The 70,886-nt window shown below is 40.5% G+C and overlaps 6 protein-coding genes, 3 long non-coding RNA genes and 2 pseudogenes across 12 annotated transcripts; 6 read left to right on the top strand and 5 right to left on the bottom strand.

The window, feature by feature from the left end:
- Window positions 1–3,035: 3,035 nt before the first annotated feature.
- On the bottom strand, window positions 3,036–3,770 carry LOC137001727 (uncharacterized). Its single transcript, XM_067360841.1, has one exon. The coding sequence runs from the start codon at window positions 3,768–3,770 to the stop codon at window positions 3,036–3,038; it is 735 nt and encodes a 244-aa protein (XP_067216942.1).
- Window positions 3,771–15,345: 11,575 nt separating this feature from the next.
- LOC105669035 (uncharacterized) lies at window positions 15,346–16,332 on the top strand. The gene is made up of 3 exons (XM_067360840.1): window positions 15,346–15,772; window positions 15,851–16,076; window positions 16,137–16,332. The coding sequence occupies exons 1-3, from the start codon at window positions 15,346–15,348 to the stop codon at window positions 16,330–16,332; spliced, it is 849 nt and encodes a 282-aa protein (XP_067216941.1).
- Window positions 16,333–17,218: 886 nt separating this feature from the next.
- On the top strand, window positions 17,219–18,997 carry LOC105679230 (uncharacterized). The gene has a single exon (XM_067360839.1). The coding sequence runs from the start codon at window positions 17,219–17,221 to the stop codon at window positions 18,995–18,997; it is 1,779 nt and encodes a 592-aa protein (XP_067216940.1).
- Window positions 18,998–23,351: 4,354 nt separating this feature from the next.
- Window positions 23,352–24,984, bottom strand: LOC137001775 (uncharacterized; annotated as a pseudogene).
- Window positions 24,985–31,603: 6,619 nt separating this feature from the next.
- On the top strand, window positions 31,604–39,636 carry LOC137001624 (uncharacterized). Of its 2 annotated transcripts, XM_067360736.1 has the most exons (7): window positions 31,604–37,439; window positions 37,675–37,876; window positions 37,977–38,151; window positions 38,390–38,577; window positions 38,665–38,727; window positions 38,816–38,884; window positions 38,961–39,636. In XM_067360736.1, the coding sequence occupies exons 2-7, from the start codon at window positions 37,840–37,842 to the stop codon at window positions 39,164–39,166; spliced, it is 738 nt and encodes a 245-aa protein (XP_067216837.1). In that variant the 5' UTR covers window positions 31,604–37,439; window positions 37,675–37,839; the 3' UTR covers window positions 39,167–39,636. The 2 variants fall into 2 exon arrangements, with proteins under 2 accessions (XP_067216837.1, XP_067216836.1); XM_067360735.1 differs by having other exon boundaries at window positions 31,604–37,876.
- A 5-nt stretch (window positions 39,637–39,641) lies between these two features.
- LOC137001626 (uncharacterized) lies at window positions 39,642–46,000 on the bottom strand (annotated as a pseudogene).
- LOC105672762 (uncharacterized) lies at window positions 43,266–44,082 on the top strand. The gene is made up of 2 exons (XR_001100871.2): window positions 43,266–43,465; window positions 43,557–44,082. It is a non-coding gene; the product is annotated as an uncharacterized lncRNA (long non-coding RNA).
- Window positions 46,001–46,185: 185 nt separating the features above from the next.
- LOC105679469 (uncharacterized) lies at window positions 46,186–46,811 on the top strand. Its single transcript, XR_010891585.1, has 2 exons — window positions 46,186–46,350; window positions 46,467–46,811. It is a non-coding gene; the product is annotated as an uncharacterized lncRNA (long non-coding RNA).
- Window positions 46,516–52,092, bottom strand: LOC105679468 (uncharacterized). 2 transcript variants are annotated; one of them, XR_010891584.1, is made up of 4 exons: window positions 50,045–52,092; window positions 49,638–49,897; window positions 47,119–49,544; window positions 46,516–47,035 (listed from the first exon to the last, which is right to left on the bottom strand). It is a non-coding gene; the product is annotated as an uncharacterized lncRNA (long non-coding RNA). The 2 variants fall into 2 exon arrangements; XR_010891583.1 differs by having other exon boundaries at window positions 47,119–49,428.
- A 1,213-nt stretch (window positions 52,093–53,305) lies between these two features.
- On the bottom strand, window positions 53,306–58,627 carry LOC137001726 (uncharacterized). The gene has a single exon (XM_067360838.1). The coding sequence runs from the start codon at window positions 58,625–58,627 to the stop codon at window positions 53,306–53,308; it is 5,322 nt and encodes a 1,773-aa protein (XP_067216939.1).
- Window positions 58,628–63,708: 5,081 nt separating this feature from the next.
- On the top strand, window positions 63,709–67,074 carry LOC137001625 (proline-rich protein 27-like). Of its 2 annotated transcripts, XM_067360738.1 has the most exons (4): window positions 63,712–65,035; window positions 65,102–65,483; window positions 65,667–65,793; window positions 65,868–67,074. In XM_067360738.1, the coding sequence occupies exons 1-4, from the start codon at window positions 64,964–64,966 to the stop codon at window positions 65,875–65,877; spliced, it is 591 nt and encodes a 196-aa protein (XP_067216839.1). In that variant the 5' UTR covers window positions 63,712–64,963; the 3' UTR covers window positions 65,878–67,074. The 2 variants fall into 2 exon arrangements, with proteins under 2 accessions (XP_067216838.1, XP_067216839.1); XM_067360737.1 differs by having other exon boundaries at window positions 63,709–65,483.
- The last annotated feature ends 3,812 nt before the right edge of the window (window positions 67,075–70,886 follow it).

The following is a 70,886-nucleotide window of genomic DNA, read 5'->3' as shown; positions in this document are numbered from 1 at the left end:
GCTCTTATTCAGCGTCTTATTATATTATTATTATATCGTAACGGGGAGGCGTTCCTCTTTCGAAGTGCCGCCCGCGGCACCCAGACATTGTCCATTGTGCCTCCCCTCATAAACTTACTCATGAGAGACCTGTTTTTCTCCAAAAGAGAATCAGATCCCTCACTGACAGCTCCCTGATCTGCTCAGGCCCAAGTAGTGCTGAGCCCAGCATCCTGTGTCTCAACCCTGCATGTGCAGGACAGTCGCTGAGTACGTGAAGGCTTGTTTCCTCGTTGTCTCCACATGCCCTGCACCTGGATGTATCGCTACGCCCAAGCTTGTACATGTGGTAGATTAAAGTGCCATGACCCGTCAGTATGTGTACCGCTGTCCTGGCATCTCTCCTACTCAAAGCCCTTATGCTCCAAGCCAGTTCCCTATTAGGAGTATCTCCCATCAGAGCTCTAGCCTGTCTGCATTTGGACTCGGATTCCACTCTCCAGTGTCTTAGATGTTCTCTGCAGAGCCATTCTTTGATCCTCCCCTTTCCTAGACAAAAGGGGATTCCCAGAGCCGGCCCCGGTCCTACCATCGTTGTCTCTGAAAATGCTTTTGCCAGCTGGTCCGCACATTCATTACCCTAGATGCCTGAGTGACCAGGCACCCATGTAACGGTGACTTCTCTCTCTCTCGCCAATTCGTTTAGAACGCCTCTGCACTCCTGAACCAATCGCGACGTTATTGTCGGAACCCCCAGCGCCTTGATGGCTGCCTGGCTGTCCGTACAAATTCTGATATGCTCTCCCGCTTCTACCCTACTCTGTACGGTCTGAGCACAGCTTAGGATAGTCACAATCTCCGCTTGGAATACCGTGGCATAACTGTCAAGAGAAATGCTCTCCTTCCATCCCTCTCGACTGTCAAAAAAGCCGGCCCCGGAGCCCGTGTCCGTCTTGGAGCCGTCCGTATACCAGACATCTCCTCCACGCACTCAAGCCCCTAAGTTTTCACCTTCCTTTTCCCACTCCTCCGGCCTCGGTATATGCACTTTGAAGCGCCTATCAGAAGCCCGAATAATAGGTATTCTGTCCTGTCCCATCTCGAATATCGGATCCAGCAGAACGTCTTCCGGCAGCTTCGTATGCTGGGCTCCCTTCTTCCATTTTAGTTCGCATCTTAGACGGTATGTCGCCACTGCTGCCGCAGCCACTACCACCTGATGAAATGGTTCGATGCCGAACATTACGCCCATTGCCGCCATTGGTGTCGTAACCATAGCACCCAGGGCCCCTTTCAAAATCAGAGCCCTGACATGCTCCAGCGCAACTTTAGCTGTTTTCTTTTGCACCCTAGTCCACCATACTACGGCTGCGTATGTGAGTCTGGGGCGAAGTATGGCTGTGTAGATCCAGTGTATCATACTCGGTTTCAAACCCCAAGTCTGGCCAAAGGTCCTTCTGCACATCCAAAAATACTGGCACAAGCTTTTGCACCGGTTACGAAAGTGCTCCTCCCAAAGCAGTTTCCTATCTAGGATAACTCCCAAATATTTCACTGATTCGGTCGGAACTAACTTTACTCCTACAAGAGTGGGTCCCACAATGGTGCCCACCTTGTATTTGCGAGTGAAGACAGTAAGACCGATTTTTAGTGGATTTACCGCCAAACCCGTTCTCTGACACCACTCTTCTACAACTTCCAGTGCCCCCTGCATGAGCTCTAGAAACGTCTCCAGAAAAGGGCCTCGCACAAGTATTGCCACGTCGTCCGCGTAGCCTTGTGCAGTGAAGTCTCTATCGTCCAGTGCCTTTAATAAACCATCTGCTACCAGGCACCATAAAAGTGGGGAAAGTACTCCGCCCTGCGAGCAGCCTCTTCCCACCCACTCACAGACTTTCGCAGTTCCCAGCGAAGTCATCACACGCCTCCCTAGCATGCCCCGGATCTACTCGACGAGTTTCATCGGGGCACCCCTTCTGGCGGCTTCCTCACACACTACCTCGTGCGGTGTGTTGTTAAAGGCGCCCTCTATGTCCAAGAAAGCACCCACTGCGTAGCCCTTCCTTTCCAGCTGCTCCTCAATAAACGCTACCGTCTAATGTAGAGCAGTCTCGATGGAATAGCCCGAACGATACGCGTGCTGATTTTTGTGGAGAGAGTGACTCCACAGAGTTGTCTCCCTCAGATACGCGTCCACCAGCTTTTCCAATGTCTTAAGGAGAAACGATGTTAGGCTAATTGGCCTGAAATCCTTTGCCTTGGTGTAGCTCGTTCTTCTCACTTTCGGGATGAAAACTACCCTGACCAGTTTCCATGCGCTAGGTGTGTAGCTCATTGCGATAGAAGCCCTTAAAGTTTGGGTCAGTGGGCCCACGATCTGTTCCAGTCCCTCTTGTAGAAGCCGGAAAGACACCATCCGGTCCCGCTGACTTGTAGGGCTTAAAGGTGTTAATTGCCCACTTGACCTTCTCGGGCATGACAATCTTGGCCGCTATTCACCAGTCCGCTTGTCGGGTTCTTCTGAGTGAGCCCGGCTCCTTATATGCAAATAGCTCTCCCGGCTCCCTATGGAAGCCCGGAAAGCTCACTTCCAGTAGATGCTCCAGACATCGCTCTCCAGTCACCACCGTCCCATCAGGGAGTGCGATGGCTTCCAGAGTCGCATCCGGGTTCTTAGCGAGGATCCTGCAGATTCTTGCCGTTTCGGGCATTCCCTCTACTTCCTCGCAAAACGTTTTCCAGCTTTCCAGTTTCGCTCTAACCACAGAGTCTCTATATTCTTTCTGTGCCCTCCTAGAGTGCTCTCAGTCGGATTGGCGGCCCGTGTTCCTTGCTCTGTTCCAGGCCCTACGAGCCGCCACTCTGAGACCCTGCAATCCAGGGGTCCACCAGGAAGTTCCTCTACTATTTGTAACCGCCCTTTCGGGGCAGTTACGTTCGTAGCAGTTTACCAGAGACCTCTGCAAGTAGTCCACACAGGTCTCCAGTTCGTCCTCTGTCCCGTGCCTCTTAGGGAAGCCTTTGAGACTGTTGGCCAGGTCTTTCCTATAGGAGTCCTACTTGGTTTTCCTCGGATTCCTGAATTTGACCTCCTTCCCCCTAGCCTTAGCTATCCTGAAGGTGATCTGCCTATGGTCAGAGAGCGAGGGCTCCGTCGAGACCCTCCACTCCACTACCTCCTGTATCAACTGCCTGGAACAGACAGTGATGTCGAGCACTTCTCTTCTCGCTATAGTGTAGAAGGTGGGCTTGTCTCTTGTGTTGAGAATCTCCAGATCCGTAGATGCTAGAAACTCCAACACTTTTCTCCCTCTTTCGTTGGTGTCCGAGCTTCCCCACACGGTGCGATGCGCATTAGCGTCACATCCCATGATCAGTGGAAGCCGTTTCTCCTGGCAGTATTCTGCCAGTTTTATCACCGGTGCAGGCGGCACCGCCTCTCCCTCGTCATGAGAGAAGTAGGCCGAGCAAATAACCATTTTCTTCCTGTCACCGGAGTCATCAGTGAAATTCACTTTTACAGCCGCAACGTCCCTGGAACACAGGTGAGGTATTAGCTGGGCTTCCATACCCTTGACGGCCACGCAGGCCCTGGGCCGATCCACTGATGGGGCCCTAAAGAGCCTACCGCAGGCAGCCAAGCCCCTGATGCAACCCCGGATTAACCAGGGTTCTTGCATCAGTGATATGCATGTTTGCCTCCCAGCTTGTTGCCTGGCCAGAACAGCCGAGGCCCCTTTGCTGTGATGCAGATTAATCTGGGTGAAGGCCACCCCTCTCGATCCCGCCATTTAACTACGAGATCGTTTTAGGAGGCTCCTCCTTATCCCCCCTTACCTCCCCCCCTTGGGCCCCACTTACCCGAAAGGCAACCCTGTCGAGCCCAATTAATGCTTTGAAGTCCAGTGTCTTCAATTTGAGGACACTGGACTCCGGAACACCGTGGACCAGGTTCCCACCCTCCCTGGTGGCCCCTACCCCCTCCGCAAACACTTTCCAGTTCCCGGTGACGAGACCTGGGTTCTGCTTCTCCAGCCGCTTCAGGATCGTGGCCGCGCCCTCGGGAGGTCCCTGGACCCAAACCACCGCCCTGTGCTGCTTTTGAAACGCGTCCATGCCCATCACCTTGAGTCTGGCGCCCTCCCACGGAATGATGCCGCCGATCCGCCCCACGAGCCAACCCAGCGACGCCTCATCCGCGCATCTTACCACCGCCGCACCACTCCTTAGAGAGGTGCCGTGGAATCTGGGCACCGGACCCTCCTGGATCCCGTCGATCTCTTTCGAGACCGCACCTCTCAACAGAGTCAACTGCTCAGCAGTGATCTCTGTCTCGGGGTAGCCCTCCGCCACAATCACCCTCGCCAGAGGGTCAGCAGCGTCCGAGTAGGCATGGTGCTCTTCGTGAGCCCTTTGCCTCTTCAGCGGACGACCGCCCGATGGAGGGGTTTCCTTGGAGTCCCTCCGACGTTTACCATCGGTGTAACCCTTCACCACCTCTGCCGGCGTACAAGGGGGAGCCACGGGAAGAGAGCGAGCCCCTTCCAGAGCCGCTGCTCTCATCCGCTTCGCCCTCCTCCTTTCGGCCCCGCACCGATTCTTCTTCGCTGGAGGTGAAGCCTCCTGCCGCGCAGCCGGGCCGGCCTCACTTCCGGAGTCCTTAAGGGTCCCGTCCGTCACCACCGTTCCAGCTCCTTCCCTCGGAGACCCGTCACGCGAGGCCTCCCAATTTTCCACTTCGTTCTCTATGTTTAATTTTAAGTTTAAATCCATAGTGGTCCCACGAGTAGCTAGGGAACTACACGGTCCGCCCACGCAGAGCCCCGCATGCGTGGGTAAGGCTGGACACTCTGGGGTTTCGCCCGGTTCCCCAGAGGCATCGTTCGCGACACTGCTCCCTCAGTGACATGCAGCCATCGCCACGGTGGCTTACAACTTGGCTTGGGGAGCTGGTCCGCGGCAACGGTCTTCCCTTACCCTCCACAGGGATTTACTTCCGTGGGGCCAGGTTATAACCGCCACTACCCAGCAGCACTGAGTCCCCACAGAGAACTCACACCTACTGGGCGTCCTCCTATCCGCCACCTTGGAGACGCGCCCGGTGGGTAGCTCAACCCACCCGGGTTCAGCGTCTTAAAACTGTTAAACTTTTATAAAAAACGGAAATAGATAGCCCTATACAATATGTTATCCTAAGAGCAGAATAGAAATTAATAAATAGAAACAAATTTTGTTATTAATTCTTTTTTTCTGAATGAAGTCGAGCAGTCCGAATTCCGTCTTTCTGTATACTTAAATCCTGCAAAAGGATTTACAATTCTATGCAACCAATAAAAAGATATTCTTGTTCGAAAAAATATAATGTCCGGCCGGTAACTCCAGCATCCTCTTAATAATTTTGTTGTGGTTTTTCAAAACATAATAATGTAAATTAGCAGCAATAACATGAGTTTTTAAAAATTCTATAATTTATCCAATTTGGATTTATAATTTATTAACAAAATCGCGCTAATAAGTCCCTGAGTGTCAGTGCTGGAAGATCGAGCATCCTGCAACCAATGTAACCAAATTCTGCTCGGTTTTTCGCGCATATGCGACGCGGCGAACGCAGTGAAGTGTTTCAGTCTAGTAAAAAGGTATGCCATATGGTACCCGTTTATTTTAAAAAATTATTATTTTCTGAAAAATCAAAAAAAAAAGTATATTTACATATATTTATATTTACCTGTTCGGATTAATAATTAAATCAGATTTAAACTCACTATATTCTCTACATTCTCTATACACTCACACTCCAATACACTTACTCGCTCACCCGTGCTCATGCTCGAAACCAAACATTCACACATACACACACACATACACACACGTACATTTCACACATCAAAACTCACTCTTCTCAGACACAATAAATTCTTAAACTAGTTACTCAGCGACCATCGCGGTGAACACGTCGTGGTTACAAGCCTTGTAAATAGCGTATAAAACGTTTGCAATATACTTAATGTTAAGACACTATCAACTTCGTGAGTGCAGACTAATCTACCTCTCTTGCATCCAAACATCCTCAATCATCACTAAAGATCTCAATCACAAGAATCTATCACAAAGATATCAAACTCTACAGAAAAAGACTATAACTCCACATTACCTATCTCTATATGTTAGAAATGTAGAAATTATGAAATGTAAAATAATTGTAATATATTTTAAAAAATAAGCTAAGGTATATGATAGATAAACTAAAAAAGAATAGAGGATGTTAAAAGAATAATTTCAACACATTTTTATATAAATAAAAATGAATGTTTTATTTGGCACAAATTGTAAAGAATACCAACATTTGTTGCGAGGATAAGGAAAAGTGCCCAAAACCTTACAAATATTCATAAAACAAAATATATTTTTGACAATTTGCAAACAATTTCTAATAATAAATAAATATGAAAAAATATATTAATGCATTTATAAACATTTATAAACCAAAAATATTACTAATATACATCACTGTATTTTCTGTTCCTGCCATTGTCGCGCCACGCATGCGCGAAAAACCGGGCAGAATCTGGCTACACTGCCTGCAACAGAGCAACATGAGGAGTACGGCCCCCACCATGCGGGCACTATAGCGAGAACCGCACGTCACGCGTTCGTATGCGCACGCATCTGTGTGTGTAGCATACTACACTGGGCAACAAAATTATCACAACAGTAAATTTATATTAAAATTTCGCATAACTTCAAATAATCGTAACTCCGTGAAAAATTGTCGTATTAAAAAAATTTTTTTTATTTTGAAACTTAAAGTCTCTACTTTAAAAAGCATTTGTTAGATTTTGAATTTATTTTTTCCCCCTCCCACTGTTTCTTTAAAAGTAAAGACGTGTTACGTCTCCAAAAAATTGCATAGTTTGACGTACTCCACGGGGTGGAATAAATTTTTTTCGCAAATGCCACTATAACCATCGTAAAATTTGGATTTTTACTTGTAAATAAAAAAAAGATGTTTGTACGATTTTTTTTGCGGAGTTACGGCGTATCAAAGTTACCTATGCATTTTTGTTCAGTTACCGCCAGCATTAGCATCATTCGATTCGCACCACGGGGAAGTTGCTGGTCGGACTTTACGCATCGTGCGCGCGTGTGTGTATGTGTGGTGTGTGTAGAACGCTATGTGGAAGAAATTTTGTGTCTTCACGTAATACCGATACGTCGTCAAGTAGGGCGCAATTTTATTCTTATGCACGACAACGCTCGCCCATACACTGCCAGGATTGCCCTTAAACTTTCTTGAAGAAAACAACATCAAGGTGCTGCCACATCCAGTGAGCCCGGATTTGAATCCCATGGAACATGTATGGGATATGATGGGAAGAAGGCTACGAGATTTGGAGAGACAGCCAATCAATCTTCAGCAACTGGAAGCAGCACTACAGCAGATAAGGCAAGAAATTTTTCAGGCCACAATTAGACCCTGCATTAATATGCGTGAGCGTCTACATGAAATCATCCCGCTACGAGGCGGGAATACGTGGTTTTAAATGCAAACGTACCCACATGTCTCTTGTCCAAAACACACACACACACACACACGCGCGCGCGCGCGATGCACAAAGTCCGACCAGCAACCTCCCCGTGGTGCGCATCGAGTAATGCTAATGCTGGCGGTAACTGAACAAAAATGCATAAATAACTTTGATACGCCATAACTCCGCAAAAAAAATCGTACAAACCTCTTTTTTTTAATTTGCAAGAAAAAGTCTAAATTTTACGATGGTATAGTAACTGTTCGCGATCGATATAAAAATTTTGATCGGAACGGAGAATTGCCGGTTGCGCTCAGAGAGAGCGAAGGGTCAGTTAGGCGGAGAGGAAACGTGCGGAGCGAGTGACGAGAGGTGCGAGAAAGAAAAGGAATGCTGGCTGTCGCGCGAAGCGACGACTGCCTGAGAGAGAAAGAGATACAGAAAGAAGTGAGCGAGAGTTGAGAAAGCGAAGACAGAGTGGAAACGGACAGAGCAAGACGAAAGCGGCGAATGCTTGTAAAGCGTTGATTTCCATGAAATAATGAACTTATTACAACAAAAGTCAAAAAAAGATAACAAAATAAAAAGTTTGCTTGTGGCTAAGCTCGTCCACTAGTTTCACGCGACAAAATTTTAAATCTCGCAATCGAACGTGAGAGACAAGAAAAAATCGATCCAAAGCTCGAGAACTTTGATTTCGTGCGCTCAAAAGAATCGACAGCAAATGCACACGGCGAATTAACGTGTCTTCTCAATCGTACTTCCGAAAATCTTCTGGTTTCGCAAAATTGAAATAGTGAGCGATTGTCCTGCGGATCGGCGTGCGAACGCCTTTTTCACAACGGAGAGAGGGCCGGAAATCTATGATGATTCGTGCAGACCTAAAATTCACGCGCCGGAGAGGGGAATGCTCTCTCCTATAGTTTTAAAATGTTTGGTCTTTTCAACGGCTTTATCATGGCCTTCGCCGTTAGGAAGCAAAATATATACAAGCAATGCTATCGGCCCACTCAAGACTGTTTACAGAGGCACATTTTTCAGCTGCTTTCTCTAAGCCAGCGCTCGGAATTAGTTGCACATTTCGGGCCGATTTCCGAGACAACGCCTCCTGTTCCCCTACTACCGCTCGGCCGCTGGCGGCCGAGCCGCCGATAGCTCTGGCTCAGGAGCGTTTTATATTAGAAATAGACTGGATTGTTTAGGCATCTTTCGGGAAATCGTAACATTTTCTTCACTACATAAATAATGTTTATTTTTATTAATACATAATATATATATATATTTAATTATTATTGAAAATAAACATTATTTATGTAGCAAAGAAAATATTACTGTTTTCTGAGAGGTGTCTCAACAACCCAGCCTATTTCTTATATAAAACGCTCCTGCGCCAGAGCTATCGGCGGCTCGGCCGTCAACGGCCGAGCGGTAGTGGGGGAACAGGAGGCGTCGCCTCGGAAATCGGCCCAAAATGTGCAACTAATTCCGAGCGCTGCTCTAAGCGAATGCTCGAAAATCAACATTATAATATTCTGCATGTTAATATGAATTAATTATGATGTGTGAGATAACTACTTAATGAATAAAAAAAATGAGAAAAAATATAAAGATTAATTGACGCACGCTGTGCGTGGTTCGATCTTTAACAGTGACATTTGCGAAAAAAATTCATTCCATTTTGTGGAGTACGTCAAACTATGTAACTTTTTAGAGACGTAACACGTCTTTACTTTTGAAGCGAGAGGGGGAAAGAACAAATTCAAAATCTGACAAATACTGTTTAAAGTAGAGACTTTAAGCTTCAAAATTAAAAAAAATTTTCAAATACAATTTTTGATGGAATTACGATTATTTAAAGTTATGTGAAGTTTTAATATAAATTTATTGTTGCGATAATTTTGTTGCCAAGTATACAGGGTGTTTCATTTTAATCTAGCCAGGCGAATATTTCAAACGCTATTGAGTTTAGAGAAAAATGTTTCAGACAAAAGTTGTAGGGTTCGGAGGGGGACACAAGATGATGGACTTAAGTTTTTGATGAAGGTAAAATTGAAGGTCATATAAAGGTCAACTTTGTTTTTTTAAATGAAATGTAGTATTTTTCATTACATATTCTGAAAGAACATAAAATTCTGCATTAAAATTGTCTGACACGTTTTTCATGAAAATCCATAATTTTTGAGAAAATTTAGCAAATTTAGCAACCCGGGTAGTGAGAGGCAAGGGGACTCACGTAAATCAAGCACCCCGATGGAATCAGATTTTTGTCACGTCTACGCCGTTGATTCCGGGTAACTTTAAGAACGAGAAATGTTCATGAACATGTACAAATTGATGCATGATTCTCTTTACGAAAAACAAACATTTTTTCTTTAATTGCTAAATTTCCTCAAAAATTATAGATTTTCATGAAAAACGTGTCAGACAATTTTAATGCAGAATTTTATGTTCTTTCAGAATATGCAATAAAAAATACTACATTTCATTTAAAAAAACAAACCTTCATATGACCTTCAAATTTACTTTCATTAAAAACTCAAGCCCACCATCTTGTGTCCCCCTCCGAACCCTGCAACTTTTGTCTGAAACATTTTTCTCTAAACTCAACAGTGTTTGAAATATTCGCCTGACTAGATTAAAATGAAACATCCTGTATATTTTGTGTCATTCCTACTAGGGATGGGCGATACAGTATCGATATTTTGAGTATCAATATTTTAAGATCCGATATATTGATATTTTGTATCGATACTTTTGCTACTGATATTTAACAGTATTGATACGGAATGTTTCAATATCGAACCTCGATACACTCGACGTCAAATCCAAAATCAAACGCGCATCGCGGCGAGCGGTAGCCAATGAAAACTCTGCTTCAGCGGCTGATGAGTTGCCGCGGTGCGACGTTTGGAAAAGCTATCAAAGTAGTATAGTTATGTGGGTTCTAATCCAGGAGCAATGGGGGGGGGGGGGGGGGTACGGGGGAAGAGTTGTGGGGGAGAAGATAATGGGAGCTTTCCATCAAGGCATTTAGGCGACACACATTGACACGGTGTCAGACAGGGTGCTTTCCATCAATGACACGCCACGGCACGGTTCGACACAGCAGAAGAGCATAGTCGAACACAGAGTCTAGTTCATGGCTGTCAATTTTTGGGATGATATTCTAGAGAATTTTTATTTTATCCATCTGCAAAATATATTTATACTCATCGCGATCGTAAACAATAATAAATGATGGTTATGTTGATTTGTACGTACTTTAAATATGCCAATATGCTCCTGGTACGCCAATTTTTCAATTAAATGAACTTACTAGATACCATGGGAAGACATAAGCAGACTCTAGCGGTCTATTTCAGAACTAAACGCGTCCCGTCAAGTATCTAAGCACGGTGTTTGACCGTGTCACACAGTGTCGATCTGTGTCTCCTAGATGGAAAGCTCCCAATGACGTCATCACATTGGAGGGAAGAGGGTCATAACTTTGGGGGAAGGGGGTATCAGATTGCATCATTTTTGGAGGGAAGGGGGTAATTTCTACATATTTTATGGGTTATGTCATCGCTTTTCTTAGAATTTGTCAGCTTTGGAGGGGAGGAGTTATCGGATTACAGCACTTCTGGAGGTGAGGGGGTATCAGGTTACAGCAGGGGTATCAGGTTACAAAAAAAATGAAGGCGATAATTTCTGCATATTTTACGGGTTACATCATCGCTTTTCTTAGACGCCATTTTGTTGCGTCAGCACTTTTGCAAGGTCATATCAAATTACTGCAAAGTGGAGGGGACCACATATTTCACGGATTATGTTATCGCTGTTTTTAGAATTTGCAGGTTCGTGGATTACGTCATCACTATTTTTGGAATATACAGATTGCGTCATCGTTATTTTTAGAATTTCCACCTAGGCAGCCTGGGCCAGGCTCCATTTGCACCGTCATTTTGAGTGGTGGGAATAATTACCACATATTTACGGGTTATTGCTATTTTTAGAATACAGATTGCGTTATCACCACTTTTAGAACAACAAGCGGGGTATATAAAGCTCGCGGAAAATATTGGTAATATTCAATCTCAATACATCGTCAACATCGTGGATTAGTTAATCGCCGATCTGTTAGCAGTTTCCAGTAAGTATGATCTAATATATTTTTATAATAATAATTCCACATTGTTAGCAACATTTATAAACGGGTATTTAAAATCATTAAAAAAAAACTATCATAATATATGTATTATTACAAGTTTGAAACCGTGTGAGCTTCGGCGGACGCGGAGTAGCTCGCCGGAATCCAGGTTCGGTCGGTTGGAGGTATGTCAAATAAACCAAATGCTCGTTTATAATAAAAGTAACAAAACAGCGTTTATTCAGAAAGATGTTGATATGATTTGTCTCGAATGATCGGCTTCAATGCTCGTGTATACATGCAAAGCGTGTGCAAGATAAATTCGAAAGAGCATACAAAATAACCAAATATCGGTGAAATAATTAATAAGTGATAGCGAAATAATTCTTTAAAGCGGCGTGGAATAAATACAGAGTAGTGTGAAGATAAATGCAAAGTATCGTTAATGGTGAAATGATTATTTGAGCGGCGGTGAAATAATTATTTAAGGCGGCGTAAAATAAATGCGAAGTATACGTGAAAATAAATGCGAAGTATCGGCAATAATGAAATAATTATTTGAGGCGACGGTGGAATAATTATTTAGTATGACGTGAGGCGTCCTGGTGCGGTCGAGAGCGCAAGCGCGGGCGATCGTGTCGCAACGATTGGTACAAAACGGAGCGCTTGTCGGTGAGTGCGTTCGTAGTATCGCGAGTCTGTTCGATCGTAGATCGATGCGGACTATTCGGCGGCGCGGATTGGTCGACGCGGTTTTGCCTGTCGGACGAATTACGGTTTTGAAATCCCGGCGAATAAACGCGATATATAAGGACTTAGGTTGCCGATTACGTTCGGCGGGAGTACGAGGACGCTCGTACGAAGGCGGAATTTTAGAACGGCGACTTAGCTAGGTATGCGGGAATGTCCGCAATACGAAGTTCGGTGGCCTAGAGGAACCAAGTACGCTTGGCGGGTATACGAATATTCTCGTATGCGGGAGTCAAGAATACCGAGGACGCTCGGCGGTACACGAGGATACTCGTGTGCTGGAACAGGTATAAAATCCGAGTATACTCGGTTTGGACTACGAGGACACTCGTAGAGGGATGTTCGCTGTCTATCAGCGAACGGAGTCTGGTGAGAAGACGTACAGCCGGGCCTCTTTTATACCCGGCTGGAAGCCGAATGGTTTTGAATCGGCAAGCATCGGCGGTTTCGGCGGCGAGTCCCCCACAAAACGGAATTTCGGAACGGGTGTGGGGGATTTTCGGCGGTTGACCGCCGTTGTTTTGATAAGAAATTTATCGGCGCTCGATGCGCCCTTGGTGGGCTACGGACGATAGACGGTCCGTAGCCGTAACGATGCAGCTTGCGGGCTGCACCGTTACAAGTTTACAAATTGTTTTAGGTTTTCCATGAACAAGCATCAGCCGAAAAGTCTCACCAAGCTTGCACGCAAAGCTAAACAAAAACATAAAATCTGTACCACATTTCAGGGACCTCGCGCTTCCACCGAGTCATTCGTGACCTGGAGGAATCGTTTGTAGAAGATCGTTTCAATTACGAGTAACTATTATCTTGATGTACCACTCTATATGATTTCTACATTGCCATGTACGATCTGGAATTTGACGATCGATTTGAAATAGCTACACCATTACAATTAGCGGCGATAATGAAATATCCTGAAGAAAAAGAAGAAGCACCCGTTGGTCACATTTATCAGACGGTAATCAGCGAGTGGTACAATTACCAGTTAAACATAAGATGTATAATATAATATGAGAAAACATATAAATTTTACTTACAAAATTAATCAATATGAGAAATATATAATAAAATTATAATAATGACTCTAATTTAAATAAATCTAAGCATAATATGTATTTTCAGGATGAGAGGAAGAAAAATAAATTGTAATAATATATAATTTAATACAAAATTTATTTATGTTTCTTTTTGTAATACAAAGTGTGTGTGCGCGTGTGCGTGATGTATAATAAAAGATAATATAAAAAATCTACAAGAAATAATATAACATATAATAATATAGTAAAAGATATAATAAAAGATATTGTTACGTCCTGATAGAAGATTTTTTTTTGGACTCGGCAATCAATGTAAGCGGGCCTGATCGCACGAGCCGAGCGGTACGTTTAGGACTAGCGACGGGTCAGCGATTGGACGAGTCGTTTTTACTCCGTCGACAGGTCAACCGCTCGCTGGTTCCCTTTTGGGTCAAGGAATTGAATCCCTTTTTCCTGGGACGGAACCTTCGTGCACAATTTGAGAGGAAAGGGTGAGGAGTGACGAACGAGGTATAATTAAATGAATAAGAACGAAATTTTTGATGATGGCTTAACATTTTAATCGGATATTTGGATTTGATACCCAGGGGTTGAGCTACCCACCGGGCGCGTCTCCAAGGTGGCGGATAGGAGGACGCCCAGTAGGTGTGAGTTCTCTGAGGGGACTCAGTGCTGCTGGGTAGTGGCGGTTATAACCTGGCCCCACGGAAGTAAAACCCTGTGGAGGGTAAGAAAAGACCGTTGCCGCGGACCAGCTCCCCAAGCCAAGTTGTAAGCCATCGTGGCGATGGCTGCATGTCACTGGGGGAGCAGTGTCGCGAACGATGCCTCTGGGGAACCGGGCAAAACCCCAGAGTATCCAGCCTTACCCACGCATGCGGGGCTCTGCGTGGGCGGACCGTGTAGTTCCCTAGCTACTCGTGGGACCACTATGGATTTAAACTTAAAATTAAACTTAGAGAACGAAGTGGAAAATTGGGAGGGCTCGCGTGACGGGTCTCCGAGGGAAGGAGCTGGGACGGTGGTAACGGACGGGACCCTTAAGGGCTCCGGAAGTGAGGCCGGCCCGGCTGCGCGGCAGGAGGCTTCACCTCCAGCGAAGAAGAATCGGTGCGGGGCTGAAAGAAGGAAGGCGAAGCGGATGAGAGCAGCGGCTCTTTAAGGGGCTTGCTCTCTTCCCGTGGCTCCCCCTTGTACGCTGGCAGAGGTGGTGAAGGGTTACACCGATGGTAAACGTCGGAGGGGCTCCAAGGAAACCCCTCCATCGGGCGGCCGTCCGCTGAAGAGGCAAAGGGCTCACGACGGGCAACATGCCTACTCGGACGCTGCTGACCCTCTGGCGAGGGTGATTGTGGCGGAGGGCTACCCCGAGACAGAGATCACTGCTGAGCAGTTGACTCTGTTGAGGGGTGCGGTCTCGAAAGAGATCGACGGGATCCAGGAGAGTCCGGTGCCCAGATTCCACGGCACCTCTCTAAGGAGTGGTGCGGCGGTGGTAAGATGCGCGGATGAGGCGTCGCTGGGTTGGCTCGTGGGGCGGATCGGCGGCATCATTCCGTGGAAGGACGCAAGGCTCAAGGTGATGGGCATGGACGCGCTTCAAAAGCAGCACAGGGCGGTAGTTTGGGTCCAGGGACCTCCCGAGGGCGCGGCCACGGTCCTGAAGCGGCTGGAGAAATAGAACCCAGGTCTCATAACCGGGAGCTGGAAAGTGTTTGCGGAGGGGGTAGGGGCCACCAGGGAGGGTGGGAACCTAGTCCTCGGTGTCCCGGGGTCCAGTGTCCTCAAATTGAAGACACTGAACTTCAGACCATTTTTTGGGCTCGACAAGATTGCCTTTTGGGTAAGTTGCCTTTCGGGGCCCAAGGGGGGGAGGTAAGGGGGGATAAGGAGGAGCCTCCTAAAACGATCTCGTAGTTAAATGGCGGGATCGAGAGGGGTGGCCTTCACCCAGATTAATCTGCATCACAGCAAAGGGGCCTTGGCTGTTTTGGCCAGGCAACAAGCTGGGAGACAAACATGCATATCACTGATGCAAGAACCCTGGTTAATCCGGGGTTGCATCAGGGGCTTGGCTGCCTGCGGTAGGCTCTTTAGGGCCCCATCAGTGGATCGGCCCAGGGCCTGCGTGGCCGTCAAGGGTATGGAAGCCCAGCTAATACTTCACCTGTGTTCCAGGGACGTTGCGGCTGTAAAAGTGAATTTCACTGATGACTCCGGTGACAGGAAGAAAATGGTTATTTGCTCGGCCTACTTCTCTCATGACGAGGGGGAGGCGGTGCCGCCTACACCGGTGATAAAACTGGCAGAATACTGCCAGGAGAAACGGCTTCCCCTGATTATGGGATGTGACGCTAACGCGCATCACACCGTGTGAGAAAGCTCGGACACCAATAAAAAAAGGAGGAAAGTGTTGGAGTTTCTAGCATCTACGGATCTGGAGATCCTCAACACAGGAGACGAGCCCACCTTCTGCACTATAGCGAGAAGAGAAGTGCTCGACATCACTGTCTGTTCCAGGCAGTTGATACAGGATGTAGTGGAGTGGAGGGTCTCGACGGAGCCCTCGCTCTCTGACCATAAGCAGATCACCTTCAGGATAGCTAAGGCTAGGGGGAAGGAGGTCAAATTCAGGAATCCGAGGAAAACCAAGTAGGACTCCTATAGGAAAGACCTGGCCAACAGTCTCAAAGGCTTCCCTAAGAGGCACAGGACAGAGGACGAACTGGAGACCTGTGTGGACTACTTGCAGAGGTCTCTGGTAAACTGCTACGAAAGTAACTGCCCCGAAAGGGCGGTTACAAATAGTAGAGGAACTTCCTGGTGGACCCCTGGATTGCAGGGTCTCAGAGTGGCGGCTCGTAGGGCCTGGAACAGAGCAAGGAACACGGGCCGCCAATCCGACTGAGAGCACTCTAGGAGGGCACAGAAAGAATATAGAGACTCTGTGGTTAGAGCGAAACTGGAAAGCTGGAAAACGTTTTGCGAGGAAGTAGAGGGAATGCCCGAAACGGCAAGAATCTGCAGGATCCTCGCTAAGAACCCGGATGCGACTCTGGAAGCCATCGCACTCCCTGATGGGACGGTGGTGACTGGAGAGCGATGTCTGGAGCATCTACTGGAAGTGAGCTTTCCGGGCTTCCATAGGGAGCCGGGAGAGCTATTTGCATATAAGGAGCCGGGCTCACTCAGAAGAACCCGACAAGCGGACTGGTGAATAGCGGCCAAGATTGTCATGCCCGAGAAGGTCAAGTGGGCAATTAACACCTTTAAGCCCTACAAGTCAGCGGGACCGGATGGTGTCTTTCCGGCTTCTACAAGAGGGACTGGAACAGATCGTGGGCCCACTGACCCAAACTTTAAGGGCTTCTATCGCAATGAGCTACACACCTAGCGCATGGAAACTGGTCAGGGTAGTTTTCATCCCGAAAGTGAGAAGAACGAGCTACACCAAGGCAAAGGATTTCAGGCCAATTAGCCTAACATCGTTTCTCCTTAAGACATTGGAAAAGCTGGTGGACGCGTATCTGAGGGAGACAACTCTGTGGAGTCACTCTCTCCACAAAAATCAGCACGCGTATCGTTCGGGCTATTCCACCGAGACTGCTCTACATTAGACGGTAGCGTTTATTGAGAAGCAGCTGGAAAGGAAGGGCTACGCAGTGGGTGCTTTCTTGGACATAGAGGGCGCCTTTAACAACACACCGCACGAGGTAGTGTGTGAGGAAGCCGCCAGAAGGGGTGCCCCGATGAAACTCGTCGAGTAGATCCGGGGCATGCTAGGGAGGCGTGTGATGACTTCGCTGGGAACTGCGAAAGTCTGTGAGTGGGTGGGAAGAGGCTGCTCGCAGGGCGGAGTACTTTCCCCACTTTTATGGTGCCTGGTAGCAAATGGTTTATTAAAGGCACTGGACGATAGAGACTTCACTGCACAAGGCTACGCGGACGACGAGGCAATACTTGTGCGAGGCCCTTTTCTGGAGACGTTTCTAGAGCTCATGCAGGGGGCACTGGAAGTTGTAGAAGAGTGGTGTCAGAGAACGGGTTTGGCGGTAAATCCACTAAAAACCGGTCTTACTGTCTTCACTCGCAAATACAAGGTGGGCACCATTGTGGGACCCACTCTTGTAGGAGTAAAGTTAGTTCCGACCGAATCAGTGAAATATTTGGGAGTTATCCTGGATAGGAAACTGCTTTGGGAGGAGCACTTTTGTAACCAGTGCAAAAGCTTGTGCCAGTATTTTTGGATGTGCAGAAGGACCTTTGGCCAGACTTGGAGTTTGAAATCGAGTATGATACACTGGATCTACACAGCCATACTTCGCCCCAGACTCACATACGCAGCCGTAGTATGGTGGACTAGGGTGCAAAAGAAAACAGCCAAAGTTGCGCTGGAGCATGTCAGGGCTCTGATTTTGAAAGAGGCCCTGGGTGTTATGGTTACGACACCAGTGGCGGCGATGGGCGTAATGTTCGGCATCGAACCATTTTATCAGGTGGTAGTGACTGCGGCAGCAGTGGCGACATACCGTCTAAGATGCGAACTAAAATGGAAGAAGGGAGCCCGGCATACGAGGCTGCCGGAAGACGTTCTGCTGGATCCGATATTTGAGATGCGACAGGACAGAATACCTATTATTCGGGCTTCTGATAGGCGCTTCAAAATGCATATACCGAGGCCGGAGGAGTGGGAAAAGGAAGGTGAAAACTTAGGGGCTCGAGTGCGTGGAGGAGATGTCTGGTATACGGACGGCTCCAAGACGGACACGGGCTCCGGGGCCGGCTTCTTTGGCAGTCGAGAGGGATGGAAGGAGAGCATTTCTCTTGACAGTTATGCCACGGTATTCCAAGCGGAGATTGTGACTATCCTAAGCTGTGCTCAGACCGTACGGAGTAGGGTAGAAGCGGGAGAGCATATCAGAATTTGTACGAACAGCCAGGCAGCCATCAAGGCGCTGGGGGCTCCGACAATAACGTCGCGATTGGTTCAGGAGTGCAGAGGCGTTCTGAACGAATTGGCGAGAGAGAGAGAAGTCACCGTTACATGGGTGCCTGGTCACTCAGGCATCCAGGGTAATGAATGTGCGGACCAGCTGGCAAAAGCGGGTTCAGAGACAACGATGGTAGGACCGGGGCCGGCTCTAGGAATCCCCTTTTGTCTAGGAAAGGGGAGGATCAAAGAATGGCTCCGCAGAGAACATCTAAGACACTGGAGAGTGGAATCTGAGTCCAAATGCAGACAGGCTAGAGCTCTGATGGAAGATACTCCTAATAGAAAACTGACTTGGAGCATAAGGGCTCTGAGTAGGAGAGATGCCAGGACAGCGGTACACATACTGACTGGTCATGGCACCTTAAACTACCACATGTACAAGCTTGGGCGTAGCGATACATCCAAGTGCAGGACATGTGGAGACGACGAGGAAACAAGCCTTCATGTGCTCTGCGACTGTCCTGCACAGGCAGGGTTGAGACACAAGATGCTGGGCTCAGCACTACTTGGGTCCGAGCAGATCAGGAAGCTGCCGGTGAGAGATCTGATTCTCTTTTGGAGAAAAACTGGTCTCTCATGAGTAAGCTTATGAGGGAAGGCACAATGGACAATGTCTGGGTGCCGCGGGCGGTGCTTCGAAAGAGGAACGCCCCCCCCGTTATAATATTATTATTATTATTGGGTTTGATAAAAAAAAAACTTAACTCTTAATCGCATATGTGTATTTATTTATTTTTTTGTGTATTTTTACAGTAATGTGTGTGTGTGTGTGTGTGTGTGTGTGTATATGTCATTCCTCAGGAGAGAGGACGGAGCAAATAATAATAACGAAAATACTGGTAAAAGGGAAAGGAATCAGAAAAAATAAAAAAAAGAAAATGAACCAACTTACTCGTTGCAGAGTAGTTTTGGATCGTTCAAGTGGGCGCCCTGCTGAAAGATGTTGTGTAGGAGACGGACCCTCTTTTTGAGATGAACCATTCGGTTACGGCAAAGTATTACTTGACGACACTACTCGCGACTTGTTTTACTTTCTGATTCGCGCCGAACTACTCGAAAAATTGTGAAATAAGGTGGCAAAACTGTTATAAAAATGACTGTGAGTCTGAATCTATGATGATGCTGATGATTTTTGTGGTTCGGAGCCACCTGAACACCGGTTTTTATATCCTTTTCTTGGGGTGGATCTATTTGGAAAATCTTAGGTTTTTGAGGCGGGGATCGAACAGGAATTAATCTTACAAAAAGGTTTTTAATGCAGGGGAGGATAGCATCATTTTTAGCTAATAGGATTAGCTAAAAATGACGCTATCCTGATCGGTTGTCAGTTGATCGTCCTCCAATTTGTGAAAATGAAGTTGAATCGGTTACATTGTCTTTGGATGCTTTCACATTGGAGTATCCATTTGATACTATTCGCAAAGAATGGTTCATTAATCTTACTAACTTTGATATTTCAAATGAAATTCAGCTGTTGTTACAAATGGGTGACCGATTTTGTACTCCCTTAAAAAATAAAGACAAAGGTCTCTACTCCAAAAGGTCTTGCTAGATTATATAAAATATGTCGAAATAAATATAGGTAAAATTGATGAAGATTCTAAAACAGACATTAGGAATAAGACCATTCCAATTCTGAAAAATTTTTATAATAGCAATATTAAATGCAACTCTCAAGAGTGTAATCTCTCTTCTTTCTTAAATGGATTAATTCTTAAATGGATGAATTGTACGAATAAATTCATTAAAAAACATCCTGAGATCATATTTACTAATGTGGATAAAGGCAATGTGACTGTAACGATTAATAGGTCAGATTACATCGACAAAATGAATGGTCTTTTATTAGATGAGAGCACATATGAAATTGTGAGAAAAAATCCGACTAATAAAATTGTGAGTGATTTACGCTTGCATTTAAATAGATGGGAAAATAAGAAAATTATCAGCAAAGAAATGTATAATCATTTAATGTCAAGTGAAGGTATCCTACTACGCGCCTACGGGCTTCTTAAAATCCATAAAGAAGGCATTCCGCTTAGAATTATTGTCTCCAGTATCAATAACCCATTATACAATCTGGGTTGCTATTTACATGAAATCCTTAGCATTGGTATTCCTAAACTTAATAGTTTCGTCGAGGATAGTTTTCAGCTCGTGAGAGAGGTGAGCAGCATAAGTATGAGACAAGATTATGATCTTGTCTCACTTTTCACTAATATACCTTGCGACGTGAATTAGCCTCGGAATCACGCCAGATCCGAGGGAGCACGCCCAATGAAAGTCGGTAACTCGCGGTACTCCACGTATTTCGGGAGCTAGGTAACTCACGCGATATCGGCAATAAATGCACGATTCGGTAACAGCGGTAACAGAGGTAACCCGACGAAATCGGTAACCGGAGATAGGCGCCAGGTGCGTATAATCGCGGTACCGATAATTGCAATAATTCTTTGAATATGTCCGGTCGCTCCCCGCTCAGTATATGGCAGAGGGGCGCAGTTCTTCTATGTTACGTTAAGAATCCGGAGTGAGAGGCGAACACAAGGACAACTCAGTAATTAATAGGTAACAATCATGTATATTTTATAATCAGTTTAACAAGGGTTAAAGATGAGTAATGCGATGAGCAATTATAAGTCGGCATTAGCCGATGCGGCGATAGTAGTCGAATAAGGCGGTAATTAGGCAATTCGCCCGCAAAATCGGTAACGTAAGATAAAATTCGGTAACAGTACGAAACTTCGAAACGTGATCACAAAAAACGTCAGCTGATCCGAAGATACTCAGTGAAATAGATAGCACGTATAATGACAACACGACGGGACCGCTAAATAAAGGCCAAATAAATACAGTTTAAAACGACGGTTATCTAACGGCCAGAAATGCTATGTCGTGGAACGGCTATTTTCGCGGATTTTCTTCGTTTCTCACGAAGACGCTAAAGTGGCGGTAACAGCAGTCTCGCGGAGAACGTTCCCGCGCAAAATCCGTCCACAGACATTGAACCACGATAACTTTCAGTAGTGAGATCGCAAAAAAACGATATCAAAAGAAAGAGACGGTAACGGAAATCGGTACAGCAATACGGTAACAAGATGGAACGGTAGCAGAAACGGTAACGAAATGAGAGAGATTGTTGGTGATTAATCTGCGCAAGATAGAGAGACTCCGACGTGATATCCGGAGCCGGCTGGATATGCGGTAACTGAGCGTGCCAAAAATGCGCTCACGGTAACGAATTCGCGGGTTAGTCGTGTGAGAAACACCGTACAAAGATACTTGGACTCACGCTACCAGCCATAACCGGACGGAACCCTACGGCTGCCCGAGATGCGACTTACAGTGGTCGGCGTCTTCGGCGTCGTCGGAAGAGTCCTCAAATTGATCCTCGCATTTGCACGGTACACCGAACAGTGTCTTCTCTTTAATCGGCACGTTGGTCCCTCGAATCCCGCGTCGCTTTTCGCGCATTTTGCCGATTTTCCGCAAAGGGGGGCCCCTGAGAACTGCCCACAGTTCATCCAGAGCGCCACCCCCCCGCTTCCTGTGGCTTCTTCAAATTAGCCCGTGCCGGTCGGCATTGCCCCCCGGATAGAGCTGGTTAGGCTGGCTGGGACATACTCCGGCCTTTCCGGGTACAGCATCCTCGGAGTCCTCAGCGCCGTCTGCAGCCGGGCGAGGCCCGTTGCTGCGTTTCTATGCTGGTTTGCGGCTGAAATCAGCGCCGATAAAACTCTTGTCAAAACAACGGCGGTCAATCGCCGAAAACCCCCCACACCCGACCGTTCCGAAATTCCGTTTTGTGGGGGGCCCGCCGCCGAAACCGCCGATGCTTGCCGATTCGAGTTCAGTCGGCTGCCAGCCGGGTATAAAAGAGGCCTGGCTGTACGTCTTCTCACCAGATCCCGTTCGCTGCTAGACAGCGAACATCACTCTACGAGCGTTCTCGAAGTCCGACCGAGTATACTCGGATTCTATGCCTTTTCCAGCACACGAGTATCCTCGTGTACCGCCGAGCGTCCTCGGTATTCTTGCTCCCGCATAAGAGTATATTCGTATATCTGCCGAGCGTACTTGGCTCCTCTAGGCACCGATCTTCGTATTGCGGGCATTCCCGCGTACCTAGCCGGATCGCCGTTCTAACTCCGCCGTCGTACGAGCGTCCTCGTACTCCCGCCGAGCGCACTCGGCTCTCTAGGCACCGATCTTCGTGCAACGGGCATTCTCGTGCACCAAGCCGGATTGCCATTCTACTCTCGCCTTCGTACGAGCGTTCTCGTACTCCCGCCGAGCGTAAATGCATTCTCTTCATTTTCTTCTTTAGAATTATTTGATAGCAATGATGATTTCCCTTCACCACATAGTTCAGATGCGCTTAGTAACAATGAAATAGTATTCTCTCCGTTAGAACATTCAGAAACATTATCACTTGATCGAGAATCAGTATCTCCAACATTGTCTCTTAACTCTTTGTCGGACATGTCATCTAAACCATCAAAAAAATTAACAAAAAAAAATTAAATGCACATCCTCAGCAGATAATAAAATGGAAGAATTTTTTTTGAGATTAACATCAGTGGTTTCGTCGCATTTAGAAAATAAAACTAAAGATGATGATAAAATTTTTGCTAAAGCAGTTGCATGCCAATTAAAAAAAATCTCGGAACCCGAAAAAACTAAACTAAAAGGTCAAATAATAAAAATATTATATAATCTGTGAACCAAAGGATTTATTACATAGTTATGAAAAATACATATGCATATATTATATTATATGTTTATATAATATCAAGTTTATATAAAATAAAAAGTTTATATTTTATGGAACAAGTTTATTGTGTATTTTTATGATAAATTTCTATTGTATCCCCTATGAATATATTCCATTTGCCATGGTACTTTACCTTGTGGTGATGATAAATATTCAGATAGAGTGTCTCTTTGAATATAAGCTTCTCTTACCGCTCTATGTACATTAGTACGTCGCAAATTATTTACATTATTCAGATTAAAACTAGACCTCCATGCACCTTGTGTAACATGTCCTGTGTTGTTTTCATTATCAATATAATTTAGAGGACAGTAAGTATTTTCGTCTAACATATTATTATTTTCTATCATTAAAAAATTGTGTAAATTTATTGCAGTCATAATTATTGTATCTATATGTTCTGGGTTCAAACATATACATCTTTGAAAAATTCTCCACCTTGAGACCAAAATTCCAAATGTATTCTCAATAATACGTCTAGCTCTTGATAATCTATAGTTAAAAATAGACTTTTTCTCATTCAAAAATTGTCCAGGATAAGGTCGCATTATTCGTTTTAATAACGGAAATGCCTCATCAGCAACAAAATAATAAGGCATTTTTATATCTGATAGAGGTAACTTACAATTTTCTACAGGTATATTAAGATTATTATTGTTTAAGCACTTTCCAAATTCAGATTGTGCAAATATACCGCCATCACTTGCACTACCATATGCACCACAGTCTACGACAGTAAATTTATATTGATAATCATATACAGCTAATAATACAATACTAAAACTTTTTTTATAATTAAAGTATAAGCTACTGGAATTTGAAGGTGCTTTAATAACAAAATGTTTTCCGTCGATCGCTCCAACACAGTTGGGAAAATTCCAATGATTCCAAAATCCAGCAGCTATTTTTTTCCAGTCTTCTTCTTTAGGTGGCTTTAAATACATAGGACTTAAAACTTTTGTTGTTACCGTTGTACCGTTGTTAATATTGTATGTTTCTTTAATAATTTTATAAACAGTTGATTCACCTATTCTATGTGCAAATGCAATCGAGGATACTTGATCTCCTGTTGCAAGAAATCTGAAATAAAGCAAAATTATTAGCAAAAACAATATAAATTTACAGTAAGAATTAAAAGAACAAAATTTTGTAAAAACATTTATAAATACCTGAGCGTAATAATAAGTCGTTGTTCTGCCGGTAATGCTCTCCAACTTCTTTTTTCTAAATGAGGTCGCAATATATCTAATAATTTATAAAAAGTAAAAATATTCATTCTTGTGTATTTGAAAAACATTGTCGCGTCTTCTTTTAGTTCTTGAAAGAGATGTTGAAAATCACCAAATAGTGGTCGACACATATATATTGGTCGTACCCATAATCGTTTTTTTTTATTTGCTTATGCTTTTGCAAAAATAAATAACCCGCTGATATTATTGTGGTATAAATGTAATCGTACATGTCCATTTTTAATTCTTTTTTTTTGAAGTTATCCTCTGGTTGTCGATTTTTAAATAATATTTTAGGTTAGGAGTGTGTTCTCATATCACAGCTATTATTTCTCAATTTTGATTGGCCAAAATCTATGCTATGCATATTTGTGTACATTGAATGTCTTTCTTATGCTTATGCTATGTTATGTCTATGTTCTATGCATTTTGTGTGCGATGGCCCTTATATCGCGTTACCACGCACCGGGATTCATCCGCAGAATCCATCCGGCAGGCAAGCTGCGTCGACCAATCCGCGCCGCCGAATAGTCCGCATCGATCTATGATCGAACAGACTCGCGATACTCTACGAACGCACTCACCGACAAGCGCTCCGTCGTGTGCCAACCGTTGCGACACGATCGCCCGCGCTTGCGCTCTCGCCGACCGCACCAGGACGCCTCACGTCAGACTTTATAATATCGCATAAATAATTATTCCACCGTTGCTTTAAAGAATTATTTCACTGCCGCCGTATAGTTGTTTCACCGTCACCTTTACATTTATTTCTTTCGCTTAAAGAATTGTTTCGCCGTCGCTCTCAAATTATTTCACCGTCGCCTTATATTTATTTCACGCTACTTGTAAACTTATTTCACGCCGCTTCAAGAATTATTTCACCGTTGCTAAATAATTATTTCACCGTGGTTATTCTACCGATCGCACCAATACTTTGTTACTTATTTCACCGTTGCTATACTGATTTCACCGATACTTTCATATTTATTTCACGCTGCTCAAATAATTATTCAGCCGTTGCTTAACAATCATTTCACCGTCGCTTGTATATTCTTTCGCATCGCAATCATACATCGCATGTACACACCCAGTCATCAACATACTTAATTGAATAAATACGTTTTCTAATTTATTGTTAACCAAACGCGTACATTCATTGACACACCCCCAACCGACCGAACCTGGATTCCGGCGAGCTATACCGCGCCCGAAAAAGCTCACACGGTTTCATAATAACTCAATTATTATCAAATTATTGTCAAATTAAATAATCATGCAGTTGACATTTAATAATAAGTCGAACATTTTGCACTGCAATAAAATAAAATAAAATTACAATAATCACAAAAATTTATAATAGCAATATACAAAATACAATACAATAGCAATGTTTAAAAAAGAAAAAGAAACCGAATAACTAAGTAAGGCTAATATTGTATATGATCAATTTCATTTCTGAGTGTCCACCAAGTGTCTTTATTATTTTACTCATAACAATCTAATTCGTCAAGTTCTAAAAGATTCTTAGCATCGTCACATAGTTCTTTTTTTTGTGTTCAATTATTCGCCTTAAATGTGAAACAACTGGGTCTGAAGTAATTAACAGATTCGTAAATATATCTTCGTTATTCATTTTTCGAGACATTTTTCGAGAATAATTTTCCCTATAATTTCGAAAATATTTGTGATTCGCTTCTTGGGCATCTTCAGATAATTGACCTATTGGTACAATTGTATATTTTATTATAGCGCTTTCATGAATCAACAATTTGTGCACTGTTACTGACATATAATACCATGGATACAGCCAAACATAAAGTTTTGTGTATGTCATACGTTTTGGAGAATTTTACGATTTAAATTACTATATAAATTTTTAAATTTCTTGAAACATTTACAATCAAGATAGACAGTAAGCAGATATCATTTTGAAAAGTTCTATAAAAATGATGAAACATGGTTGAATAAGAAATTCTCTTTTTCATTCAGACGAGATACTGAATTCTTAGATCATCGCGCATGCCGTCTAATAGATCGAAAATTTCAAAATCTCAATGGAAGACATAAAAAAAATGCGGGAGTTGAGAAGTAATCAACAAATAATTATTTTTATCGTAAAAAAATTTGAAATTTGATGCAGTCCAATTAGTTTATAATTTTTTTACTTTATGAAAAAATTTATTTAAAAATTAATAACTTTTGTTTTTTCTATCATTTTTTTAATATAAAATTGTTAGTCATAACAATGATTTAAAACAGCGCTCGGAATTAATTGCACATTTCGGGCCGATTTCCGAGACGACGCCTGCTGTTCCCCCACTACCGCCCGGCCGCTGGCGGCCGAGCCGCCGATAATTCTGGCTCAGGAGCGTTTTATATTAGAAATAGGCTGGATTGTTTAGGCATCTTTCAGGAAATCGTTACATTTTCTTCACTACATAAATAATGTTTATTTTTATTAAAACATAATATATATACAGAGTGTCCCAGACTTACCGAATAACCGGTTTAGGGTAGACTCCTGACGTTGTTCTGAGACAAAAGTTCCTTTGGCAAAATGTCGAGGGTGTCGTAATTTCGGCGTTATGAAGAGCAAAAGTTCTCCAATCGATGCGCTGAATTTTCCCGCGCTCAGGGACATCGCACATCAAAGGAGCCCCGTGCATCGCGCAACGATTGACTCGATCGAGCGCGTTCCTCGCGATTGTTCACGCATTCACTGTTCACTGTTTCACAGTACTCCACAGGAAAAGTGGAGTCAGATCCGCCAGAGACCTCGCCGGCCAGTGCACGGGCGCACTCCGCGTACGATTTATCTATCCGCGTATCTCGCGTTTAACACGCGACGCGTTTTCGCGCACGTGTATGGCGAGGCTATCGTCGCGTCACTTTTCGACACTTTCTCCGCGACATTAACATTCGTATGACCGACAAAAAAGGACAGACTGATCGCTCACCGAATTGCACGAAATCACGACACGCGCGCGGAACTGTCAAGCACTAACGTGAAGCGTCGTGCGCTCCCGCGATAGAAAATCGATATAAGCACTGCGAGGTATGACCTACCGCGCCTTACGTCAATACGGAGCAATCGATGTGCACTGGCCGGCGAGGTCTCCGGCGGATCTGACTCCATTTTTCTTGTGGAGTACTGTGAAACAGTGAACAGTGAATGCGTGAACAATTGCGAGAAACGCGCTCGATCGAAACAATCATTGCGCAATGCACGGGGCTCCTTTGATGTGCGATGTCCCTGAGCGCGGGAAAATTCAGCGCATCGATTGGAGAACTTTTGCTCTTCATAACGCCGAAATTACAACACCCTCGACATTTTGCCAAAGGAACTTTCGTCTCAGAACAACGTCAGGAGTCTACCCTGAACCGGTTATTCGGTAAGTCTGGGACACCCTGTATTCACATATATTATGTATTAATAAAAATAAACATTATTTATGTAGTGAAGAAAATGTAACGATTTCCTGAAAGATGCCTAAACAATCCAGTCTATTTCTAATATAAAACGCTCCTGAGCCAGAGCTATCGGCGGCTCGGCCGCCAGCGGCCGGGCGGTAGTGGGGGAACAGCAGGCGTCGTCTCGGAAATCGGCCCGAAATGTGCAACTAATTCCGAGCGCTGATTTAAAACAAAGTGTAGTTTGCATCAAATTTCGCGATTAAATTTGAAAACTTCAAAAAAAAAATGAACCAGTTAGGCGCTATTAGCCGCATCGAACTAACATTAATTAGAAATTTTTTGCAAAAGGGGGATGAAGGGGGATACAAAACGTATTGTGACGTGACGCTTTTCGAGCGCCGTCACAAGGGCGATAGCCCGGCCGAGGGAGCAAAGAGTCCTGGTGTTGCTCCTCGCGTGGAGAGAGCAACCCGCGAGACTTCACAATCTTTACGCGTTGTTTGTATTGTCATTCCCGTTTTATGTCGTTAATATTGTTTTTTAAATTGTAAGGCGAGACCCCGTGCGGGCGGCGTTGCGTGTTTTGTGCCTCAGGGCGAAGATGCAGCATCGCCAGGAAGACCGGACGCCGGGGGATCATCGACGGGTGTCACGCGTCAGTGACCCCACAGCATAAGGTCAGGTACCGCGATCCCGTCGCCTCCGCCATCCAAGCCCTATCTAACTCCGCTTTGGTTTCAGCCACAGAGTCTAAGAAACGCAGAAACACGCAGCAGCGGACCTCGCCCGGCTGCAGACGGCTCCGGGGACCCCGAAGATGCTGCACCCGGAAGGACCGGAGTATGGCCCGGCCAGCCTAACCAGTCTCTTCCGGGAACATCGACTCATCGACACGTTAACGGCCGAAAGATTTGAGAAAACCACAGAGAGCGGAGGGGGGCGCCCTGGATGAACTGTGGGCGGTTCTCAGGGGCCCCCCTTTTCGGAAAATCGGCAGGATGCGCAGGAAGGCGACGCGGACTTGGAGAGGACCTACGTGCAGAGCCGAGAAGAGCCACTGTTCGGTGTGCCGCAAGTGCGCGAGGACGATACCAAGGACTCAGCCTGACGACGCAGAAGACGCCGAAGACGTTCACTCATTGTAAGCCGCCTCTTGGGTAGCCATAGAGTTCCGTCCGGTTATGGCTGGTAGCGTGAGTTTGTTCTGTATTTTGTGTATCTCACAACTAACCAAGTCTTGATACCGTGAGCGCTCAATTACGCTCAGTTACCGCATGTCCAGCCGGCTCCGGATACCGCGTAAGAGTCTCTCCGTCTTGCGAGAATTAAGCGCCGACAGTCTCTTCTCGTTGCCGTTTCGTTTGTCGTTCGTTTCGTTACCGTACCGTTCTACCGTTACCGTTCTTTTGAAGATACCGATTGCTACCGTCGTTCCGTTACTGTTTCTTTTGAAAATACCGATTGTTTATTAATTACCGTCTTTCTGTCGCACTACTACCGTACCGGAAGTACCGTGGGTGAATGTCCGCGGGGGGATTTTGGTTCGGGAACGTTCTGCGCGAGATTGCGGTTACCGTAAAGTTAGCGTCTCGGCGAGAAACGGGAAAACCCGCGAAAAATAGCCGTTCCGCGGCATTTCATTTCTGGCCGTTAGGTTACCGTCGTTTAGAGTATATTTATTTGGCCTTCACCGGCCGTATCAGATGATCAAAACATAAGTCCTTCGTTGGCTGTATATGGTCGGATCAGCGGCGAATTATCGCAATCGCGTTCCCGAGAGTTGATGTAGGCATCGAACTCGATTCTCGTTGCCGAATTTATAGGGCGAAGAGCCCTACCATTGTATCAACCTATTTCCGCCGTATCGGCTCCGGCCGAATAGTTTAAGCATCTTTACCCTTGTAAACTAAATCACTGAAATACATCATTGTTAACTGTTAATTATTGAGTTATCCTTGCGTTAGCCTCTCACTCCAGATATCTAACGTTAAGTAAAAGAACTGCGCCCCTCTGCCATATACTGAGCGGGGAGCGGCCGAGCAATTTTGAGAACTGTTAAAGTTACCGATACCGCGGTGCGATTACTCGCACCTGGCGCCCATTTCCGGTTACCGATATCGCGTGAGTTACCTTGCTCCCGAATTTTGTGGAGTACCGCGAGTTACCGAATCGTGCAGTTATTGCCGATCTCGCGAGTTACCTTGCTCCCGACGAGCGTGGAGTACCGCGAGTTACCGAATCGTGCAGTTATTGCCGATTTCGCGAGTTACCTTGCTCCCGATGAGCGTGGAGTACCGCGAGTTACTGAATCCAGCATCTGTTTCCGATACCGTAAGTTACCAAATCGAGCATTTATTGCCGATACCGCGAGTTACTGATTTTCATTGGGCGTGCTCCCTCGGATCTGGCGTGATTCCGAGGTTAGTTCACGTCGCAGTATATGCTAAGAAACTATATACTTTGTCCTGTAGATTGACGTATATTTCAGTCTGGACCGTTTTGGACCGTAAACTTTTTGGTACTTTAAACATTTGAATTCAATTCTCTTTAACTACATGTATTGAAATATATATATTATGTATTATAAATTATTTGACAACATAAAAATAATATTTATGTCATCTTTGGAACATATTTATTTTGTTGTAATAGAAATTTGACAAGAGTTTTCGTCTATTTTCAATCTGAGAGTTCTAAAACTCAAGCTACAATCTACAGTAAATTCACTATTTCTTCAAAATACTAAATTCATTAAATATTATTAGTACAAATATCAATAAAAATAAATGCCCTAAAATTATTTTTAGATAGATAAAGTGTAAAGAATATAAAAATATGTTAAAAATAAAAATTTATGCAACTTTTTTTCTCCGCCCATTGACCGATTTTTGAAGGTTTCGCCTCACTGTGCGGCGGTGCGGTGGTCGGCACGGCCGTAGGCCTGGTCGGCTTTCTTTCCCGCGGCGCCGTGTGCGTGATGGTGCACGCGGCGTCCAGTGGCCCTCGTTTCCGCCCCTTAGTTGGCGGCGGCGGCGGCGAGGCCAAGAAGACAGCTTTGCGCTGTTGCTGCCTGTCCGAGCGCTGAATGGTGGTCCCCACCCTGGGGACCACGCGTGCCGGTGGTGACGGCGTTGTTGGCGTCGGCTTCGGTGTCGGCCTCGATGCTGGCTCGTCGGCCAGGAGGATCTCAAGTTCGTCCAAAACGTTCCAAGTGCTGGTCATCTTGAGCGAGTTCTAGGCTGAGGCTCTCGGAATCGGCCCTTATATCCTCCTAATCCCCGGCGAGGCGGCCTTGTTAGCCTAATTGGTAAAGGCATCCTCCCCATTTCTTGGCTTCAGATCCTGCACATGTATGTGCCTAAGCCATCGTCCCCTTTTATATTTCAAATCGTAGATAACGGCAGTGTAGCCAGATTTGGCCCGGTTTTTCGCGCATGCGCGACGCGGCGAACGCAGTAAAGTGTTTCAGTCTAAAAAGGTATACCATATAGTACCCGTTCATTTTTTAAATTATTATTTTCTGAAAAATCAATAAAAAAATAAAGTATATTTACATATATTTATATGTATATGTATATGTATATAAAAATATAAATATAAGTAAATATACTTTATTTTTTTATTGATTTTTCAGAAAATAATAATTTTTTAAAATAAACGGGTACCATATGGTATACTCTTTTACTAGACCGAAACACTTCACTGCGTTCGCCGCGTCGCGCATGCGCGAAAAACCAGGCCAAATCTGGCTACACTGGATAACGGGGGTGACGATTCGGCCTATCAGGTACGGGCCGACGTATTTTGGCGCAAGCTTCGCGTTTACGCCTGCGGCCTTGTTGGAGAGAGGGTGTGGCTCTGCGCCACACCGTCGCGCCGATTTCGGCCGCCAATCCCGATGCCGCATATTATAATATGGCTCTTGTCGCTGGAAAGCTCTAGCGAGGTTGACGGTGACGAGCTCCCGGGCCTCATCCAGGTGGCGCCGCCAGGCTGTCGTCGGAATTGGTACAGGCGGGTGCGTTCGGTCTTCGGGATGCGGTGGCGATAATTTGCGCCCGTAATTGGTGAACGCGGGCGTGAATCCGATCGCGTCGTGATATGCGCTGTTAAATGCGTACTGAAGCGCAAGGATATGGCGGTCCCATTGGCGGTGGTCGCGCCCGACGAATTGTCCAATTATCGTCTTAATAGTCTTATTGGTTCCCTCGACCGGATTACATTGCGGCGTATATATCGGCGTCGTGCGGTGCGTTATCCCAAAAGATTTTATAAGGCCGTTAAACTGGCGGGACACGAACTGTTTCTCGTTGTCCGATATTACAAGCTCGGGGCAGCCGTGCCGGTATATGATTCGCTCGGTTATCGCTTTACATATGGCCTCGCTGGTGGCCTTGCGCAGGGGTTGTAACTCAACCCATTTTGTAAACCGGTCTTGTAAAACAAAAAGCCATGAGTGGCTGCTCGTGGAGCAAGGTAGTGGCCCCACTAAGTCAATCGTGACTTGCTACCACAGCGCGGTGACGTTATGCGCGTGGACGCGTCCGGCAGGTTTGCCTTGGTACGGTTTATGGGCGAGACATTTTTCGCAATTCCGTACATACCGGGCAATGTCGCGAAACATCCCGGGCCAGTAATATCGCCTTGTGACACGGTGAATCGTTTTTGCCACGCCTAGATGTCCTGCGGTCGGTTCATTGTGGAATCGGTGCATGACCTCCTCCCATTCTGGACGAGAGAGACAGCGTTTCCACTGCTCGTGTTCGGTGTGATCACGAAATTCTAAATTGTGTCGGAGATGGCGGTAAAACTTCCCCTCTTGGACGGCGTAATCGGGGTAGCTTTTTGGTTCCTTTGAAACCGTGTGAGCTTTTTTGGACGCGGTATAGCTCGCCGGAATCCGGGTTCGCTTGGTTGGGGGTACGTCAAGAAAGAATGCACGTGAATGTTAATAATAAATAAGAAAATGTGTTTATTCAAATAATGAGTCTGATGACTGTGTGTACATGCAATGTATGATTGCGATAAATGTACTTGGTGAAATTTGTATAAATGCGATGGATGATTGTGATGCGAGAAGAATATTATATAAAGGTACGGCGAAATAAATATAAAAGCAACGGCGAGATAAGTATAAAAGCAACGGTGAGATAAGTATAAAGGCAACGGTGAAATATGATAAATTTTGACGTGAGGCGTTTTAGTGCGATCGGCGGAACGATCGGCGCAAGCGCCGTGCGATCGAATCGTAACAGTTGGCACACGACGGAGCGCCTGTCGGTGAGTGCGTTCGTAGAGTGTCGCGAGTCCGTTCGATAATAGATCGATACGGACTGCTCGGCGGCGCGGATTGGTCGACGCGGTTTTGCCTGCCGGAAGGATTACGATTTGAAGTCCCGGCGAAGAAACGCGATATTTGGATCAGAAAACCGATTACGCTCGGCGGGAGTACGAGAACGCTCGTACGAAGGCGGAATTAGAACGGCAATCCGGCTAGGTACACGAGAATGCCCGTTGCACGAAGATCGGTGCCTAGAGGAGCCGAGTACGCTCGGCGGGTATACGAGTACACTCGTATGCTGAGGCAAGAATACCGAGGACGCTCGGCGGTACACGAGAACGCTCGTGTGCTGGAAAAAAAACATAGAAGCCGAGTACGCTCGGCGGACTACGAGAACACTCGTAGAGTGATGTTCGCTGTCTAGCAGCGAACAGGATCTGGTGAGAAGACGTACAGCCGGACCTCTTTTATACCCGGCTGGCGGCCGACTGACTTTGGATCGGCAAGCATCGGCGGTTTCGGCGGCGGGCCCCCACTAACGGAATTTCGGAACGGTCGGATGTGGGGGTCCGTTCGGCGATTGACCGCCGTTGTTTTCGACAAAGTTTTATCGTCGTTCGATGCGCCCTTGGTGGGCTACGGACGATGGACGGTCCGTAGCCGTGCAGCTTGCGGGCTGCACCGTTACACTTTTTAACCTTTTTCAAGAGGCCGCGATACCAGGTGCAACTCGCTGTTTGGACGGCGCATGCTTCCGGTTCCCGGGAAAGCGCGTCGGCAATTTTGTTCAATGCTCCGTCGATACCGAATGTCGAAACTGTATTGTAGCTCGAAAAGCCAACGTCCAAGTCGGCCGGTGGGGGTCTCTAGGCTTTTTAGCCAACGGAGCGACTGGTAATTGGTGATTATCGTGAAGGAGTATCCTTCTAGATAATCCCGCATCAGGCGGATCCCCCAAACGACCGCGAGACATTCCAGCTCGGTCGAACTATAATTTTTTTCGGCCGGATTCAAAGTGCGGCTTGCGTATGCTATTACTCGTTCGCCCTCGGCAAAATCTTGTGTCAGGACTGCCCCGAGTCCGTATGCGCTTGCGTCTGTTTGCAATACGAACGGCAGCCGGAAGTCGGGGCAGGCGAGCACGGGTAATGAGCGCGTTCTTGAGCGCGCTGAAGGCGTCCTCTTCCTCCGGTTCCCATTGCCAGCGTGCGTTCTTCCGTGTTAGTTTTGTAAAGGTGCGGATATGGCAGAGAAATCTTTGACGAAACGGCAGTACCCGAGGCCATGCCGAGAAACTGGCGTGCTTTTCGAATTGTGGTAGAAGCCGGTCATCGGGATGCTTATTTTCGCCGGTCATCGGGGCGCTTATTTTCGCGGGATTCGTGTGGATACCTTCTCGCGAAATGAGGCCGAGGCCGAGGTACGTGAGCTCGGTCCGGCAGAAGTGACATTTTTCGGAGTTTAGGCGCAGTCTAGCTTCCCGAAGGCGTCGGAATACCTCGGCTAGATGCTGTAAGTGTTCGCTAAACGTAGCGTTTGCAACAATTACGTCATCGAGGTAGACAAATACGCTGGGCTCCAACGCGGGGTCCAACACAATATCGAGCAACCGCTGAAAGATCGCTGGGGCGGAATGCAGCCCGAATGGCATCATTCGGAACTGCATTAGCCCCTTCCCGGGTACGGTGAACGCGGTGATTGACCGGCTTGCGGGTGTTAATGACACTTGCCAGTACCCACTCTTGAGGTCAAGCGTCGTCAGGTATTTCGCGCCTCTCAGTTTGTCCAACGTGGCCGTAATGTGCGGGAGAGGGTACGCGTCGCACTCGGTTACGGCGTTGACTTTCGGAAGTCTATGCAGAAGCGGGGCTTGCCGTCTTTCTTTTTCACGATTACGACCGGCGAGCTCCATGCGCTTTGCGACGGTTCGATTACCCCCTCTCGCTCCATCTCGTTAACGGCCTCATTTATTATGCCTTGCATGGCCGGGTTGCGGGGGCGATACCGCTGCTTGATTGGCCGCGGGTCAGTTAGTCGGAGGTGATGTTCCACGCGATTGGTGGATCCGGTGACGTTTTGAAGAAGCGTGAGTTCCCGTTCCAAAAAAGCGTGTAGTTGCCGCGTTTCGAAGTCGGTGCGTGGCGTTAGTCCGTCGGATATGGTGCCGGTGCGGCCGGCTATTGGCGCGAGTGTCGGTAATGGTGGGGGCGGGAGAACGACCCCTAGGTAGGCCCACAAGTCTACCCCTATCAGCATGTCGCTCCCAAGCGCTGGAAGAATCTGGAAATCGTGGGAGAATTTCCTCCCTTCCAGGCCGATCTCCTGTTTGTAGCTCTTCGTGATAGGGGCAGATCCGCCGTCAGCTACCGTGACGTGCTCTCGTATCGTGCGGTGGCGATAACCCTTTTAAGAAATGTAACCGGCGAGCGCGTCATTAATAAATGACCGGTCGGAGCCCGAGTCGAGGAGGGCTAAGACGATCTTCCTGCAGCACGAGATCTCTAAGTGCGGTCACGGCCGGTATATGATATCTAGTTGGGCCGGTCGGTGGCCGCCGTTGCCCCGGCCCGTGTGGCGTTTTCCGCCGGCGGATGGCAGTCACGGGTGTAGACGCCATCTTTCCTGCATCGCGAGCAAAATTTGCGTGGCGGTCGCTTGCAGTCGAGCCGGGTGTGGCCCCGCTGTTTGCACCGCCAGCAACATTCTTCGCGACTATATTCGTCGGCGGCCACGTTCCGACCCTCCGGTACCCTTCAATTCCGCTGGCGGCGCTGCTCCGTCAGCTCTTCGTATTCGGCGGCCCGGTCCGACAGCTCGTAATAGTCGATTGTGTCATGCGGGCGAATGTAAAGGCGGTACTCTGGGTCCATATTTTCGATCAGCAAATCGATCGTTTCTACCTCAGAAAATCCCCCAGCGCGGCGCGCGAGCGTAAGCAATGCGGTCGAGAATTTTTTGAAAGTTTTGTCAGGCGGCGGTTAGTGGCTTCCCTTCGCAGGCGGGCCTGGTAACGTCGCGGCAGGAAGTGCTCGCGAAATTCAGCTAGAAAATCTCTCCATGTCTTCCACGCGTGGCGGCGGTTCCGGAACCATAATAAGGGTTCGCCTTTTAAAATTTCGGACAGCCCGAGGAGAAGGTGGGCGCCGGAGAAATGGTACCCCTTCCTTAGCTCTTCGAGTCTCTCAAGGAACGCGGCCGAGTCCCTGCCATCAAAGTGGCATCCCCACTTGCGGATCTGGTCCATGGTCTTTGCCGGGTCAAACGGGCTGGCTATGGGGATCGGGGGGTTGGAGGCCAAGTAAAAGCTCGCCCGGTCGTCGTTGTCGTAAAGATTGGCGGAAATCCGTAGTGACGGAACGTTTAATGCTTCGCGGGCGAGCGGGGGGCCCTCGGTGTCGGATGCCTTGTGTCTCGGAAGTGATATCCCCCGAGTTTGCGCGGACGTATTTGCGTAACCGGCGTCGGAGGTCGTCCAAAGTGCCTTCACAATCGATGTCGCGGCTTTGTAAGAGTCGCGATACTTTGGAGCGTGCTAATTGTTGTATCCACGCGGTCTTCGCGAGCGGATTATTTTGATATGCCTCTTTATCTGGTCTCTGTTCGGGCGCCATGAAACGGTACGTTTGTCTGCGCGGAATAGTTCGCCGGAATCAGGAGTTCGGTCGGTTGGGGGCACGTTAAAAGAATGCGCTGTTTAGTGTAATAAGATATAACGAGGTATATTATGTAAGTTGAAGTTAGATATGTACAGCCGTGTGGATACGGAGAGTATAAATGTGGTGTCTGAATGTGTTACAAAATTATATTACGGCGGCGTAAGGCGGCGTGTAAAGGCCCGAGCACAGACTTTTACATAACGCATAAGGCATAATGCATAGAGCATAACGTAACGTTCTTCAACGCACAAGCTTGTGCATAAGGCTTTACATTCTAACCTTAAAATTATTTGAACACCGAAATCACATGGTGAGTAAGGCTGCCGGCACACAGGACGCGTTGATGCGTTACGCGTGACGGAAGACGATGCGATAGCCAATGAAACTCTTGCTTGCCCGGAAATAATAAATACATAACTTCCGTCTCGCGTAAAATGTTGAACTCAATCCAACTTTTGTCGCGTGGTACAGAAACGGAAGTTGGAAGACACGTAATTCTAGTAAATTTTCAGAACTTGCGCGAGACATTACCGTGTCTCTTGAAGTATATAATTTTATTATTTTGTTTTTATTATTATTTTCCAAAAAAGACATTTGTGCAGTGTACTGTGATCAAATAAGAAAAGATTTATTATAGATTGCTATATAAAATAGATGTAAACGAAATAGTAAGAAAAATAAAATAGTATTTTTAGGTTATTTTATACTCAAAACATAAACATGTTGTTAATAATTATTGTAGATTCATGTAACAAATAAAACCTGTGTGACAATTTATTTATTATGTACATATAATACTAAACATAATTATTAAAATATTCTAATATGTATTAATAATATTAATATTTTTTCCAATACAATTTTTATTTTTATTATATTATTTAATTTAATTTATGTTTGTAGTGGTGCAATGATTGTAATACCAAAGTGTACAGTGGAGAAGAACATGAATGTTATATAGATAATAACAATAAAGATGATTACATAGAAAGGTTAATCGCAGAAGTCTATGTAAGAGAGAGTTTGTGGAACTCTACATTGCTTTACAAGCTTAGAGGTCCAGCAAATATGAAAACATTATGGTCTGAAGTTGATGCTTGTTTAGGTAAAATTATTATCTATAATTATTATGTGTATCTATCGAAAGTCTACATATCGAAAAATTATTTTTTAATAAATCTAATTTTATAACAAACTGTATGTAGAGACACCTACTGGAAGCAGCCAAATGAAATGGAAAAGTTTAAGAGATCGTTTTGTTAAAGAACATTATTTACAATCAGCTTATATACCAAGTGGCAGTGGAGCTGTGAAAAGAAAAAGCAGTTGGCCATTATATGATACTTTACGTTTTCTGATTCCTACAGTAAATTATAGAAGGTACATATAATTTTTTAATTTATGAGAATGTAATATACACACACACATATATAATAAATATAGGAATATATAATAGATATAGAATTGTTATCTTTTGTATGTGTATGTATATAATTGATATTTTCATACAATTTTTATATTAAAATAATATAAGTCAGTCTCTCTCTTTTTTTCTCTCTCTCTCTCTCTCTCTCTCTCTCTCTCTCTCTCTCTCAATTAATTTAAAAATTTATTTCAGAACTAAAAGTAATCTTGAAAACATACACCCAGATATACAATTATCACTTCCAAATAAATCTGGTTTTACTACTAATTCTGGTCTTACTAACACAAGAGAAAAAATAAATGTCGCACAACAAACACAATCAAAAACACAGCAAATTAGTTTATTAAAGCCACAATCAACTCAGTCGCAGCAAAATTGTTGTAATTAACATTCACTTATCATTTCTTTACTTTTTTTATTTTATATTTTGCTTTTTCTATATTTTCTTATTCATATTTTTTTTGCAGCTTTTTCTTCTACTACATCAGATTCTGCCTCAAATTCTGATCTGGGCTTGACAATACCAAAAGGTATGTAGACATCTTTAATTATATGTTCGTTTTTCTTATGTGTTTTAAAATACTTTTCTATATAATATGGTATATGTATGTGTTATAGTTAATGAGGAGTTTACACACGTAGCATCAAAACGATCACATCCTTTGCCTCTTCCTCTAAAATGTAAAAGTTAGTATATAAAAAGTAAAGTTTGTCTATTATATTATATTAAACAAGAAATTTTAAATTGATTTTTTGTCTTTAGAGAAATCAAAAACCACCGAAAATATGGATACTCGTTTGGAAGAAGTTATTTTAAAAGAATTACAACAAACGAATGAACACGTGAAGCTCGATAAAATAGAAAGTTTCGTAAAATATATTGAAGCGTGTCTTCGAAGTATGACTGCGGATATTTCAAAACGCGTAATGAAAAAAATTGCAACATTACTTTTTGAAGAAGACATATAACAAGTTTGATTTTTTTAATGACAAATTTATGAGACAAGATATTTAATATATTACTTTTGCTTTTGTTAAAAAAATTTTTAATCTTATAATTTTTAATTTTATTTTTGTAAAATATCTTGAAACGTCTTTGAAATATGATATCAAAACATAATTCATAATTAAAACATAAGAAAATTTTAGTATTATTTCTTAAAAATACATAAAAACGTTTAATTTTAAGTTTATAAAAAAAATTTTTAATATTTTAATTTCGATAAGAAAGTTTTTAATACAAAATTTTAGTAATGTTATTTTGGGAAAAATAAATATAAACATAATTTTATAATTATATGTTTAATTTTAATAAACTTTTATAGATTTACAATAGGTTTATAATATTAATATTGTGATGTGTTTAATTATATTATACTATGTAGTAAAATAATTTAAGTGCAATAAAATGTTTTGTAATAAAATGTTATATCTCTGCATATCTTATCTATCATATATATAAAATATTTACATATATCTTATGTTATGCATTCTTCTTGCCAAGAAACTTGGCCTTCATTTGTGAAATAATCCGCAAAGGTATTTCTAATTTGTCCAGCATACCTCGTATAATTGTTGCTACCACAATTTGTAACGTTTTGTAAATTACATATATTTACATTTCTTCTCCATTCTCCTTCAATTATTTGTCCGTTTATAGATATCCTATCAGCGTAATTTTCACCACAATACTGTGACGTATTCATCAAGAAATTGTGCAAACAAACAGTAGCTTTAATTATGGTATCAACTGTTTCAAGACTGGTATTTATAGCTTTATAATAAATACGCCATCGACTTGCTAGTATACCAAATGCATTTTCAACAACATGTCGAGCTCTGCTTAATCTATAGTTAAATATTTTTTGTAACTTGGTTAAATTTTTTGATGGATACGGTCGCATAGTAAATTGAGTTAATTGAAAGGCTTCATCAGCTACGATTACATATGGAACTGTGTGCTTTACACTAATGGCAGATGAATCAGGTAAATCTAATGTGTTGTTATAAAATCGCTGCCCCATTGCAGAATGTTTGAAAATTCCTCCATCGCTATGTCTACCTTGTGCACCGATGTCAACAATTAAAAATTTGTAGGTAGCAGATACAAGTGCCATTAAAACAATACTATGAAAGTTCTTATAATTATAGTACTGATTTCGATGGGCACTAAAATAACAATTTAATCTAAAGAGTTTGTTACAAATATTGTATAATTATTAAATTTAAAAAACTTACTATTATTGCAACATGCTTTCCATCTAAAGCACCAATACAATTTGGAAAATCCCATATTTCTTGAAATTCTTGGGCTATTTCTCGCCATCCATTCTGTGTCGGATTAAATAATACTTCTTTGTAGAGATCCCACACAGCACAATGCTCCGATAAAGCACTCAGGGAGTTTATTTTGCTGAGCTCCGGGGGAGCTTACAAAATTCGACAAAATAAGCTTCCCGGAAGTTTATATCCTTAAGCTTCCTGGGAGTAAGCACCTAGGGAGCTTATTTTGCTGAGCTCCGGAAGAGCTTATAAAATTCGATAAAATAAACTCTTAGGCAGCTTATTTTGTTGAGCTGGAATACCTGTAAGATTTTTATAGAATAAAAATTTTGTTTCAATTTGACTATTTAACTTTATTCAGCATTTTTTGACATATTGAATTGTATAATATGCAACCCAATGTGTTAAATATTGCGCCGCTGGAATTAATTGTATGCGTTGCGCATACGCGAAAGAAGACGTCCTGTCTAGTAACACTGCTCGCCGCCGCCATTTCGCAATCCCACGAGCCGTAAGGACGTGTTATGGCTGGTTTATGCTTCGGTCTTAATCTTAATCTTAGTCTTAGTCTTAACTTAATCTTAAGGACTCGTTTATGCTTCCCTGGAAATTCGGACTACGCATGTGCAAATGTAACAAAACCTAACCTAACCTAACCACAAATTGTAATAGATCCCGGTGCTGCAAATTATAGTGAATGTTAAAATGAATCGCCAGCGGCAAAAAACTTTAATGTTTGGAATGGCACTTTTGTTATCAAGTGCCTATGCAGCATGTGTATTATTAAGAAATTAAAAAAAAAATAAAAGAAAACCACGGAGATACGCTGTTCGGCCACTGAATCGAAAAAGACACGAAACTGGTCATTTCTTTTCTTTAATGAAAGATATGCTGAATATTGAATACGATCAGGAACAATTTTTTAAATATACACAGATCGAAAACCATTATTTTGCGCGGTTTCGTGCTGCGTCGGACGTCAGACTTACCTCATTGGCCCGGCCTTAGGACATTAGGGACTAAAGTTAAAAGATGGGATCTTTCCAAGATTAAGATTAAGACTAAGATTAAGACTAGGGAAGTATAAACGCCCTTATGGCATTCTACGTTATCAACTCTTAAGATTAAGATTAAGACCGAAGCATAAACCGGCCATTAGATATTCGATAATTCATCATAAATTATTTCTAAATTATATATTTACCTGTGTGTGAAATCTGCGTGAGGCAAGACGTGCAAGAGGTACAAGGATTTTGGCAGGGATTTTCAAAAGGTGAGTACTATAACTATAATATTTTCATCATTTGTTAGTTTTTTAGGTTAGTTTTAGGTTAGTTTTTTAAGGTTAGAAAGCTTTATATATTGCAAAAAAATGAAAGATATCGGTGCAAGGTCTTTTTATGCAATAATTGATGTATTGAAATATATTTTTTTCAAAGCAACATTGTAGCATTAAAGCAGTGCTCGGAATTAGTCTGAACATTTCAGCCGATTTCCGTGGTATACGCCTCCTTTCCTCTCCTTACCGCGCGCGCCGCAGCCGCTTGGGCCAGCGCCGCCGAGCGTTAGGAGCGACACTATCTGATTATGAGTGGGTTCTTCTCCCTATTTATTAAAATTTAAAAAAATGTATTAAAATTTATTAAAAATAAATTTTTTATTTTTAAATTTATTAAGTGGAAATATTTCAATAGATTTCCACGTCACCCATGAGATACTAATGCTGAAGCGTTTTTTTTTAAGTGGTTTCCCCCGTAGACCTATTCCACTAAAGATAAAAATAAATTCTTAATTTAAAAAAAAAATATATAAAAGAGATTTTCTTAATTAGATTTTCTTGGCCTTTTATAAGAATGAACAATTAATGCAATAATGTAGATAGAAACCACTTTTTGAAAAACGTGTCAGTATTAGTACCTCATGGGTGACGTAGAAATCTATTGAAATATTTCCACTTAATAAATTTAAAAATAAAAATTTATTTTTAATAAATTTTAATAAATTTTTTTAAATTTTAATAAATAGGGAGAAGAACCTACTCACAGAACCTAATCAGATAGTGCCGCTCCTAACGCTCGGCGGCGCTGGCCCTAGCGGCTGCGGCGCGCGCGGTAAGGAGAGGAAAGGAGGCGTATACCACGGAAATCGGCTGAAATGTTCAGACTAATTCCGAGCACTGCATTAAAGCAATGGACGAACGTAAACCTGTTTTACAATTGTCTGAGAGACAGCAACGTAGACGACTTGCAGCCGTAGTTGTACATGTTAATAATGCTGCTTCGGTATCTGAGGTTGACGTTACAAATAATGACATAAATGTTGAAAGCCGTAGTGTCGAAAACGAATTAATCGCGGAATCTGAGAATGAGGCCGGCGTCACATAGAACCCGTAATCCGTAATCCGCACCGGAAGTCCGCAAAAGTTACTAGGGATTGCGTCCGTAACGTTACGTGTGTTTTTTCTCCTTGTGTCCCATGGAGCCGTAAATACACACGTAACGGTATTACTATTTTTTATTTAACAGATTATAATTGTTTATTTGTATTTTATTCATAAGAAAACTACAGAATATATTATAATTTTAACAAAAATTTTAATTAAATTGTCAAATTTAGTTAAATAAATAAAATTAAAAAAAGGATTACTAGTAATAACTAGTAACTTTTAGTAACTTTTACGGAAATTTCATGGAATTACGGCTCCATGGGACACAAGGAGATAAAACACACGTAACGTTACGGACGCAATCCCTAGTAACTTTTGCGGACTTCCGGTGCGGATTACGGATTACGGGTTCTATGTGACGCCGGCCTGAGAGTATTGGAGAAACATGTACAAGTTGTTCTTCACAAGAAAGAATGGATGAGATAGAAGATAATATAGATATAGACGACAATATTAATATGGATGTAGATGAAGAAGATGTTATTGGTAACGAAATACATTTGCCTTCCAAGGGATGAGAATGGCAAAAATTCTCATTGGTATATAATTTATCTATACATGTGTTATGCATATATATTCTCATTATTGTGTATATATTTCATTAAAGAATGATATATTATAATTTTACAGAGACGGTTCTAAAAGAATATCCCAATACGACGAAGAATGAGATACAAAAAAAAATTATGGTATGGTTTCACCATGCTGGTGATAGATGGAAAAGAAAACATATCATCCATGTGGGATCCACGGCTGTTACGTCTCAAGAAATATAATTTTACAGAGACAGTTCTAAAAGAATATCCCAATACGACGAAGAATGAGATACAAAAAAAAATTATGGTATGGTTTCACCATGCTGGTGATAGATGGAAAAGAAAACATCATCCATGTGGGATCCACGGCTGTTACGTCTCAAGAAATATAATTTTACAGAGACGGTTCTAAAAGAATATCCCAATACGACGAAGAATGAGATACAAAAAAAAATTATGGTATGGTTTCACCATGCTGGTGATAGATGGAAAAGAAAACATATCATCCATGTGGGATCCACGGCTGTTACGTCTCAAGAAAAGAACTGAATCCACATAATGTGCAATTTATTAACTCTCTCTCTCTCTCTCTCTCTCTCTCTCTCTCTCTCTCTCTCTCTCTCTCTCTCTCTCTCTCTCTCTCTCTCTCTCTCTCTCTCTCTCTCTCTCTCTCTCTCTCTCTCTCTCTCTCTCTCTCTCTCTCTCTCTCTCTCTCTCTCTCTCTCTCTCTCTCTCTCTCTCTCTCTCTCTCTCTCTCTCTCTCTCTCTCTCTCTCTCTCTCTCTCTCTCTCTCTCTCTCTCTCTCTCTCTCTCTCTCTCTCTCTCTCTCTCTCTCTCTCTCTCTCTCTCTCTCTCTCTCTCTCTCTCTCTCTCTCTCTCTCTCTCTCTCTCTCTCTCTCTCTCTCTCTCTCTCTCTCTCTCTCTCTCTCTCTCTCTCTCTCTCTCTCTCTCTCTCTCTCTCTCTCTCTCTCTCTCTCTCTCTCTCTCTCTCTCTCTCTCTCTCTCTCTCTCTCTCTCTCTCTCTCTCTCTCTCTCTCTCTCTCTCTCTCTCTCTCTCTCTCTCTCTCTCTCTCTCTCTCTCTCTCTCTCTCTCTCTCTCTCTCTCTCTCTCTCTCTCTCTCTCTCTCTCTCTCTCTCTCTCTCTCTCTCTCTCTCTCTCTCTCTCTCTCTCTCTCTCTCTCTCTCTCTCTCTCTCTCTCTCTCTCTCTCTCTCTCTCTCTCTCTCTCTCTCTCTCTCTCTCTCTCTCTCTCTCTCTCTCTCTCTCTCTCTCTCTCTCTCTCTCTCTCTCTCTCTCTCTCTCTCTCTCTCTCTCTCTCTCTCTCTCTCTCTCTCTCTCTCTCTCTCTCTCTCTCTCTCTCTCTCTCTCTCTCTCTCTCTCTCTCTCTCTCTCTCTCTCTCTCTCTCTCTCTCTCTCTCTCTCTCTCTCTCTTTCATAAAACAAGCAATATATATATGTATTGATTTATTTTTTTTATTATTATAATTTATTATCATTAAAATGCGATGTTTCAAAATGTTGTTCAAAATGTTCCTTATATTTTATGTTATAAATTTTTGTAATAAAAATAAATTTATATTGTAATAAAAATTTATTGGAAATTTATTCATTATTCTTATAATATTTATAATTCTTAATAATAATAATTGTTATTATTATTTATAATTATTATTTGGAAGTTGCCCGGGAACTACTTTAAAGCTCGCTGGAAGCTCTTAAAACATAATTTTTGAGCTTCCTTTGAGCTTAAATAAAGCTTCCAGTGAGCTCTTAAAAGCGGACATAGGAGCTCCCAGAAAGCTCCATGCAAGTTTTTTTGAAGGTTAATTTAAGCTTACAAAAAATTTTATGAGCTCCCCGGGAGTTTCCCGGGAGTTCCTTGTGCTGTGTGGGATTATTCCATATAGCCTCACAAGTCTCTTTTATTATTTGTGATGTACTTCTACCAGTTCGATAGCTTAATGCAATTGTATGAAGCCCATCTCCACTTGCTAAATAACTGAAACATATATCATATTTTTTATTTAATGTTTATTTTGTAAATGTTTCAATGATATTTATTGTCTAATTAAAAAATATCTAAATTGAATGTGTATACATACCGTATTGTCATTGCTAATCTAGTTGCTGCTGGAATTGGAATTCTCCAGTTTGTTTCCATTTTTGTTATGCTTGGTCCTACTTTTGCTAGTAAAGTGTCAAACATGGTTGATGTCATTCTCATATAACTAAAAAATGTCTCATCTCCTTGTAGTCTCATTTCATATATCAAATTATTCCAATCTCCTTGCTGCTGTTTTAATCTGAGAATAGGATGTACCCAATACTTCCTTTGAGATATATTTAAATTTCTCTTTTCTCTCTTTTTTTTCTTTTTTATATATAATAAGAAAAGCAATAATTTTCTGCGTTTTAATTTATCCATTTCAGCTATATAATTGAGTAGTAAATTATTATTACCTCTAATTGTAACGTACAAAAAATCAAGATAAAATATTAATTAATATGCTTATATAATACTTGCTTCACTTTAAAAGATATTTTTTTTAAGATTAACAAATATTTAATTTTAGGTTAGAACGTTAGGTTAAAACGGACGAGCTTGTATAGTTTGCGCATGTTACTAGATCTTAACGCGTTCTGTGTCACTAGAAAAATTAACGCGTTGCAAGAAGCGACGCGTAACGCATCAACGCGTCCTGTGTGCCGGCAGCCTAAGACGATACATAGAGAGCATAGAAATTTTAAATATCTTTTATTCAGTTTTTATTTTGAGATAGGATTTTGAGTTTTGATATTGAAAATAATGTTACAGAGGAAATAAATAGGAACACACAATATTGAAAAGAAAATCAAGAGAACTTTTTTTGTGATTATAAAAGTGAGAATGTAAGTATTTGCAAAGATATATTTTATATAATTTATTATATATGTAATTATTATATTATTATTATGATTATTTATATATACTTGAATATAGTTTTAATTTTCATTATTTTTATTAGAAATGGTCTGATCTATCAAAAAAAAGAAGGGACAATAAAAATAAGAAGAGAAATTGAAGAGTATTTATTCTCTAGTAAAGATGTAACTTTAGAAATTGCATTTACGACATCTGGCTGCGATTTTCCTTTTGATTTTATTTGCCTACTTAAACCTTTCTTTCGCGCATAATCAGAGGCACTTAATACTGATATTGAAGAAGCATCAGACTGGCATGATGTTACCGCGTCGCTTGATTTGTGTGAAAGTGAAGTTGAGTCTCTAAACACAAATATAAATTTTTTTTAAATGAAACAAATAAAAAATTTATTAAAAAAATGCCATAAATAAAAATGCTTGTAAAAATATTTATCTTTGATTTATTTTTGCTTGATTTATTTCTGTAAAAGACTGTTGTTGTTCAAGTAAAGTAGTTGTATTTGTAGGAGATACATTAACGTTTCTGCCACTTAAGCTTGTAAATCGATTTTGTTCCAATGATTCTGCATTGTTAACTTTTGAAAAATTCTGTTGTAAGGTAGCCACATTCGCCAAACAGAGATTTTCTTTTTCGTTACTAAAGTTAAAGTTTCTAAAATTAGAAAATAAAAATTTTATTACAGATTTGCAAATAAAAGCGCTTTTAATTATATATGAATTATGTATATATCTTACTTTTGAAGAGAAATACATCGTTTTGTCAATGGAGAGCTTTTGGCATGTTGCACATTAGTCATTGTTCTGAAAAAAGAAAAAAATAATGTCAAAAAATTGGCGTAACATGCAAAGAGTTCTAAGACTAATATACTGTGACGTGACGCTTTTCGAGCGCCGTCACAAGGGCGATAGCCCGGCCGAGGGAGCAAGGAGCCCTGGTGTTGCTCCTCGCGTGGAGAGAGCAACCCGCGAGACTCCACAATTTTTGCGCGTCGTTTGTATTGTAATTCCTGTTTTTGTACCGTAATACCGTTTTTGAGTTGTAAGGCGAGACCCCGTGCGGGCGGCGTTGCGTGTTTTGTGCCTCAGGGCGAAGACAGCATCGCCAGGGAAGCCGGACACCGGGGGATCATCCGCAGGGGCCACGCGTTAGTGACCCCACGAAAAAGGTCAGGTACCGCGATTCCGTCGCCTCCGCCATCCAAGCCCTATCTAACTCCGCTTTGGTTTCAGCCACAAAGTCAAAAGCAACACAAAGACACGCAGCAGCGGACCTCGCCCGGCTGCAGACGGCTTCGAGGACCCCGAAGATGCTGCACCCGGAAGGACCGGAGTATGGCCCGGCCAGCCTAACCAGTCTCTTCCGGGAACATCGACTTACCGACACGTTATCAGCCGAAAGACTTGAGGAAACCACAGTGAGCGGAAGGGGGCGCCCTGGATGAACTGTGGGCGGTTCTCAGGGGCCCCCCTTTTTGGAAAATCGGCAGGATGCGCAGGAAGGCGACGCGAATCTGGAAGGACCTAGAGGCAGAGCCGAGAAGAGTCACTGTTCGGTGTGACACAAGTGCGCGAGGACGACATCAGGGACTCAGCCCGACGACACCGAAGACGCCAAGGACGTCCAATCGTTGTAAGCCGCCTCTCGGGTAGCCGTAGAGTTCCGTCCGGTGATGGCTGGTAGCGTGAGTTCGTTTAATATGTAGTGTCTCTCACATTAATCGTAGTGTTTGATATCGTGAGCGCTCAATTACGCTCAATTACCGCATGTCCAGCCGGCCCCGGATATCGCGTAACAGTCTCTCTGTCTTGTGGGAATTCAGCGCCGACAGTCTTTTCTCGTTGCCGTTTCGTTACCGTTCGTTTAGTTACCGTACCGTCCTGCCGTTACCGTCTTTTAAAAGAAAAGAAAAACCGATTGCTACCGTTTTCTTGCGATACCGCTCCGGTACCGTTTGCCGCGTTATCACCGTACCGGAAGTACCGTGAATGTCTGTGGGCGGATTTTGATCCGGGAACGTTCTCCGCGAGATTGCGGTTACCGCCAAGTTCGCGTCTCGGCGAGAAACGGGAAAGCCCGCGAAAAATAGCCGTTCCGCGACATCTCAGTCCCGGCCGTTAGGCTCCCGTCGCTTAAAGTCTGTTGATTTGGCCTTCACCGGCCGTATCGAATGATCAGAGTATAAGTCCCGTGTTTACCGGATAGAGTCGGATCAGCGGCGAACTATCGTGATCGCATCTCCGTGATTTCGCGTATTTGTCTAACTTTATTCTTGTTATCGAGTAATTGGGCGAACGGCCCTGCTACCGCATTGAACCGTCTCCGCCGTATCGGCTCAGGCCGAACGCTGCACATCTTTACCCTTGTAAGCCAAATTATGGAAATACATTATTGTTAACTATTAAGTATTGAGTTGTCCTTGTGTTCGCCTCTCACTCCAGATATCTACGTTAAGTAAAAGAACTGCGCCCCTCTGCCATACTGAGCGGGGAGCGGCCGAGCAAATTTTGAGAACTATTAAAGTTACCGATACCGCGGTGCGATTATTCGCACCTGGCGCCCATTTCCGGTTACCGTTATCGCGTGAGTTACCTTGCTCCCGAATTGTGTGGAGTACCGCGAGTTACCGAATCGTGCAGTTATTGCCGATCTCGCGAGTTACCTTACTCCCGACGAGCGTGGAGTACCGCGAGTTACCGAATTAAGCATCTGCTTCTGATACCGTAAGTTACCGAGTCGAGCAGTTATTGCCGATGCCTCGAGTACCGATTTCCATTGGGCGTGCTGCCTCGGATCTGGCGTGATTCCGAGGCTAGTTCACGTCGCAATACAAAAAAGAAATCTTGATTATTCTAATTTTTCAACATCCTAATTTTTACTATACTTTCTTTTCTTAACGAATGGATTCAAAAATTGCATGTTGTTAAAAAACTCAAAAGTTTTCCTTTTTGATGCTCCACTTCCAGTAGTTGTTTCTTCCTGTCTTTGTTTTTTTTCTCTTGTGTATCGCTCTCTTAATCGCGTCCATCGTGATTGACACTCGTCCACTAGCAACAAAAATAATATTAAATATATTAATTTTTCATGCTAGATCGCATGCAATCTAGTCTTGCTAAAAATGCTGCAGGCTGTATTTTCAGCAAGTAGTTTACTAGTTTACAATCTAACATGAAAAATTACACTGTGTCACTGGTTTAACATATGCAATTTAAAATCTGTTAAAATAAATTGCAATGTATAAAAATATATTATATACCTGTCATATTCAAAATGCTTGCTATTTCTGTTCAGGCATTCTGTTTTTTAAAAGTATCTTTGAAATCAGTCAGTTCCTTGTTATATATGTAAGGATAATCACGCACCAAAGAAATGAACAAAGCATCTCCATCGATTTCATTTTGATTCTCTTTTTCACAAACATTTTCATTTTCAGAATATTGAGAATATTGATTCTCTCCACAGAAATTTTCATCTTGATATTGAGAATCAAAAAAATATGAATCATGATCCATTTTCCTATCGAAATAAAATATATTAATGTGATTGTTATATATATTATTAATTTAGTAATTATATAATATAATAAATATATAATATAATATATATATATATAATTATATTATTATATTAAGAATATATAGTAGAATCGATAAGTGTACTTACCACGTATTGTCAACAAGAGAAGAGGTTAGAAACTGGTTGAAATTAGCGAACACAATTAATGGTGGACAAATCTAGACGCGTATCCGTTTGCATAACGCATAAAAATTCATCCTTACGGATTTTTCGACTCCTTATGCATCATGCTTTATGCAATGCTGCCAGAAACGAGCGGCGGCATCACACTAATACAACCGAGAACCGATGACGTCACCCTATCCGTGTGAGCTCGACCCGGTCGACCAATGGAAGAGAACGCCGTCTCCCTTCCACCGAGCCGACGCAACAGACGATAAATGCTAAGAAGTAAGTGTTTCTAAGGCATGTGGCTGGAATATGAAAAATCCCGTGTTCGAGATTTGCTTCTCGCAACTTTCTTTTCTTTTTTCCGCATTTGTTTCTAACAGTGTAAATTATCAAATAATCTTTTTTTTGCTTAAAAAATAATAGTTTATATTTATTAATAATATTCGCATATGTTAAAACTAACAATTTTTGAAATAATTCAGATTTGCTATTGTCAATAGAAAAATGAAGTTATTTTGCAATATTGCAACAAAGTGTAAATTTAACATATACTATGTTCTTGCCATTCGCCTTATTCGTTTAGCCATGCTTGCTTTGGCATTTATGTCTATCGACTCGAAAGATTTTACATACCTGTAAAACTTTTAATTATTTCCCAACTTACAATTAGTCACTCGCGTCCTGATATTTTTTCTCCCGTTCAATAATTTTCTATTCGTACATTCGGAGAATCCAAATAGGGAGATCAATAATGTACTTAATTTTCGTACACTCTAGTATCTCAATCTGAGATCGGTGTACATTTTAACGTGTCAAATGTAGACGAATTATTTCTATATAAAAGATAATTAAAATTTTCACACCAACAATCTATGATATATGCTCCATATGCCATATTATATTTTATTCCATTTTTAATCATTTATTTTAAACTACTGCATATTAGCAAAAGTTACTGTACTATGGAGATGAGTGGAGGAGACGGTAACATATATTATAAATGCAGTCAGATTTATTGTACTTTTGTTAAAATATTGTAAAAATAATGTATTATTAGTAATTATAATAGTATTTATTAGTAATTATAATAGTATTATTAATAGTGGTCTTCCGCACCACCTTCGAGGTTCCACTAACGGCGCGTTAGGTTTTTTTAGTGGACCTTCGCCAGGAGCCCTATTATACCACATTTCATTAATCTTTCTATATATTTCTTTTATACATATGTGATGTCATTTGCAGACATGTTAGTAATATTTTATTTATCTATAAATATGTGACGGGATAGAGAGTTAGCACGAGATAATTGATTTTATTTGAAATTTTATTTTATATATATGTAAAATAAATCTTAATATAAAATTATCACAATATGACTAGTCAATATATGTTTATTATAATGTTATCACATAAATTAGATTAAAAAACATATTATTAATAATAATAATAAATCAATAAAAAAAATATAAAATAAAAATATAAATAAAAAATTAAAAAATAATAAAAATATCGTCAAAAATAATAAAAATATAAATAAAAAAAAATATAAGTATATTGTATAAGTAATATAAGTTAAAAAATAAAAATATAAATAAAAAATAGAAAAGATATTAAAAAATAAAAATATAAGTATATTGTATAAGTAAATAAGTTAAAAAATAATAAAAATATAAATAAAAAATACAAAAAAAATATTAAAAAATAAAAGTTTGTTAAAAAAATAAAATTAATATTAATATGAAATTAATATATAAAATTATTTTTATATTTATCTAATATTTTTTTAATTTATATAATATTTTTTTATTATGATATGGCCTCTTCCGCCCTGGCCACCTCTCGGTCCCCACCCACCTCTGCCACCCCATCCACCTCTGCCGCTCCATCCACCTCTGCCTCCCCATCCACCTCTGCCTCCCCATCCACCCCTGCCTCCCCATTCACTTCTTCCACCTCGCTGGTGATACCAGCGAGCGCGAGACTTTCCGCCTCCTCTCCTTTTTTCTAAAAAATAAGCACATTTACAGATAAGTACTAGCACAAAAATTCATAAATGATAAGATCAGGCCAAGTTCCAAAAAAGACACTCCAATATGTTTATATTTTAATAATAATCTGAATTTTTAATATATTACCAACATGAAAAGTAACTGATATATTGTTCAAGGTGCAAATTCAAAATAAACATACATAAAATATACATAAAATGTATAAATAAAACTGATCATAATTTGATTCTAGAAAGTAAGTGATATATTATTCTTAGTGCACATACAAAATTTTTTAAAATTTAATTAAAATAACAAAATATTTATTAAAAAATACAAAAACACTTGGCGCTGCCACACCGAACAACATGTTAACTTACATAATGTCAATTAATTACATGATGTCAGTTAATCATGCTATTATTACATTATTACTCATTTTCGTTGTTTCATAATACTATAGGTGTAAAGATGTAAAGGGGTGGAGGGGTGGTGGAGCCTCTTGACGGGGGGGGGAGGGGAGGAAAGGGGGAAATGGCGTAAAGGGGTTGCGCTAGGGGGAGGGGGGATGGTGAAGCCCGTTGGCAGCGCCAAGTGTTTTTGTATTTTTTAATAAATATTTTGTTATTTTAATTAAATTTTAAAAAATTTTGTATGTGCACTAAGAATAATATATCACTTACTTTCTAGAATCAAATTATGATCAGTTTTATTTATACATTTTATGTATATTTTATGTATGTTTATTTTGAATTTGCACCTTGAACAATATATCAGTTACTTTTCATGTTGGTAATATATTAAAAATTCAGATTATTATTAAAATATAAACATATTGGAGTGTCTTTTTTGGAACTTGGCCTGATCTTATCATTTATGAATTTTTGTGCTATATCACCTACTTTTTTACATTTTGTGCACAGAATTCTATCCCAGATTTTTCTAATTGACCGCCTAGGGCAAGCCTGAATTCAACGCTATTGCAGCCGTAAACGCTATAATTGCGAAAATAATTTTTGTTTGGGGCCCAAAAATAATTTTTTTAATTTGGCACCTAGGACAAGTCTAAACTCAGCGCTATGGCAGCCGATGTTTTAGTTCAGCGCCTACGGCAGCTTTTATGAAGCGCCAGAGCAGCCGATTAATTGTTATAATTTTCCGGATCTAAAAAATTCACGTAAATTTACTACAAAGAAATTCCGACACTTACATTCGAGGAAAGTGTCATTAAATGCAGTTATTTCCAAAATCACTTAATCTGCTCCAAGAACAATATGTACGCCCCTTGTGCTCCTTTGGGCCAGTTTTTCTTAATGACTTTCATGTCATTAGAGCAATACCATTCTGATTTTTTTTCTGCTCTCAACATACACGTGTAGTGACCACGATTCATTTCTTCGCCTTCGTGAAATATAGCGCTTATTACCTTGTACTTTTTTTTATCTATCGTGATATTATTCGTCGGTACGGCGTTAATCCGATTGTTGATAATTTTTTTGCAAACACCGTTCACAAAAGTGTATAAATTGAGCTGTATCACTAAGATGGATAAAGTCGATTCGATTACGGTTTTCTTTTTCAGAACGGAACCTTTACATGCGTTACAACTGCCGTCTATCGTTTCCCATTTGGAAAATTCCGAATCAATCAAAGTTTGTAGCGTGACACCTCTTTTCCTTTTTAATGTCGATTGTATAGGTAATATTAGCAAACAACTTTTTTCCAACGTAGTTACCGTGTAATTACATTTGGCATTTGAGCAACATGTTACGTGCTTCAATTCGTGTTCCAATATATCATTGATTTCAGAATACGTCGACATTAGAGCCATGAAAAATTGCGAAGCATCTTGTTGTATTCGTTCTTCGAAGCATTCTCCGACAGATCTTCTAACCGCTTGAACGTTGCAATATTTACGCTCAGTATACGCGCATATAGCATCAGTCAATGCGTTCGATGCTTTATATTTTAGTATTTGTTGCCTGATACGCACGCAATGAAATACACACTGCAATATTACATTAGCGTAACACGAAACATTATCGTCATTAAGAAGGCCGTATATTTTCCACGTAATTACACTTTTTGATTCCTCGCAACCATGATTCTGTACATTATCAATGATACTAGGTATGGTCCATCGACGATCGTAAACTTTTATAGCCTTTTTCTTGGATAAATCGATTTGTGGCAGCTGAGATTTGAACAAAGATCTTAGTCGATTATATTCCGAAATGGCTCCTGAGTGTGCTTGAACTGATGCCGGATTGAAGTTTATCAAATGTAGGCCTTCCAATGTACTCACTCGAGACAAACCTACATAGGCTTGACCATCACTGAATACAGTCGTTCCCAGATCCATCATTGCATTTTTACACGTAACGCCTTGACTTTTGTGTATAGTTATTCCATAACTGAGGGACAATGGAAATTGTTTGCGATGTACCACTATTTTGTGAAATATCTCGAATTTAATGTCTACTCTCGTTATTGCGAATTCTTTGTTATCCGAAGTAACTAATGTGACGGAATAAATATTTCCATCAGCAGCACGATTAACCGCAACTACATTGCCTATTGTTCCGTTGACAAGTCCCAGAGTTACGTCAATGTTTCGTCGAATCATCACTTTAGCACCAATTTTAATCATTATTACTCTTTCAATGCCTGCCGTTTCTGAAACTTTGTCATCTTTATCTTCCAAGGTTTTTTGCACTTTTTTTCTCATTGCTGGAGCACAGTCGACATCATCTTCTGCTATTAGTAGAATTTCCTCGCCGTCGATTTTATTAAGCATTGCCGTGTTCAAAACCTTGCACAAATAACACGTAGGTAATAAACATATTGTATCGGTCGGTAATTGATTCATATAAGTGTAAAGTTCATTCAATCTTTCGTCGCAACTATTTTCTTTGAAAATGATTTTTCTTGATTCAAGTACATTGATGTCAGAATCCGTTATGAGACCTATTCGTATTCTAGAAAGTATATCGCGATATCTGTTGTCGCCTCTTTGTCGCATATTTATCAAGAGTTCGTCGTAATCAAACAATCTCCACAAGTCAAATCCACCCATGGTACCTAAATACTTCTGAACATCTGATCGAGACATTTTAACGAACGGAGGATGTCCTTTTACAGGAGGAAGCTGCAACAAGTCTCCAAACAAGAGAATGTGTTTTCTACCAAAGAAACCATCATTTGTATCTGTCGTATCAAAAATTTCACATAATCGTAGATTGATAAACATAAGTGTCACATTCGAAATCATGGATACTTCATCGATTATGAATAGTTCGACATTCTTCAATTTGTCTCTCAAAATTTTCAAGATTACGTCTGACAATTGCACGTACTTAGGCGTAGATTCATGAGTGACGGGTAGCTGAAACATTCTATGGATTGTCAGGCCATCGATATTGAATGCTGCAATACCCGTGGGAGCAGATATCGCAGTCGTTTTTTTCAAATTTATTTTGATCCAATGTTTGATCGTTTCAATAAGAAAACTTTTTCCTGTACCACCCTCACCGCTTACGTACAATCGTAGAATATGATTTTTATTTTGTAAAACTTGGCATACCCTGTCGAAGACTCTTTTCTGATCTTTGTTCAATTGCGACATCATTTGCGATAAATTAATCGGGGCGTCAATCTTACCAAAATCTTCCAGATTTTTCATCGCGTCGTCAGCTTGTACTGGATTGCAATCCAGTTCATCGTCATCAGATTTGTCTCCGTCTGCTATTTTTAAATCATTTTCACGCTTCTCGATCAATTCAGTAACATCCTCAAAAGCTTTCTGTATTTCTTCGAGCCTTTCGTGATATTTCATTGCCTTCGTCAATCCAGTCTCTGAATTCTTAAAGGCATCCGTGTAAGTTTCGTACGCACCTTTGAGTTCACTCGAATCTCTCCATGGTTTGAACAGAAGAAGCAGCGAGTAAAAGTACTTTTCGGGTTCAGTTTTTACATTGAATCGGTAATGGTTTATTAAACTACCCTTTTTTCGTTTCTTTACAAATAAACGCGATACCAGTTCGTAATATTCGACCTCGTCACTTTTTGGCATCTGTTTTACAATGTCCCAGAATCTAGTAAAATCGTACAAATTCAATGATTCTAGTTCTTTAGGTCTGTTTGGATAATGATCATCGATGAGCGACGGACAATAGATATTCGTAGAATTTTTATCGAGAGCTGTAATTTCATTGAATGTTTTAACTTTTCTGTTTCTCACTTCATTGACGTCGATCCATTTGATAATGGTATCACAATCCGTACCATACAAGGGATGCCCTAATAGTGTATCCGCAGCTTCTAAAGCACCGCATTCTCTGTTATTCAAACGACGCATCGCAAAATTCCACAATTTCGATGCCAAAGGCTTATTGGAATCTATCATTTCAAAGTCTATGTTACATTTTTCCGACTTTGTCGTGTATTTTGTTAAATACGAGTTTAAAAACTCTGATTTTTCTCCAACAAATTGTATGTCCATATTTCCCTCCCAAGCCAATTTGATAGCCGGATTATAATCATTAATAAACCTCTCCGACTTCTTGCGAGGAAGATCGTACAACCTGCTTCTACTGCGTAAATTTTTTCTACCCACTATTGAAGTGACAACGTCTCTTAAAACGAAATTTGTCGTAACTGATCGCGGAAAATCAAACCGACACTTTCTGTAAATATTTGTTTCGGTTTTCTTTGTACGCATGCAATACGAGTTATGTTTATGATTCTGATCACTTGTAACCGTTTCGTACAATGTTGGCGAAACGTTTTTATCTGGAATTTCGCACGTCACGTATTTTTGAATAAACGAAACAACTTCTTCATCCGGCGATTTTCCTAGCACAGGAGCATCTCTTATCCAAATCAAGCAATGCATGTGCTGGATACCTCTAGTTTGATATTCTAATCGCCAGAAGTAGTGGATTACTTCCCCTATTGGGTTATCAACTGAACGAATAAAATCAATCATGGCTTTGAATTTTATGCACATGAATCTAGACGTGCTAACAGGGTCATATGCGATTAGTTCGTTAATGCTTAACTTCTCTTTATCGGGATTCATGTCTCGTAAATATTCACCCAAATCGGACCATTTCCATTCACTAGGACTCAAAGTCAAAAACCACGTTGCTGGGCCGTAATGCAGAGTCATGCATTTCACATTATTGGATGGTTGTCGCCAAAATTGATCCGTATTTCTCAGTTTTCCGAAAATACTCATTAAATTCGATTCCAATTGTTCGTCTTTCAATTCGTTCAAGTATCTATCAGCAGTATATCTCTCTCGTGCGTTAGCAACCATCATCGTATAATATATACCGTTTTTCAATTGTCGGTTGTTAGTATCATGAAGAAGGAAAAACAAGTACTGCGGATTCAATCTGAATCTATTGTGTTTCGACATCAATCGCGTTCTGATGAATAAATATTCCGGTAATGCAAAATTTCTATCTTCTCGTTGTCCATTGATACCCTCTGGATATAAATCGGGGAAACACATGACATCCAGATATTTATAACGATTATCCATTGGAACATCTTCGATTTTTAACATTTGATAAAGTTTGAGTGCAGATTCGTTATCAATCCTTTTCACGCGCATTGGGTATATCGTATACTGATCATTAATACCCGAGTCTTTGGTAATTTGCGTCAGGAAAGCCTTACGTTTCAAAACGATTTGGTCATTATCTTTAATCTGCTGTACGGTGTCCTCAACCACCTCATCTATTTCGTCATTATTGCTCTCCTCGCCCCCATCATCGACGATCTGATATTCTGTTTCTTGCAACTTCTCATTTAATAAATCATCAGATGACGCTGGAAGACGAATTTCCGAATAGTGCGGATTATTTTCTTTTAACCATTGCAAAGCCTTAAACACTTTATTAATATCCACCAAATTTTCCCAAACAACTTTTGATTTTTTAGGCATACCTCGAACGAGAATGTGCAACTCGTGTTTCAAATTTATAGGATTTTCCGGAGGACATATCTTATCCAATGTTTCTTGTAAAGGAAGTGGCAAATGAAATGTTCTACCTTTTACTTTACGGATCATTTGTCTGTGCGGCAAATGTTTGTTCGAAACAGCGCCCATTGTTTGCACTACTTGGAAGCTGCTCATTCTCTTGATTAACATTTTTTCGTAATCATTGAAATCCGACAAAACATCCGGTAATGGTTTTACGGCAAGATTATTCAAAACGCAAGTAGAAGGCAACATGCCTTTCCGAAATTTGCCCAAACAAAACTTACAAATTAATCCAGTATCGCTATTGTGTTCTGTTACGTAAGTCATCAAGTTTTTCCAAAAAGGTCCCTCTACTGGTTTTTTCAGCTTTTTTAGCTCAGAAACGTCACTATTCACACATAGTTTTTCGCAAGAGACACAAGGGAAACGTGGTGTATCCAACAATCTCTTTTTCATAACTGTAAACGCTTCGTAATTTTGCGACAAAATTTTTTCCTCGTCCAAACTAACGGTCAAATTGTTTTTGTAAAATCTTGCTTTAACCTTTGCATCATTGGAAATTTCCAGCAATTTATCCATATTGACAAATCTCAAAGCTGAAAACAAATGATGAAATTTTTTATAATTGCCTATCAATTTGTAGACATTTATTCGAATATTTCTCACGAGAGGAAAATGAGGCGATAAAGTGCTTATCGTTGCAATGTATGATTCGCAAATATTTGGATTCGCATAACAGTCCGGAGGATGTCCCAATCTGCTACTCATATGTGAAACAGAACAATTTTTGAGCCGCGCCATGAATTTAGCATTCATTATCTTCTTTATAGTAGCTCCTTCAAACTCTTCCAACAATTTCACATACTTTTCCAAGGAAATATCACTTATGCGGCATCGTTTCTCGTCACAGTGCCATATTTTTGACTTTTTATCATTGTTATCCATTAACGGTAAAACATTTATCACTCCATGAGAAGAGGACTGTCCTATTATAAGTGGTTGCTCAAACTTTTTCCTTTGCTCGTAAGCAGTTTCAAAAAAGTATGCTTCGGAAGACGAAGTATGTTTGGATGAGCCACAAAGAGCTCTAATTCGATCGCTTTTTGGATATTTCAAAGTCTTACATTCATTGAATCGCAATAGTGCGGTTTCAGCAGCATTTTTCAAATACAAAAACACTTTTCTTGCTGCATTGACGTACGATTTTTTTGCTATCATGCACCACTTGAATATATATTCGGCTTCCAATCGAGCACATATCGCCGGTTTATTAATTTTCCTCGATATCCGTCGAATATAGAACTCTGACCATTTTGGAAAGTTAAAACACTTTTGCCAAGATCGGACAGTACTGAATTTTTCTTTTACTCTCTCGATCGTCTTTGATCTTTGTACGATAGACTTGTTACCACGTTTTGCATAATACTTTTTGTTGTACAGTTTTTTTGAGTCAGAATGTTTGTGTTTAAATTTTCTTCGGCGATCTCTTTCACGTGCAGCATTTTTAAAATAATTTTTTCTTTTGATTTGCCGATTGTACAGCAATTGGTGTGAGTAATTATGGCGTTTTTGAGCTCGTTTATTTTCTAAATCTTTTTGGTACTCGTCGCGTTTTCTTTTACATTGTTCCTCAGGATTTTTTTTGTACTGATTACGCACTCTCTGACGTTGTGTTTCGGGATCTTGTATGTACTGATCACACATTATCTGGCGTTTCGGTTTGGGGTTTTTTTTATATACCTCACACATTTTATAACATTTTATTTTAGGGTCCTGTTTATATTTATTGCGCTTTTGAGTGCATAAAAAATCAGCGTTTTTGGCATATTGTTGTTTGTGAGAAAAAGCATCTTTCTCGAGTCGTTTTGAACGCTGTTCTTCAGTTTCCTTGCTACGTGCAAGCCTTTTTCTCAGTGCATCCGCCTCTCGTATTTTCAATGTCTCCAACGGTAATAACATTAATGGAGCAGTTGAATTACAGAGGTACGGAAAATGAGTGATTGTTTGTCCTGCAAACATTGCAGACAAATGAGGTCTTAGCAAAGATCGATCGTACGTCACAATACAAGGATTTATGCCAAACAGAATCGATGTAGCAAACGCAATCGCCATAGGACCACAATTACAACCGTCGACTTGCGACTGGACTGTAGGAAAGACTATCGGATTGTTTTGAAAATCATGAAAAGGAAATAATCTCTCCACAAAAATTCGAATTTCTCCATTCAAATTTTGCTTATTAGCATTACGACTGCCTTCATGAGAATCATATATAATAACAGACTTTGCGTCGTAATGACAAGTAACCCAATGTCCGCCCGCGAAATTACTGTGCAGTATTTGCAAATGCTTCTTTTTTAGATTTTCGAGTGGAACAATCTGATCAGGAAATATCGTCAACCATACAGGTCGAGGTGCATATTCAGAATTTCTTTCGAGTAACGCATGGAAACTATCTATCATCGTTTCTGTCAACCATTCTTTGGAAATCAAAATGTCTTTTTCCTTATTGCCATAATAGAACTTGTGACACTGATGATGCATTTTGAGCTGGCGCTCGGGGCAGCCTTATACAGATATATGGCGCTTAGGGCAGTCTTTTAGTCATGCAAGTGTCACAATCACCTTAAACGAATAATTAAAGTTACAGAATTCTATATCAGATTTTTTAATTTGGCGCCTAGGACAAGCCAGCCAGGGCCAAAACTCAGCGCTATTGCAGCCGATATTTTAATTCAGCGCTTACGGCAGCCGTTATACAGCGCCAGAGCAGCCGATTATTTTTTCTAATTTTTTTCTGGATCTGAAAAATAAAAAAAGTGTATTAATACATAAAACAAACAAGTTATAAATTTTAGATTAATAATTGTAAACTTTGTACAAGTTTTTTTGCAATAAGCAAGCGAACAGTTTAAAATAATTTTAATAAACATATGCAGAGATTTAAAATTATTATACTAAATAAAATATTGCAGAAAATTTGCTTATAAAGAAGTGAAGCTACATTTATCTTCTGTATAGTATTTCTGAATAGTTGAAAATCAAGTAATCACATTAACATTTAAAAATAGTATTTATTTATTATCACTAAATCATCAATGCAATCTCCTAAAAATTTTTGCTGCTTTCTATTCTATATAAATAAATCCTGTTTATAAACCTTGCTTATAAAAAAAAATTATTCCATAAATTCTACACTTATATTAAATATCTCGAAAATAAAACATTTTATAGGAAAATGTGTTAGACAAAAGATGTTTGGTTCGAAAAAGGAAAAAAGATGGACATATTAATTTGGATGAAAGCGCTTCGGAGATTTGAAAGTCAATCTAGTTTTTTTAAATGGAACTCTATCTTAATTTTTTTATAAATCGATTCCTCGCAATATTCGGTGTTAAAAGTTATATAGGTAGAATGGCCACAAATTAAATAGTTTATGAGATATTTTATACGTTGACATAATTTTACTAAAACAATAAAATATCTCATAAAATAGTCATTTTTCCATTACCTTATCTGCATACTTGTATGCACAAAATAATGAAAAGAATCAATTAGTGTAAAGAAATAAATAGTTGTTTAGAAAAAAAATATGTACCTGCTTGTTGCAAATTCATGCTTTTTCTTAAAAACAACTATATGTTTCCTTTACACCAATTTGTTCCTCTCATTATTTTGTGCTTATAAATATTCAGGTAGAAATATTATGTCAAATGAAAATAAACATATGCATATAATATATCTTGAAAACTATTCCATTTTTGACCATCCTACCCTTATAACTTTTAACAGCGTATATTGCAAGGAATCTATTTATATAAAAAAATTAGAGCGCTTCCATTTAAAAAAATGAGGTTTACCTTCAAATCGTCGAAGCGCCTTCACTCATAGTCAAACTAATATCCTTTTCCTTGCTTCCTCTTCAAAGCGAACAAGTTTTTTCTAAAACATTTTCCTATAAATAAAAAAATGTTTTATTTTCGAGATATTTAACAGTTTTTGAACTTTTGGGACACACTGTATATACAACCTACAGGGTGCGGCATTTAAATTGAAACGTCTAAATGCCACCCTAATTTTTTTAAATAAATCGATTCCTCGCGATATTCGATGTAAAAAGTTATAACGATAGAATCTCGTTAAATATTCATTTTTCGATTATCTTATCTCAATACTTTTATGCACAAAATGATGAGAGGAATCAATGTTTAAAAAAAAATATGTTACTGCTTGTTGCAAATTATCATACTTTTTCTTAAAAATAACTGTGTTTTTTATATACCAATTGATTCCTCTCATTATTTTGTGCAGAAGAGTATATAGATAAGATAATTGAAAAATGATTATATTACGAAATATTTCATACTTTATGTAAAATTATGTCAAATTAAAGTATAAAAATTCTCCTAAACTATTCAATTTTTGGCCATCCTATCATTACAACTTCTTACGTCGAATATGGTGAAGAATCGATTTATAAAAAAATTAGAAGAGTTCCATTTAAGAAAACTTGATTGATCTTTAAATCTTTGAAGCATCTCCACCCAAGGTGTAACTAATATCTCTATCTCTTTTTCTTTTATGAAGCAAACAACTTTTGTTTAAAACATTTCTTTTCATTTTTATTTTTTATACATGATTCTGAAAGGTTTCCTCAAACTTCAACGGCGTATTCTAGCGGTCCTGATGAAAACAATTCCTATAAACATATGTCCTGCAATGTTTCCTTTTCAAGATACAATCATTTTTTAATTTTTAATGAAATTTTTAATTTTATTGGAAAGTGCAGTATTAAATCCAAAAAACAATCAAAGTAAATGTTCGAAATGTTCGCCAGCCGCAATTCAGCGCCCAAGAACAGTATTGTCGAGAAAAAAAGGTATCTCGAAAAGAAAGCGTTGTAGGACACGTTCATAAGAACTTTTTTCATCCTTATGACCGCTAGAATACGCCTTTGAAGTTTGAGAAGACCTTTCAGAAACACCTTGTATATTTTGGAGTCTGAATTAAAATGCCGCACCCTATATATGTATATATATTAATAATAAATAAAATTTTATTAACTAAACAACTGCAATAATTGTTCAATAATAAATTCAACAAATGAATAATAGAAATATGTTCCAAGAAATATGTTCCAAGAAATATGTAAGAAGGCAGTAGACCGTTATATTACAACGATCTCGTTTGTCTAATGCAGTGCTCGAAATTGGTTGAACATTTGAGCCGATTTCCGCGGTAAACGCCTCCTTTCCTCTCCTTACCGCGCGCGCCGCAGCCGCTAGGGCCAGCACCGCCGAGCGTTAGGAGCGGCACTATCTGATTATGAGTGGGTTCTTCTCCCTATTTATTAAAATTTTAAAAAATGTATTAAAATTTAAATATAAATTTAAAAATAAATTTTTTATTTTTAAATTTAATAAGTGGAAATATTTCAATAGATTTCTACGTCACTCATGAGGTACTAATGCTGACGCGTTTTTTAAAAAGTGGTTTCTATCTACATTATTGCATCAATTGTTCATTCTCATAAAAGGCCAAGAAAATCTAATTAAGAAAATCTCTTTTATATATTTTTTTTAAATTAAGAATTTGTTATTTTTATCTTTAGTGGAATAGGCCTACGGGGGAAACCACTTAAAAAAAAAAGCGTCAGCATTAGTACCTCATAGGTGACATGGAAATCTATTGAAATATTTCCACTTAATAAATTTAAAAATAAAAAATTAATTTTTAATAAATTTTAATACATTTTTTTTAATTTTAATAAATAGGGAGAAGAACCCACTTATAATCAGATAGTGCTGCTCCTAACGCTCGGCGGCGCTGGCCCTAGCGGCTGCGGCGCGCGCGGTAAGAAGAGGAAAGGAGGCGTATCCCGCGGAAATCGGCTCAAATGTTCAACTAATTCCGAGCACTGGTCTAATGCATAATATATTACATGGTAACGTAAGCGCGAGAAAATCATATCTACTCAATAAATACCTGTGATAGCTAAGAAAGCATATGTATACAATAATTATACAAGATAATACATAAATAGAATAAATAGAAATGTTAATAATAGTAATTATTTCTTACCTGATTTTAAACTCCAGAAAGTATAGATAATATATAAGTAAGCTTCAGAAAGTCTGTACTATTACAGTTATTTGCGTAAAAATCTTCAAAGTAAAATAAAGCCGCAGATTTATTTTATTTTATAGCTCAGGCTTCTTCTATGTAACTCCCACAGAACAAATTCTAATGGATAGAAAAACAGAATATCAAAAATTGTTGCACATGTGTCTGTATATCTATAAATAAATCTAACTTTATTTATTGGTCAAGCAACGGTTTGTTGAATTTTTAAAGAAATATGTTTTCATCAATGATAAATAAATCGCAGAACTAATTTATTTCCTAAGACAATTGAATTGACTCGACGAACTGTATTTATGTAAGAAGGCAATAGACCATTATATTACAACGATTTCGTTTGTCTAATGTATAATATTAAATGGAAACGTAAGCGCAAGAAAATCATATCGACAAATACCTGTAAAAGTTAGGAAAACATATACAATAATTACAAGATAATACATAAAATAAATGGAAATGTAATGTAACAATAATAACTATGCATTACTTACTTATGTAGCCACTTCTTTATACCAAACACTACTTAAGCAGTTAACCTGGTACACTCTGTCGTCAATATTTACACTCACTGATCAATGAAGTACTGAACATTGACATCCCGAATTCATAGTCGCGACATATAGATCTACTTATATCGATAATCTCGATGATAACTAAATCCATAATGTACATTTACACGAACTTACTCCAAACTACATTACCAGCTGTCGAAGTGATGACAATATTATTGTGAAAGTTTCAAATCTGTACTAATTATCGATTCAATGATCTTCAATGATCTCTGCCCTGTGGGGACCTATGGCGGACCGCTTCGACATTTGTGAACGCATGAGGATGGAGGACGATGTAAGTAACTCCTTTAATATTGTTAATATTTTATTAACAAATAAAATTAATACAATAAAATTGCAGATACTAATGATGAACGAAGAATCGCTCCTCAACGGCGATGTCGACGTCGACGTCGATTTAATCACCGCCCATTCCGTCGCCGCCCGTTCCGTTGCCGCCCGTTCCGTTGCCGTCCGGGACGTGGCTGCTGGTTCCGTCGCCGCCGGTCCCGTCGCCGCCGGTCCCGTCGCCGCCGGTCCCGTCGCCGCCGGTCCCGTCGCCGCCCGTTCCGTCGCCGCCCGTTCCGTTGCCGTCCGGGACGTGGCCGCCGGTCTCGTCGCCGCCGGTCCCGTTGCCGCTGATTCCGTCGCCGCTGGTTCCGTCGCCGCCGGTTCCGTCGCCGCCGGTTCCGTCGCCGCCGGTCCCGTCGCCGCTGGTTCAATGTCGAAACAAAACAGACAAGGTAACATAATTTTAATCTATTAAAGATTGTACCATATATTAGTACTTACATAGTGTATAATTATTAGTACTTACGTACTGCATATTTTCCTACGCACTATTTTTTAGTAATTACGTAGAATATATTTTTCTTTGTACTATTATAAAAACACATATGTAATTAAATTAATTTTAATAATTACAGATTATAGACCGAGAGGTAGAGCCGCAGGAGCTCGCCGACAGCAGGAACGATTTATGAAATTTTTATATCAGCTATCCATGGCACCACATCACTGGGGCAGACACAGGGGAAGAGGCAGAGGAAGAAGGTAAGAAAGCATTAAAAAATTTCTAAAAATTACAAGTTATAGTTACATGTATAGTTATTACATTTATTTTACAGAAACAATTAAGTATTATCAAGTCATGGTGTTCAAGCGGCTCGTCGCATCGCTCAAGAAAAAATTTTTTTTAGTTATTTTCTAATATTACCAATAAAACATCTGTTTCACAGAATGTAAGTGTGATGTGACAAAATACTTGTGTTAGAATGCGAAATAATTTAGTTACTATGTAATTAAGTTAATATTAATGCACAAAATTAATTATGTGACAAAATTGAGATTATTTTTCAATTATTTTTGCACATTTTAGATGTAACATTTATATTAAGTCAGTTGTATATTAACTAAATTATCTTACATTCTAACACAAGTATTTTGTATCACACTTACATTTTGTGAAACAGATGTTTTATTTCGAATATTCAAACTAAACTATTTTTTGTTGTAACATGTCTTCGGTTTGACTGCCCCATTGATATAAAGCCGTGGATAGCTGATATAAAATATCTTTGGTTTGATATTACAGTTTTGTTAAAATTTTTACAAAATATACGAAATAAAACTATAATATCAAATCAAAGACATGTTAAACATAAAATAATTTAGTTAAAACATTCGAAACGACACTTATTATGTTTCATTTAGCGTAATTGTGATATCAAACGCAATACTTATGTTTTATTTCAAATATTCAAATTAAACTATTTTTAGTTGTAACATGTCTTTGATTTAACTGCCCCATTCATATAAAGTTATGGATAGCTGATATGAAATATATCTTTGGCTTCATATCACGGTTATGTTAAAATTTTTACAAAATATGCGAAAAAAACTATGATATGATATCAAAGACATGTTAAACATAAAATAATGTAGTTAGAACATTCAAATGACACTAATTATGTTTCATCTAGCGTAATTGTGATATATCAAACGCAATACTTATATTATTAGTTATTTTTTAATATTATCAATGAAACATCTGTTTCACATGACTTAAATGCTATATAAAACACAAGACGTGTTATAATGTAAAATAGTTTAGTTAATATGTAATTAAGTTAATATAAAAATGTACAGAAATGTACAAAATTAATTATGTGACAAAATTTAAATTATTTTTCTACATTTTGAATGTAACATTTATATTAACTTAATAACATATTAATTAAATTATTTAAATTATAAGTTTTGCGACTGGATCGATGTCAACGTCGATGAGATGTTCTTCGTTCATTAATACTAATAAAATTCTATTATATGGCAGTTTATTTGTTAATAAAATATTATTAACAAGATTAAAGAATATAATTTTTTTTTCATACTTTTCAGAAGTTTTTTTTAATACTTTTCGAGTTATTTTATATCTTAATCTGACATATTTTGATATAAAATTTAAATTAAAATATCTCTAAAAATATTAAGTTCTGGATAATCTTACCGTAATACTTTTATGATTAGAATAATGAGAATCAAGTGGTATAAAGAAAACGCATAATTGTTAAAAAAGTACATTGTAAATTGCATACTTTTTCTTCAAATAATGGGTTTTTTACACGTATTGATTTGTTTTATTATTCTGTGCATAAAAATATTACGGTAAGATTATCGATAACTAAATATTTTAAGAGATTTTAGATTTTATATCAAAATATGTCATATTTCTCTCTCTCTCTCTCTCTCTCTCTCTCTTTCGTGTTTGCGAAATTTTCGTAGTGCAACTTGGGGAAGTCGAATTTGTTGAACCTTGATACCTGGTGCAAGGAATTCCCGTAGCGCAACTCGGGGAAGTCGAATTCGTCGACTCTTTGCACCTAGTGCGAAAAATTCCTGTAGCGCAACTCACGAAAGTCAAATTCGTCGACCCTTGATACCTGGTGCGAGGAATTTTCGTAGCGCAACTCGGGGAAATTGAATTCGACGACCTTTGGCACCAGGTGCGAAAAATTCTCGTAGCGCAACTCGCAAAAGTCGAATTCGTCGACCCTTGACACCTGGTGCAAGGAATTCCCGTAGCGCAACTCGGGGAAGTCGAATTCGTCGACCCTTTGCACCTAGTGCGAAAAATTCCTGTAGCGCAACTCGCAAAAGTCGAATTCGTCGACCCTTGACACCTGGTGCGAGGAATTTTCGTAGCGCAACTCGGGGAAATTGAATTCGACGACCCTTGGCACCAGGTGCGAAAAATTCTCGTAGCGCAACTCGCAAAAGTCAAATTCGTCGAACCTTGACACCTGGTGCAAGGAATTCCCGTAGCGCAACTCGGGGAAGTCGAATTCGTCGACCCTTTGCACCTAGTGCGAAAAATTCCTGTAGCGCAACTCGCGAAAGTCGAATTCGTCGACCCTTGACACCTGGTGCGAGGAATTTTCGTAGCGCAACTCGGGGAAATTGAATTCGACGACCCTTGGCACCAGGTGCGAAAAATTCTCGTAGCGCAACTCGCAAAAGTCGAATTCGTCGAACCTTGACACCTGGTGCAAGGAATTCCCGTAGCGCAACTCGGGGAAATCGAATTCGTCGACCCTTTGCACCTAGTGCGAAAAATTCCTGTAGCGCAACTCGCGAAAGTCGAATTCGTCGACCCTTGACACCTGGTGCGAGGAATTTTCGTAGCGCAACTCGGGGAAATTGAATTCGACGACCCTTGGCACCAGGTGCGAAAAATTCTCGTAGCGCAACTCGCAAAAGTCGAATTCGTCGAACCTTGACACCTGGTGCAAGGAATTCCCGTAGCGCAACTCGGGGAAATCGAATTCGTCGACCCTTTGCACCTAGTGCGAAAAATTCCTGTAGCGCAACTCGCGAAAGTCGAATTCGTCGACCCTTGACACCTGGTGCGAGAAATTCCCGTAGCGCAACTCGGGGAAGTCGAAATCGTCGACTCTTGGCACCTGGTGCGAGAAATTCCCGTAAATTTTAATGATAATGATAATACTCTGGGCCCCGTAAATTCTTCATTCGTCCCTGCGGACAGAGGAGAAGAATAAGGAGACGACGTTTCTTAATTTTTTGCATTACCAACATCACTTTTTGACCGCTTGTATCTCTGAAACGGCTGGACCAATTTAAATTTTTTTTGGCTTAAATTAGTCGTGGCGATGCCGCCTTTAAGGATATACTATGTGTTTTTATAAAATTTTTTATATTTTAGTTGCTACAAACCCCCGAAAAGTCGACTTTGTGCGCGCAGGATAAGAGACTTAGTAGTGTCATTTTCCGAACTTTGCCAGAGATTCTTTTCCTGACTTAGTAGTGTCGTTTTTTGAACTTGGCCGGAGACACTACCGCGTCTCCTGATATTAAATAAAACAATCATGCATATAAATTAATCATTTAGTTACAAAAAATTAAAAAAAAAAATAATGTACCTCTTGTTTGTTCCTCCGGCTGCTGCTGCTCTTGGATATTTTCTGTGTTTGTATTTTGCTGCTGCTGCTGCTGCGTTGTTGCACCACTACTTATTAACAAATGCAGCTGCTGCTGCATTTGTACCAATTTTTCTTGTTGATGCAACATTTGTTGCATCAACTGTTGTACAGCAGCATCTTTCTCCTCCAGCGTCATACTTTCCACTCTTTGTGTCATGTCCTCTGCAAAAATTAATATATATTTATTAAATTAGTAATACATTTATGTGTGAGTTTAAAAAAAATAAAAACTGTTATATATGTATAAGAGAGGAGAAAGAAACTAAAGATTAAACATTTTGCTAACAAAATAAATAACATGAAAAACGGTAGAAGAATTATGAGCTACAGCTAAATAATATGTGTTAACCTTTCTTATATTTACAAAATTGTCTTTAAGAATATAAACAGTTGACTATTCGACCATTCTCAATATACATAAAATTAAAAGAATCAGCAATTTTAATATTCAAAATACATAAAATTAAAAATTTTAATCTTTAAGCAAGATTTAATGTAAATTTTTTTAAAAAGCTATGCTACTTGAGAAACTTGCAACATAGAAACAATAGATTGAGATTAGCGATTATTGGAGTAACGTTATATTATAATAAAGATTCTCTACGTAGAATAGAGAAAATATTAGGAATAGGAATAAATATTAAATATTAGGAAAATCAAATTGGAATTATTTTATTTGAAATAAGATAACGAAATGTATTAATTATTCCTAATTCTTAACACATAATTCTAGTCATAATCAATCTAGTCATCACTCTTATGCCGTTTTTCATATTATTTAATTAAAAATTTTATTTTTAATTAATAAATAATAATAATTTATATCTCTTATGATGATTTTAATAATAATTTAATTTTCTACTTACGATCCATATTTCGCAATATTCTTCAAATCGACTTTTCCGTCAAGTGTATTAACTGATAAGGAACCGAAGGAACTAGTCTGATCTCTGTTTGTACGCGACTTATAAACACAATTGAGGACGCGGATCAACGAAATCGCTCTGCGCTCGAAATCGTGTAAAAATATCGTCTAAACGTCTCGAAGCATGAAAATTTTGAAAGTCGCAAAATTAATTTTTTTTAAACATAGGCTTGTAGAGAATGATGAGACGAAACTTTTTTCTATTTGCAGTTTTTTTGTTCGATGCTTATTTTTAATAATAAAAATAAAAAATTAAAAAATTTTTATTCCCAAATTCAATAAGATTTTAAGATATAAATCGTCGTAATTTTGCCAAATTTTGTTGAAATTGTTTAAAATTTGGTATATCTGCAAATGACACTACACTTGTAAATGACAAGAGTAAAAAGAGTATCTTGTCTGCAAATGACACCACACTTGTAAATGACAAGAGTAAAAAGAGTATCTTGTCTGCAAATGACACCGCACTTGTAAATGACAAGTGTAAAAAAAGTATTTTGTCTACAAATGACATCACATATGTATAAAAGAAATATATAGAAAGATTAATGAAATGTGGTATAATAGGGCTCCTGGCGAAGGTCCACTAAAAAAACCTAACGCGCCGTTAGTGGAACCTCGAAGGTGGTGCGGAAGACCACTATTAATAATACTATTATAATTACTAATAAATACTATTATAATTACTAATAATACATTATTTTTACAATATTTTAACAAGA

This window comes from Linepithema humile, chromosome 8 (assembly GCF_040581485.1).
Source record: "Linepithema humile isolate Giens D197 chromosome 8, Lhum_UNIL_v1.0, whole genome shotgun sequence".
Taxonomy (NCBI): Eukaryota; Metazoa; Arthropoda; class Insecta; order Hymenoptera; family Formicidae; genus Linepithema; species Linepithema humile.
This window is presented reverse-complemented; position numbering and strand designations above follow the sequence as displayed.

What these genes read in the sequence shown, in the direction of transcription:
- LOC137001727 (XM_067360841.1), bottom strand. Translation starts at nt 3,770, where the DNA reads ATGGCGGGATCGAGAGGGGTGGCCTTCACCCAGATTAATCTGCATCAC.
- LOC105669035 (XM_067360840.1), top strand. Translation starts at nt 15,346, where the DNA reads ATGGCGGGATCGAGAGGGGTGGCCTTCACCCAGATTAATCTGCATCAC. An exon ending in GCTTCCCCTGATTATGGGAT is followed by an intron (nt 15,773 to 15,850) that starts GTGACGCTAACG and finishes TGGAGTTTCTAG; the next exon opens with CATCTACGGATCTGGAGATC. An exon ending in AGGAATCCGAGGAAAACCAA is followed by an intron (nt 16,077 to 16,136) that starts GTAGGACTCCTA and finishes TAAGAGGCACAG; the next exon opens with GACAGAGGACGAACTGGAGA.
- LOC105679230 (XM_067360839.1), top strand. Translation starts at nt 17,219, where the DNA reads ATGACTTCGCTGGGAACTGCGAAAGTCTGTGAGTGGGTGGGAAGAGGC.
- LOC137001624 (XM_067360736.1), top strand. Translation starts at nt 37,840, where the DNA reads ATGAAAACATTATGGTCTGAAGTTGATGCTTGTTTAG. An exon ending in TCAGTCGCAGCAAAATTGTT is followed by an intron (nt 38,578 to 38,664) that starts GTAATTAACATT and finishes TTTTTTTTGCAG; the next exon opens with CTTTTTCTTCTACTACATCA. An exon ending in GGGCTTGACAATACCAAAAG is followed by an intron (nt 38,728 to 38,815) that starts GTATGTAGACAT and finishes TATGTGTTATAG; the next exon opens with TTAATGAGGAGTTTACACAC.
- LOC137001726 (XM_067360838.1), bottom strand. Translation starts at nt 58,627, where the DNA reads ATGGATAAATTGCTGGAAATTTCCAATGATGCAAAGGTTAAAGCAAGA.
- LOC137001625 (XM_067360737.1), top strand. Translation starts at nt 64,964, where the DNA reads ATGATCTCTGCCCTGTGGGGACCTATGGCGGACCGCTTCGACATTTGT. An exon ending in GTCGAAACAAAACAGACAAG is followed by an intron (nt 65,484 to 65,666) that starts GTAACATAATTT and finishes TAATAATTACAG; the next exon opens with ATTATAGACCGAGAGGTAGA.